Source organism: Lactuca serriola, chromosome 1 (genome assembly GCF_051521515.1).
Source record: "Lactuca serriola cultivar US96UC23 chromosome 1, Lser_US96UC23_V15, whole genome shotgun sequence".
NCBI lineage: Eukaryota > Viridiplantae > Streptophyta > Magnoliopsida > Asterales > Asteraceae > Lactuca > Lactuca serriola.
In genome coordinates, this window is record NC_136408.1 from 87,109,329 (window position 1) to 87,181,417 (window position 72,089).

Sequence of the window (72,089 nt, forward strand, 5' to 3'; positions counted from 1 at the left end):
AACTACTCTAAAAGATGCATAAAATGACATCTATCAAATCTCCCCAAACTTGAATCTTACTTGCCCTCAAGTAAGAATAAGGAATTAAATATTATAAACAAATGGAAAGATGTAGATGACCTAAAAGAATTTAGAATAAAAAGAAAATAAAAACTTAAACTAAAATACTTCACTCAGTGTGTGTGTGTGTGTGTATATATATATATATATATATATATTATACGATCAGAATTTATATCGGGGGAATTCCAGTCAATACTACCAAGACGACCATCCTGCTACCTTTCATGTTTCACAGACTCCCAAAGCGAGGAAGACCACAAAACAGTGTAACCTAATAGTCCAACCATAGTTTTATTTAAACTTTACACTTTAATTAGATTTGTGAGAGAAAATAACACAGTCCAGGATCTCATGTCCTTAAGACTAGATAGTCAAGAACCAGAATTGGCACATCCTTAAGAACCCGTCACGACAAATCAGCTTTCACTAAAGCAGTGAGCCACACCCGTAAGGGCCCAACTCATACGCTTTCACTTTTTCGAGAGCCACCAGTATCATATCACACAGTTCTTCATTCGCCAGATTTGACTTTGAGATGGCTTCTGATTTGATTGAACTTGAATTTGTATCTTTGTTGTTGGCTTGAGTTCTTCAATCAACTTTTGCATTTATTGAGATTTCTTCGATTAAGTACTTGAAATTTTTATTTGGGTACTGGATATGACAGTTGTACCCTTCTTGACTACGTGCATCTGATATAAGGGCTATGTGTTATCGCAAGGGTAACGCGTGTCAACAAACAACTCTGTGTTCTGTGGGTCCAGAGTTGTCGATAAAGGCTATTTTCAAACATTCAAAAGCAAATCATCCCAAAGTTGTTATTACCGCCCACAAAAACATTTCAATATGCCATTTTTTATTATCTAAAGTTGGGGTTTCATATTACGGTGTTTGGATCCCCTAGTTATGACGGTTGATTCTACACTTCCAATAACAACCCAGTCGTTTCAGATTTTTCATTTTCCTTTTTTTACGGAGTCATCGAATGTAAATGTATGTCTCACATGTCCTCAACTCGATGTAAAGTGTATCATCATCTCGTATATTTAATTTAACTTAACTTTTCAGAATTCTTTTTAATATATAGAAAATAAAAAAAATAAAAAATAACTAGAAATAAAATTTTTTTTGGGGTTTTTTTTATGAATGTAGAAAAATAAAAACAGAAAATAAAATATTTTTGGATTTTCGAATTTTTTATATAAAAATGCAATGCAAAAACTAGAATGCAAAAACAAAAAATAAAATTTTGAAAATTTAACTAAAAGAAACTGAAAAATTAAATTTTTTTTAACAAAAAAATGAAAATTTTCACACTAACCCCCCTCCCCAAGCTTAAAATGATGCATTGTCATCAATACTTAGAGAGGAATTAACAACTCAATAAAGAATATAAAAACAAAAGGGTGCAACTAGGAACGAATGTACCTGATAAATATGCAGAAATTCTGATTTTGATGATGAATGTGGATGAAAAATTCCAAATTTTAGCAACTTTGTCAATCCTCTGATTTCCCCAAGCTTTCTTGGAACTGCGACCATTTCTTTATTGAAATCATAAAAAACAAAAAAAATACTCATCGGGTTGCCTCTCGGAAAGTTGTCTATTTTAAAAGTCGTTGGCTTGAATTTGCCCAACCAGATTAATTGACTGGTATGGTTGAGACTTCTCTGAAGCTCAACTCTCTTTCTTTTCAGTCCAGATCCCTTCAAATATGGCAATATATGTGGATCTGGAACTCGTTTAGCAAACTGGAAAGACTCCAGATTGTCTTCAGATAGGTCTTTCAGTTGATTTGATTTCTTCTTCCGCTTTCTGATCTTCTTATTCTTCCCAGAAATTTCCTTCTTCTTTTCTTTAAACTTTCTTTTTTTCAGATTCATATCTGAAATCACCACTTCCTCCTTTTCTTTACCTAAAAACATTTTTCTTTTCAGATTTTTATCTGATTCTTCCTCTGATTCCAGCTCCTCCTCTTATTTTTCCAAAAGTTTGTTTCTTTTCCAATTTGTAACGCCCCGATTCTCAGGTATTGATTTATGTTGAATCTTGTTGGTCTTTGGGTCTACTCGATGATTTGGTCGCCCTACTCGTCGAGTAGTAGCGGATTGGTCCACGCGTTTTAATGACCTACTCGCCGAGTCCAATAATAGATTCGACGAGTAGGAGCTGGCAGATGAAACCCTAAATTTCGGGGCATTGCACCCTATTTAAAGGATCATTGGCCTCCCCCAGCCTCCCCTTCACAACCTCTTGTCTCTCTTTAACCCTAACTCGAGTGTGTGTGTGTGTGTGTGTTCTGTGGAGAGTTTAAGCTTGGAGGAAAGATTTTGGTGAAGGAATCACTTGGGAAAACAAGCTAGTTGAAGCAAGAGTTCGTGGGATTCAAGTTCTGCGTCAGCAAGCACTCTATTGAAGGTACTAGATCGTTTTCCTTGGCTCATTTTATCCTAAACCCTTTTGTGCATGAGTTTTTAAGAAAGGTTTCTCGTTCTTAATCCAAGATTTGAAGTTGTAACTTCAGATCTGGACTCCCCTTGGCTTCTAGATTCATAAAGTCATCAGCTTTGACTAGTATGAGCTTTCCCTCAAGGATGTGACCTCATTACAAGCTTATTTTTGTCATTTTAGGGTCTTAAAGCCTTGCATGCATGTAAAGTTTGCAAGTTTACGTGATAAGCATGCCTAAGGAAATTGGATCTGCAATTTGGGGCCTTGGCATGGATTAAAAAGTGTCTACATGGTTAAAGGGCTGAAGGGACTCAGCGAGTCGCATAGCCGACTCGCCGAGTCATATGAAGATGGGCATGAACCCGATGAGTTGGATGAACAACTCGGCGAGTCCGATGAAGATTGTCGTAGACTCGACGAGTTGTACGAACAACTCGGCGAGTCGGCTAAGGTTTCCCCAATTGATGGATGCGTGGCAACTTGTCGGGTTGCAAGGAGGAAACTCGACGAGTTGCCTTAGAGTTTCGATTGCGAACCTTAGGAACTCGACGAGTCACTCTGGTGACTCGGCGAGTGGACGAGTATCTCAAGGAACTCGACGAGTAGCTGAGGATACTCGACGATTTAGGGTCAACATGGACTGTTGATCTTGACTGTTGACTTTGACTTTGACCAGGGGTTGACTAGTTGACTTATGGGGTACCTTGAAAGGTTGAGAACTTACGAGTATGGTTATATTATGATAATAGGTGGTGGAGTTTGTGGCAGTGATCCGAGAATTGGAGTTTATCTACCGAGTCGACATTTGCAAGGTGAGTTATCCTCACTATACTAAGGGGTCTAAGGCACCAAGTCCGACCCATTGGATATGTTATCCCAGCAGTGTTAGATGTTGAGTATGAGTTAGCGTTGCATGCTAGTGGTTATGCCAGTTAGGTAGGCCTGTAGGACCACCTGTGTTGTTATATGTTCTCCGCATGCTCAGTAGTTATGCCACTATATGTTGATATGTTATGGCGGATGGGTTGAGGTGAGACTGCTTCATTCAGTAAACCAACAAACCTGAGAGCATTCCAGTTACGGGCTAAGGGAGACTCATATGGTGGGCTCAATGGCAACTTAGATGTGAGCTGTGGGTGGGAAGCAATCCAGAATCACACTGTGTGCCCAAGGGGTAATCCAGTCTGTAAAGTTGTGGACCCATTACATGCTAGTCAGTTTGTTATGATATTGTTGACTTGGTTAAATGGATTGTATGTGTATTGGTATTTTGGGGGAACTCACTAAGCTTTCGGGCTTACAGTTTCAGTTTATTGTTTCAGGTACCTCGGGAGATCGTGGCAAGGCAATGGCGTGATCGTAACGCTCCTCTTTTGATGATTTTTTTTCTGCGATACTCTGATATAAAATATTTTGGAAACATGTTTTATAATAACTATTGAATTTGGGAAGTGTGTTAAAAGTTTAAAATTGGCTTGATTTTCCTGGGTGTTACGAAATTTTTATCTGATTTTTCTTCAGCAGGAATTAGATACTCCACCTTCACCTCCCCAAAATCATCTTTTGCCATCCCCTTCAATGTGCATGATAAATTCCAATCTGAAAATTTTCCTTGCACAGAGACATTAGAAAACTCATAGCATCCCTCAGAAAAAGGACTGATGGTACCCATATAATTGACAAAAATAGTTTCAAAAACAAAATTATCATTATTAATTTTAAAGTTCACAACTTCCTCACCAAACTCCATTGAAAGTGTACCAAAAGAAACATCAATTTTTGTTCTAGAAGTTTTCATAAAAGGCCTTCCTAATGTCACACCCCAAAACCGGAATGGCGGAAACGTTCTGGGGTGGATGACGTCATGTCAAGTATCACAACATATGCAATATAGTAATCAAAGTACACCAACCATTGCATTAATAGTAATAGTTTTACATAGTTTACATTGCATAGAAACATCAAAGTAATATAGAAACTAATATAGTTGTAGCTCGGTACTAAACTGTCTTTAACAAAAGCTCCTGGGATGTACCTGTCTATTGCTGACCTAAGAATACAAGTTATTTTGAAAGCGAGTATCAACATTTTTATAAATGCTGGTGAGTTCATAAGTATTTAGTGTCATTTGTGTAAGTAAGCATTTTATTCAAAATAACTTTATGAAAGTAGTAGTTTAGAATCAACGGTGTATTAGAGTCCTTTCCATAAATCCTATATTTTCTAAATAAAAACGGTCTTCTACCAAGACTCGACAGAGTTATGTTGTAAAGAGTAATTTTCCCCGAAATACTATCATTACCAAAATACGGTATTTGATTTTAAAGAAAGTAGGAGAATATCACAAGTAAAAACATTAGGGAAAATAACATATGCCTCAGCAGAGAATACTGCTGACTAAGGCAAAAGAAATCATAGATTCCAGGAGAGTATCAAATGAATGATACGCCTGGCTCAGTCTAACAAAAGGGACCACAGACCCCAGACGGTATCAAATGTACGATACGGCTAGCAAGGTCTTAAAATAAAGAAGCACAGACCCCAGACAGTATCAAATGAAAGATACAGCTAGCAAGGTATAAAACAGTGAAACACAGACCCCAGACAGTATCAAATGAAAGATACAGCTAGCAAGGTCTAAAATAAAGAGTAATCCTAAGAGTGTTGTTTCCAGAATACAGTGTTAGTTCTCGTTACCTTAAGGCCATGAATTATAAGGTAAACATGGAGATACTCATAACCATACTGATTGACACTAGAGTACTTGACGCCCTGCAAGCGTCGGAATAAATATGACATTTGTCACCCCTTGGTTTAGTAGGCCGTGGACTGTAGCTAGCACTCAGGGTGCGGGAGTGTCTGTCCTGTATAGATTTATACACACAATGCCCGCTCTCCTTACAGGAGACTCTGGTTACCAACTCGACGACGGGGAGATCCGTGTCTTGAAGATGCATCTCGAATAGTGAATTCTGATGTAAGTGCCGGACTAACGGTAGAGACTCACAACTGAACTGATCGATGTAAACCTTCATGTCTATACATGTATACATGATATATAATTAATGTTTAAACGAATTTCGGACGGATATCTGATACCCACCATACCACATCCCAACGAGGAAAAGGAAATAGGGCGAACTAGCCTTCCTAAGTCCTTTAAACATCATTTATATAACTATGCAGGTACAGGCATGCATTTAACGACGTAGAAGCATGTAACTAAGTAGAAGCGTTTAACGAAGTAGAAGCGTTAACTAAGTAGAAGCGTTTAACGAAGTAGAAGCGTTTAGCAAAGTAGAAGCGTTTAGCGAAGTAGAAGCGTTAACAAAGTAGAAGCGTTTAACTAAGTAGAAGCGTTTAGCGAAGTAGAAGCGTTAACAAAGTAGAAGCGTTTCACGAAGTAGAAGCGTTAACAAAGTAGTAGCATTTAACTAAGTAGGAGCATTTAACGAAGTAGAGGCATAACGAAGTAGTAGTATTTAACGATGTAGAAGTATAAAAACATGGAAGAAAACTTTGATGAAAACCTTAGAAAACCTTTACACTTAATAAAATCATGACTTGGTATGCTTTTGTAAAATAAATTTGAAAACCTTTAGAAACCCTTGAAAATCTTTCAAAAACAAGTTTTGATTATAACTTTGATAAAACAATATAAGTAAAGAAAACCTTTGTTTAAAATACTGTTGTAACTGAATTTGAAGTAAAACATATAGCGCGAGAGACAATTTGAGAAAAGATTTGAACAAGTAAAGACGTTTTGGAAAACCATTTACAGTATCATACTTGGTAAAATAGTTGACAGTGTAATAAATCCTTGTGCATGCGGGTTATCAATCACATGTGATTGATATGATAACTGGCATGTTTTAACTTGTATTCCCCCCATAAAAGCATGTAAAAACATTTAAAAGGTTAATTCAGGGGTATGAACTCACCTGTTGTAAGCGGATCGAATGAAAGTGCCGGTTGGGTGCTCGGTGTCAAGTAAAGACTTGAACACACTTAGTGACCTATTAACATATGATGACATATGTTTACATACAATTAGTAAATATAATACTAATTAAACACGTATACGCATCCTAAAGTGTGGAAAACACTTTGGTTAAGTGCTAGGAGTGTCCCGGGTAACATTTAAGGGTGTGTATGGCCTAGTTAGGGAGTTTACTCTTTAAGAGTAAACTCTTTATAGAGTTTACGGACCTAAGACCATATCCCCATGAGTTTACGGCCATAAACTCATGGGTGGTGTGTTCTAGGATGCTTCAAGGTCTTATATCTCTCATAGAATTAGGCTAGGTCCAAATATAAGGCATATGAAGGGGTTTAAGGCTCTAAATGGACCATTTGAGGAGTTTACGGATGTAAGCTCCTATATGCACATTCCTTTGGTGTATTGAGGTCTTAAATGGTAGGAAATAAAGTTCCAAGCATTTTTCCAAGTCAAAGGAAGAAGTTAGGGCATCATTTGGGCACTCTTTGGGAGTTTACGGCCCATGGACCAATCCTAGGGGGTTTATGACCGTAAACTCCTAATTCCAATGTTTCCTTAATGTTTAAAGCCCCTACTTCAATTGTGGTTAATTCTAGACATTTTTCCATGCCATAGGGGGTGTGTGAGGGCATTTCTAACACCTTAAAAGGTGTTCACGGCCCTCGAAGAGGGGTTTACGGTCCAAGAGTGTTCTTGGGCCGTAAACTCATGTTTACTCTCCAAAATTCAAGGTTTTAGTGTTCTAAGATTGAAGGTGTAAGTCCACAAGCCATATCTAAGCCCTAGGGGTAGTTTAGAGGGATTTTGGGGCTTGAAAACCCCACTCAAGGGTGTTTACGGTCCAAGAGTGTTCTTGGGCCGTAAACACATAATCTTGCCCCTATTTGATGTCTTAAGCATGAATTTGCATGTTAACTAAGCTATACAACAAGTTAGGATAGATTACTTACTAGTTTGGGGCTCGAAACAGGCGTTTTTGGCTCGAAAACAAGTTGTAGAGAGAGAGTGTAGAGAGAGAGTGAAAAGTCTCAAATGAAATCCACTCACCCTTATATAGGGGTTGAGCTTGTGGCTCAGTGGAAATCTACCCGATACTGACGTTAAACGGGGCTTTTGGTCGCACCCGATTAAATTGTCGTATTTTGACTTGGCAGAAACTAAAACTTTTCCAGGGATTTATGAGGGTGTTTCTAATTTGTTTCAACCCTTACCAAGTCATTATAAAAGTCCCAAATTAATTAACCAGTCCAAAAGGTTAACAGACAGTTTAATAAAGCGAGGCTTATTAACGGAACAAGGGGTTAAAAATGACGGAATAGATTTCGGGTTGTCACACCTAAAATAATCGAGTTTTTTTTTCAGACACATCAACATTCCCCATGTCTAATATATAAAAATCAGCGGGAAAAATAAGCTCATCCATTTGGACAAGAACATCCTCAAATACACCTTTTGGGTGTACAATTGAATGATCCGCCAACTGGATGATGGTCTCGGTCTTTTGCAAAGATCCCAATTTTAATTTTTAAAAAATAAAAAACGGGAGGACATTAACTGATGCACGTAAGTCAAGCATGGATTTTGAAAAATCAAGGTTCCCCAATCTACAAGGAACTTAGAAAATAACTGAATCCTTGCACTTTGGAGGCAAACCTTTTTGCAAAATAGCAGAAATGTTTTCACCAGCTTTAATTGTTTCATTGATTTCGGTTTTTTCTTTGAAACACATAGTTCTTTTAAAAACTTAGCATAATGAGGAATGTGTTATATAACATCTAGAAGTGAGATATTTACCTCCACCTTACGAAAAGTGTCCATTATTTACTCGTCCTCACGCTCGCGTTTCGTGCTTCTCAGTCGCAATGGGAACGACGATAATGGCTTGTACTCCTTCAAAATTGGCTTGGGTAGTCTTGGAATTTCTTTTTCTTTATCTTCTACAACATTTTCTTCAACCAACACTTCTTCATACTCTTCAATTACAGCTCCTTTTTCTTTCTCTTCCACATCTCTTTCTTCTACCAGAACTTCTTCAAATTCTTCTTTAGCTTTGTCTTCTGGTTCAGATAAGCTTAGTACTCCATATGTTTTCCCGCTTTTAAAGGAAATAGCACTCACATTGTGCTTTAGATTGTTTTCAGCGTGTCCTGGTAACTTTCCTTGAGATTCCAGCCGACCCACAGAAGTGGCAAGTTGAGACACTTGTTGTTCCAGATTTTTGATGCTCGCTTTGGTTTCGTTTTGGAACGCATGAGTGTTAGTGGTCAGACTTATAACAATATCCTCCCAGGTCGTACTAGAGCTATCAGAATGTTGATGCGAAGGCTACTGAAAATTCTGCTGGTTTAGAAAATTTTGCTAAAGACCCGGCTGTTGAAAATTTCGCTACTATTGAAATCCGGGTGGAGACTAAAATTGTTGTTCTGCTAATAATTATTCTAAAAATGGTAGCCCCCAATAGCTTTTACTGCAAATGTATCCTCTAGAAATAATGGGCACATATCAGTTGGATGATCAGTTTTCAAGCAAATCCCACATTGTTTCTTTGCAGCTGGTTTTTCTTTAGTCAATGTGACAACCCCAAATTTCTCGGCCAGAAAAGACTGATTTAATTTATGCTTTTTAAAATAAAATCAGAAAAATCTTTTTAAAAGATGTTGTGGAATTGGTCCCCAAAATAATACATGATAAAAGTTTATCAAAATCATTCCTTAAGAAATGTATAGTTTCATTTCATATAAAAACCTCGGGATGTCATGTTCCAATACAGATCAAAAGCATAAACAAGACATTATAAGCCTTTCAACAGTTATTTACAACTACTGGCCTATAATAAAAAATCTCTCATCATCTTCCGACTATGCTCGGGGTCCACTACCTGTAATCATAAAAACTGAGTGAGTCAGGCTTGGGAGCCTGGTGAGCATATAGGGTTTTCAACCCACAATAATAATATACTTATTAAGTTCCCCAATCAACAATAACCCTGATTACCCATTCCCGTTGTCCTCACTTTACGTCCCTAAACACCTATCACAAGGGACCTAGCCTAAGGATTATCATCGGGATGTACACTACTCCTAAGGGATTTCCTCAGCCATACATGTCCTAAAGGCAACCATGAGGGGGATGAAGTACACCAATGAACATTTAAGTCATCAACACCTACAAGTTGCGAACCTGCTAGTGTTTCACTGGACTGTCTAGAAAGGTCTGTGGTCGTCATCTATTCTCCGCTAGATGACTACAAAAACAACAACAACAACAACAACATCGGGGCCTCTCACCATTTTAACACACATCAACTATTTCATCTACCCATGTTCTACCCAACATATTTTGTAGATAAAATACATATACAATTTAAAACTTGTATAAAACATTTATTCAACAATCACCTCAAATAAACACTTAATATAATTACACAGTGCACGTATGTTATAGAAAATACTTCATATATAGGTGTAAGATGAAAGTGACTACACACTCACATGTTTTGATGAAAATCGGGTAGCAATTCGTTTCCTAAAACGATCGTATCTAATAAAACCGGGAGTTTTATTGAGAAACTGGGCTCTGCAAAAGTCGGGCTTCGAAACCGAAAAGATAAATTTTCCGGGCTTCACGGGCTCTTCGTGGCGTATTCCAGGGCTTATAATTGATACCGGGGCTTCGGGGGATGATAATATGAAAGAAATATGGAGAAAGGGGCTAAAAATGACAAGTTTTCAAAATACCCCCGGGAGGTCTCGCACCCCCCTATTTATAGGGGCGAGGCTTCTGATCCAACAGCTAGAAAGAGGACACGCGTCGCAGATCCGAAGGCTCGCAGGGAGGGCTCGCACGTGGGCTGCGCATGGCTCGCACCTGTGAGGGGCTCGTTGTCGCCTCTTGATTGGACCACGGTCTAGTCTGAGGCTTCGGACGTGGCTCCTTCTGCGAGGCTCGGACACGAGGAATGGAACACGCGTCGGACCTCTAGTGGACCACTTCGGATAAGACCACGTGCTCGGATGACTCAGCAGGACACGTGACGCGTTTTGAGCGAGGGTGACGTGGCAGCTCGTGACTATGCGAATTTTCTTGATTTTCGCGCCAAAACTTCTAAAATCCATAACTTTTGCATACGAGCTCCGTTTTTGACGTTCTTTATATGCACGCGTAACTAAATTTATGCTCCACAACTTTCGTTTAGATTTCGTTGGCTAATTTTGATTTAATTTTTTTTATTATTATTTTTAACAGACCGGGACAGGAACTCCGTTAAAAATTCATAACTTCTTCATTCGACGTCCGTTTTCGTCAGACTTTTTACCGTTGTGCTACTAATCACGAGACCTTCAATTCTCGTTTCGGTTGTGTCGGCTAAAAATCACTCGATCTAAAATTCGAGTTTTTAGCTGTCTACTGCTAGGCTGAAACTTCGAAAAATCATAACTTCCTCATACGAAGTCAGATTTGGGCTTTATTTTTATCGAACTTCTCGGTTTAACGAATACTACGACTTTCATTTAGATCACTAAGGCTAAAAAATAGTTTATCAAAAACTCACTCTTTATGCATCTTTTTACCCATTTTGTGCGGCGTCAGCGCCACATCATTTTCTTCTAAATCTTTCACTCTTTCTTTCAAACCATGTTATACCTATCTTTCATTTTTAAAGTGCAATATACAAGTGCATGTATCACAAGGCACAAGGGGGAAGAGTGGAACACATGAGACACGAGAGAGACAACTTTCTCACCAACAAGAGAAAGAAAGAAAGAAAACGTTAGGCATAGTTTTCAAGGGCAACGTTGAGGCCATCGCAGTGTTTCCGGTGGGCACAAAGACCATGTCGGTCCGCTCAGCAGGGAAAGACAAGTATAACACCCAACTTTATGATATGAGGTGAAAACATGGTTAGATGGTTATTTATGAGAGTCCATCATTTTAGTGAATAAGAATACATCTATCTAAAAATTAGTTCTACAAATAGAAAATAACAGAAAATTTAAATTCATCATCCGTGGTGAATCATGCAACAGTTCTAAAAATGAAAATGAAAAAAATTCTTGATGATAGAAAAGACACCACCTTTTTTTTCCAACAATGCAGCCAATGCTATTTCCGAATTACGTACTCCAGATTACCAAAATCCTATTTCCCATTTCATGAATCTCGTTTCTCTTGTTTTTGTCCACTTCTTCTAACCCTTTTATACAAGCAAATGACGATCGACTGCGAGATGATCCATGGTACACATACAGGGAGGCGACAAGAACTATAGGGATTCGAGCTCCAATGGCGCAGAGGAGGAAAATCGAGGTTTCCAATACCAATTTCGATGGAAATAAACCCGAAGTTAATGTCAGTTTTCAAAATGCTGCCAATGAAGTTACTAAACTCTATCATCAAGCTATGAATTCCCAACATGTTGCTTTTGATGCTGGTCGAAGACATTCACTTGTGAGAATCGCTAAACCCTAATTTCAACTTCCGATGTTTTATGCTTAGATTGATGCAATTGCTATTGTCTACTTCAAATTCGTGGGATCTGATATGGTTTATTCGTCTAATTTGGGGATAATTCGGCTGGCATATTTTGATTTTGATATGCTATTTTTCATTAGATGAACTGATTCTAGAACTTTTCCAGAGTTCATCGATTGCAGTATACCCATCAGCTTCTTGGAAATTTAGTTCATGTTTGACTATTTGAATCAAACTTAGTAACTTTCCAAACTCCCATGTCATCAAACTCTTTACAATTTTAGCATAATTTCTTTCAAGTTGATCCATTTCTTTCTTGATCCTTTTGTGTGACTGTCGATCTTTATCTTGAAGACTTGAAATTCTAAATCCCAGTTTTCTTTTGCTCAATAACATCAAGATTTGTTACAGAATCATGAAATTTAAGGTCCATGAAATAAAATCAAAGATTCTGTGTGATGTTGCAGGAGAAAGCATTCGAATGGCTTTCATCTAAAGCACATGATGGAAAATCGGTTACTTCATCAGAATTTATGGCCTATTTGCAGGTTATTGTTTAGTGTTGGATCATTTATTGTATTTATTGTAAGTTGATTTTTTTTTTTTAAACTCTTATGCAGCATATGAGCTCAATGATTCATCGGCAAATAGTCATCAAGAACTTAGTGAAAATATGCCTTGTTCTCAAGATCAGGATATGAAAGAAGAACATCCTCATATGTAGCTTCACAAATCTTTGTTTTTCTTTTTTCGTCTTTTTAGGGAACTTTCAGATGCGCAATATTATGGTTGTATGTTGAATGTCAAAGAAAAGAGTGATGGTATTATTGTAATTTCATATGTAGGAATTTTACATATTAACTATTTTGAGGTATTTCATGTGTATGAATTTTACATATTACTATTTGGAGATATTTTACATTAACATTTTGATAAAATGGTAGCTACCATATTTTTTTCTTGGTCCCTGTAGTTTTCAATTAGCCAGAATTTGTTATGTGAGAAAAATTATAGACAAAACTGCAAAAGTGGTCCATGTGGTATTCCTTTTTTTTTCTGAGGTTCGGTTCGGACCTCGACTTTTTTGGCATCGTGGTCTTTTTTTTCTGAGGTTCGGTTCCACCTCAAATGGTCCCTGTGGTATGTCAAAACTCGCAAGTTTGGACAAAAAAGGTTTGGAGCACTAATGGTAAAAAATTTTCATTTTCTTGCGAGTTTGGTTTGAACTTTTTTGTAAAAGACAATTTTGTCCTTGATGTTTGATTTTTCAATTTTTATTTATTTTGTTTAAATACTCTTATAGTTAAAAGAAAATTAAAAACAAAAATAAATTTATCTCTCTCTCTCTCTCTCTCTCTCTCTCTCCTACAATTAAAAAAATAAAACTAAAATACCCCTTTCCTTCTTCCCCGTCTCTCTTCTTTTCTTACAACAAAACATAAACAATTTTTAGATGCCTCTCACCGGAAGCCGACGCATTGCCGGAGTCGCCACCCTCATCAGAGCCTCTCGCCGGAGTTGCCACCCTCACCATACCCTTTATGTCTCGCAGAAAAAAACTAACTGATGTTTTCATCGGAAAAGGAGAAAGGGTTTCGGAGGGCGGCTCTCTCTCTCTCTCTCTCTCTCTCTCTCTCTTCTATGTCGTCGGAAGTAGGCTCGTAATCAGACCTCCGTCGGAAACCACTAGACCTCAACCCACCATAAGCGGACCTGTAATCTGTCAGAGACGATCTGTATCTCTCTCATCATCGGCGAAACCCTTAGTAAAACTATAGCCTCCAGCGCCGCCAAACGGAGCGGCTCTACAAACCCTAGTAGAGACGACGACTTGTGATCTCTAGAACCCTAATCGACAAACACCACCATTTCAGGTCTGGTTTCAAACATCTCTGACCGCCCTCCTAACGTCGAATATGTAAAAGAGATGGAAAGAGTGGTGACGTTCCACCTCGGATTTATGTGTGTGAGAGAAGAAGAAGAAGAAGAAGAAGAAAGATCACGTTTCAGATCTAACGAGTTTAGAGTTTAAGATGTGACAAGTTAGATTGCGTTCTGCCTTAGATATTTGAATCGAATTTTAGGTTTTATGTGTGTGTGTGTATGTTTAGTCTATGTTTGTGTCTGTCTGTGCTCAATTTTTGAAAAAATCGAGTCAGGTGGCGTTCAACCTCAGATCTTTGAATATGATTTGATTTTGTGTGTGTGTTCATCAGATCTAATTTTGAATATGGTTTTTGTTTATATGATGATTTTTTGGTGGAGATTAAGTGGAAAGTTTAGATAAAGATGGATGTGGCAGACAGTGTTGGTAACAGACTGTGGTGGTGGAGACGGTGGTGGTGAAGATGTTCTTGAGTGTTCTTGAATCTATGAATATGTTCATGGTTATATTTTACATGCATAAATGGACAAATCAAAAAATTCGGTCAAGAGACCATATCCCAATCTGATACCACACTTGAAAACTTGTGTGAATTGAAAACATATGGGCATTTTTATAATTTAACCAATATACTTTAGTTTTGGCCATGAAAACTATGGATCAAACGAGCCAAGCTAATCGTGAGCTACTCCGGATCGGCTCATTGAAAGCTCGACTCGAAACTGATTTTAAACGAGTCCAAACCGAACTCAAGCTTAATATTAAGCTCATTTATTAAACGAGATCGAGCTCGTCTTTGTCACTAAGCTTGATTAGGCTTGCGAGCTTAAACTAGCTTATAATATAATATAATTTATTATTATTTTTATATACTAGAAATTTAGGGTATTAGTAAAACGAGCTCGAATTAAGCTTAAACTTATTTAGGCACGTTAGTAAAAAACGAAACGAGCTTAAGCTCTGGCCAAGCTTGTATAAGTCTATACGAGCTCGAGCCAAGCTGAGTACAATAAAGCTCGAATTGAGCCGAGCTCGAGCTCGAGCCTCATATAACTTAAACAAGCTTGAGTTGAGTCTGGCGAGGATAGGGCTCTGATCGGCTCATTTGCACCCATAATGCTCTGCTCGGCTCATTTACACCCCTAATGATGTTTTGCAAGCTATTTCTATCCTATCAACCCCATCGTCCTTGGATTCCGTGGAGAAGAAAAACAAAGGCAGTGGTTAATCGGAAACCTGGTGTTGCTCTTTTTCTTGATTGAAAAAGATTTAATATGTAGGTCGATGATCGAGGATGAGGTTGAGTTGTGTCGGCAACTCGTTATGATTGAGACACTGTCTTAATCTTTGCCTAGGCTGATACTTTGTAAATCCATTTAAAAGGGGTGGTGAAGGAGGCAAGACCCATTTATATTAATTTTATTTGAAAAAGGCGTAAAAGGTGGGTCGATGATCAGGGAGAAGGTTGAGTTGTGTCGGCGACTCGTTATAGTTGAGACATTGTCGTAATCTTGCCTAGGCTGAGTACTAATTTGTAAATCCATTTAAAAGGGATGTGGAAGGAGGTAGGACCCATTTATATTACTTTTATTTGAAAATTTAAAACAATAAAAGGAAAAGCTAAAAAAGAAATTATAAAACAATCTTTTTCATTAGTTAGAGACTAAAATTTTAATAAAATAATACCGTAGGAACTGACTGAGTGAAAACAATAAGAAGAAACGTGAAAATTAAACCAAACCATATAAATGATTCGTGTAATGTATTGAAAAATTGAAATAAACTTTTATATGTAACGTAACATTAAAACATTGAGAGATAGATCTAAACATCCTTACTTGTTTGTTGCAAAGTTTGAAACCACTTAAGACATTGGGAGATAGAACTAAAGATCCTTATTTGTTTGGAAGGGGACATGTTATGGTTAAGAGAGATTTTGACATGTTTTTTTATTAAAAAATGGAAGACTAGAGATTAGAGTTGAACATAAAGTCGGGTCTTCGATCCTACCCAATTTAACTAGGCTTGTAACATTAAAATTGAAACTAATCGTTGCATGTGTGTTCTATGCGATTTTCTATAGACCTAATACTAGGGCTTTCAATGAGCTACACACAATATTTTTACGATCTTACCCTAGCTGGATCCGCTCGAGCTTACGGGTCATGCTATGATTATAGTTTTAACATGATTATAAAAAGTGAGTATACCATTTTGTTGCATTTAATTTCATCATTTTGTTGCATTTAATTTAATAGTAGGTTAATTAATAATGATGAGTCTTTGGTAAAATAAATATTTATTTTTAGAAGTACACTATATTTTGGGACAAACCAAAAAAGTAACATGGACTATTAATATGGAACCAAAGAGTATGAAACTAGTCGAAAATGTTAAACCGCTCTTAATCGTATTTTTTTTAAATAGCAAGCATATGAGTTAAACTTAAGAAAAAAGAATAGAAAAGTCCGACCCATGCAAAACCATGGGCTTTAATGGGCCAGTTTGCAAAAAAAAAAAAAACATAAAAAAAAAAGAACAAAAAAACAAAAAACAGATCGGGCTTTGAATAGGCGGCATTGGCCTGGGGTAACCACATTTGGGCTTTATGATTCGGGCAGGGTTGCCGGTGTAGTCCACTAGCATTTAAAATAATCAATTTTTCAAAACATTATAACATATAGATAAAGACATAAAATTGTTATTTTCATCGAATAATCCAAAATCATAAACTAACAACGTGAACGATTTCAACTATTATTCAACAATAAATTACCTCTTAACTTCATTATTCTACAAAAATCACAACTAAAAGAAGAAGACCCCAAATATGTGCTCTAACAAGCACATCGGCTCACACAACTAAAGCCGAATTATCCATAACTTTGCACAAAAAAACAACTCGACAATTACTTCCAATCGAACGAACAAACAAACAAACGAGCGGCTTACTCCTGCCTAGTCTTCTTAGTCTTTAGCACAACCACAAGACTTTACAAGTCACCTCAGCCACTAACAGCCGACACAACTTTTAAAAATCATTATTCTTAAACTTATCAAATTTAAATGCAAACTCAGAGAGTCCTCCTCCACGTGGATTCCTCCGACAAAACCTTCATTACGGGTTAGACCTTAAACTACACGAACTCCTCCAAAAACAAACCATCGTCTTTATATCACTAAAAATAAAATCCTGATCACCTGCAAAAAAACTGAACAATATTCAGTGATAAATAATTGTAAACGGGCCCCACACTGAAAAAATAATGTTAAATAATTGTAAATTTGTATTAAAGACTTGTTGGCGTTACCATTGAATATCGATTGCTTATTTTTTGAGACCATTACTTGACAAAACCTTTTTTCCGTATGGGCTTGTGCGTAGCGCAGGAACATGGGGTTTTATTGCCTCGATTAATGCCTCACGTAGAGCTCCCTGGACACAAAACAAGTAAGTATATACAATATACATGTATACGTGTTTTGTTTATTATAGTATCCTTTTTTTATTTATTCTTAATACAACATTATAGTTTGAACGCCATTTATAGCCATATATACCAAATACAAACTATTTTCTTTACTATAATTGGATGGCTATTTCGAAAGACAATGTTCTTATAAGAAAAGAACGGAAGTACAATATTATATCTTGATATATTTTTCAAAATACACTGATTTGATAGAAAACAAATTGGAAATACTAGAAGGAAATGAAAGTAGAATTATATAACAAACAAATAAATAAATAGAAGTACATTGCGACGACATTATACTTACATTTCTTTGTTCATCAATTCTTTTTATTATAGTATTGTACTTTGAAAAGTATATCAACTTGTGATAATCCATAAAACGATTTTTACTTTTATAATTGGATAGTGTTTTCAATATAGAATGTCCAAAATAAATAAATAATTTTACAATGTCAAAATTAGGTAGCTTTTTTAAAGTATTGTCTTGATAATAAATAAATTTGAAAGCACAAAGTTGTTATAAAAGAAAAAATAAATACGAAATGTCATAATAAATAAATGGAACTACGTGTTTATTTTTTTTTATTCGCCCTTTGCAAGAATACGGAAGCTTGAACAAAAAACGTCACTCAAAATGATGTTTTGTCTCATTATTGGAAACAATAATGCATTTTTGAGATATATTTTCCCCCCAAAAATATTGGTTACTTGGTTAGTTTACATGGGAGAAATCAAATAAGCTTGAAAAATCTATATATAGTATATACACATACCTTTGAAGAACGAAGCGCTGCCTGGATAACATAGTTTCCGTACGGATCCTGCATGATTTGATCTAAACGAGGATTACCCATCAACTCATTAACAATACAAATACGCCGCTCTTCTCTTGCATATTTTAAGCATTTTTCCACCACATTACTACTGTATTTCTGCATCGCTAAATCACCATAGTTACCCTCAAGTTGATCAAGAATGGCCGATGTCGCCCATGGAACTTGAAGCTCAAAAACATATTGTACAACATAATTCCTGCAACGTACAACTCAATTCAGCACAGAATCAGTAACAACAGAGAGTGATCGATCATTAGGGTTAGGGTTCATGATACATACCCGTATGGATCTTGTGAAAGGATTAGAGCATTCGAAGTAATCTCACGAACAAGACGCCGTCTTGGTTCACCATCTGAATGACTTAAGCACTTCTGAAGCACACAACACCCATGTCGATCTGTCGCTAGCTCTATGCATTTCATAGTCGCAGCTTCAAAAAGAAACTGTAAAAAAGATATACACGAGTGTTGTTAATTCTATATATATGTTCGGGATTAATTTTATATAACTTATAATATATCAAGATTCAAAATTTATGTTATAACCTCGTTGAATTCGGGTTTTAAATACTGCAAGAATCGTTGAGCAACATGATTGCCATTCATGTTCTTCATCAACCCAATAATCCCGGGCTTCAAAGCGGAAACCACCATGGAACACTGCTCACGAGTTTTAAGAGTTTCAACCACCTTCTGAACAGCTCGAGTCCTATAAACAACAAAATCGATCATCATTCACTACAATAATCATAATTACGAAAGTTCTAAACAAATCCAAAAGAAAAGAAGACAAACCCATGCATATCACATGAAATCCTAACAAGATCTCCAGGCTTTCGAGTAATAACCCTAAGAATCTGCATATGTTGATGCTTGTCACAAACTTCTAGAAGCTTCTGAACAAGATAGTTTCCAAAAGGGTCAGTCATAAGCTCGACAACATGCACTATAACTTCTCGAAAAATGTTCTCAAGATCTTCCCTTGTCCCCTCGGAGAATTTCTTCTGTAAGGAACGACACCCTTGTTGATCTTTCGCCATGCAATATATTCTCTCACCAAAATCGTCAGATTTCACGATATTTGAAACCGGATCTTCACGTTCAAAGCTTCCAAACTTTAGCGACCCGAGTGGGTTCAACCCACGTGACCTCGTGAGTATCTTTTCGGGTCCCTTTTGGTTAGCATGGGTCATGAACCGGTTCAACGAAGGTGTAGGTTGGTGCATTGACCGAGGTTGACTCTCTAGATTCTTACAGAATTGGTGCATGTTCATCGGATGATAATTATATTCGTTTTCGAGGTTTCTCCATGTTAGATTGGACTGGGGATTGAAAAACAATTGTTGTTGATTTGGGATCATGGGAATTGCTACGAGTTGTTGACCATTAAAGTCAACGCCATTGAAGGGTGTTGAAGAAGGAGGTGGTGGTGAGAGCATGATTGGCCTATCTTTGATGCTTAGATCTTGAAAAACAGATGCGAATGATTGATCGTTTAAGCATTCTCCTTCGATGAATTGAACCCTTCTCACGTTTAACTTTTTGTCATTCAAAGTATCAAGAAATGTACCATTTTCAGGATTTGTGTAGAGATTTTTGGAGCTTTTGGAAGAATTAAAGACTCCAAATTCTTCGGTGTTTGGGGTGACAGTAGCTCGAGGTATCTCACCAAGAAGCTTATCGAATTCGTCAAACTCCAATTCGTGAACTCTTTCCGGCATTTTACAAGATAAATAAATAGTCCTTCGAGATCTAGTAAACAATAAAGATGGTAATCAGATAACATTTTATAGATTTCAAGAACGATATATATGGTTTGTATGATAAGATTTAGTATAATACGTTTTTTAAGACTTTATAAGAAGAGGAGGTAGTTAATGATGGATGATAACAACAATAATAATTCAAAATGTTAACATTTAAAAGGCAAAAGCAATCAATGTGATATGACATAAAGTTCCCTTTGGGTTAAGAGAAGGGGTTTGTTGGTATGGGGGACCTACAGCTAGTACCTTAAAAGGGTCGTGCTATGACCTTAAAGAAAATGGGACTTGAAAAACTTAATTTCTTTGTCATCCAACCAAATAAACCTTAAACAATAAACATTTTAGTGTATGCAAAACCATAGTATAATCTTCCAAATCTTTTATAAACAATCTTAAGCTCATGATTCTAACATAGATGTATCATTTTCATTCTCCATTTTATGACTTACATCAAGTAAAATGACACATCATGATTTCATATATGTCAATCATCAAAAGAACGAAATGATTGTATAAATAATCAATCATTTCATTTGGTGATTGATATTCATGAATGTTAAGAGTGTAAGCATGTATTAACAGTGTACTTGTACTATTGTTCCTTTGGAGTCTCTACTTGCTAGATTTTAATAAAAATATTTAGAGGTACAAAAAAATAAACATGAAATAATAGTAAAATGGGACCTACAAAACGAAATAAAGCATTAAATGACACTCACAAAACGAAAATACCAAACAAGATTTGACCTAATTCTTCACATAATAACATGCTTACGATGATACACTTCAGTGAAAAAATCCAAAATAAGGAAGGAATGAATAAATAAAGCACATTGTCAAATTCACACAATAGAAAACAATTCAGATTGTATACAGGATCAACATCACAGATGGATCATTTCATCAGATGCATGAAAACCCAGAAAACCATAATCATAAAACACCGTCATAACCAACAAAAGATCAATCTTTATAAAGAAATTTCAATCATTTACAAGAAAGTTCATCAGAACATCCAAAACCCAGAACAGAAAACACAAATCTTTGATGAAATTGAGATTTGATTTCACGAAAAGAACACGTACCAGTGATGATCGACTGAGATCAAAAGGGGGAAAACAAAATGGGTCGTGAAATCTTGAAATTGTGGTGGTGAAATCGTGAAATGGGGATGGGAGTGTGGTGGTGAGATCAGGAGTAGAGGCGGCGTAATGATGGAGTAATATTCATAGGTGGTAGGAGTGTAGGAGTGAAGAGCAATGGGGGCCATGAAAAATAGCATTGCATATGATATGATGGGGTGATGGGTGAGGGGTTGTACGTAACATTTCACAAAAACAGAGCAAATGCAATTATACATGTCTACCCATCCCATGCACCCCTCTCACTTTTCCCTTTTTTTTTAACCTTGTTTAATTTGATTATAATTTTAAGAAATTAGTAAAATTATCAATACATTGTCATATGTTTTGTTCTATATGTATCTCAATTAGAGGTCCCACATGGTTGGATCTAGTTAAATAACAAGTCAAGAAAATAATATTTTTACCTTTTTAGGCTAATCGTTGTTAATTGTTTATAGATAAAATTATGCCGATTGGTTTGTTAACATTTCATAACATAAAGTCATGTTTTGTAATAAATATGGTCCAACAAAAATCTTTTTTAAGGTTTTACATCACGAGTGTTATCAAATTTATATCAACTAATCAATCATAGCAAATAAATAAAAATTTAGACAAAGATCATTACAAGAGTCTATAAAAATTACATTCCAACTATCTTCCATGATGTTTCTGGCATGTTAACAATCATCTTCTAATTCTTTAAGTACAACCTCAGACATAATATAAAATACGATTACTTCATCGTCTTGTAAGCTATATAAGTTTAGACATAAAAATATTTTCAATAGCTTTGCAAAACTATTTTCTTTACTTTTCAAAATCTTACACATAATTCTTTACCGATAATTCCAAAGGTTTTTTTATTCTTTGCTATCTTTTTAAATGCTTTTTCAAGCATTTTACTATACTTCTAAAAGCTTTTATGAGCTATCACTACAAGAAAATTTCGATTTAACTACGGAAAAATTCCGTAGCCAAATGATGTAATTCCGTAGCTAAACCTAAATAACTACGGAAATTGCTACAGAATTTGCCAATTAGATTCCATAATAAGATTTCTTGTAGCAAAATGTTTAACTACGAAATTATAGTTCCGTAGCAATTTTGCTATGGCTGTTGCTACGACGTCTATCCGTAGCATTTCAACTACAACACACTTCCAACACAATTTCTTAACAATGAATTTTGTAGCAAATTCCGTATCTATTTTGTTATGTAGCAAATTCCGTAGTCATTTGGTCCATAGCAAATTTTGTAGCTAATTGTTCCGTAGCAAATTCTGTAGTCATTTGGTCCGTAGCAAATTCCGTAGCCATTTGGTCCGTAGCAAATTCCGTAGCCATTTGGTCCATAGCAAGTTCCGTAGCCATTTGGTCCATAACAAATTCCGTAACTAATTGTTCCGTAGCAAATTCCGTAGTCATTCGTTCCGTAACAAATTCTGTAGTCATTCATTCCGTAGCAAATTTCGTAACAACGTTTTTTGTAGTCAATTCCATAACAATCGTTCCATACCATTTTTTCTATAAAATTCGGTTATTTAATTTGACTTATTATATCAATTTACAAAAATACATTTAATATAAAACCAAAAATAACAAAATATTTCTATAGAAACTAAAAGAAATATCCAATACATCAAAAGATACATATTGCAACATTAAAAGTCGCTACAAATTTAACGTAAAACACTATTCGATACATCATATTCTATCATTGATTAATAAAAGTTTTGACCTGTTCACTCAACGTGTTAATGACATTTATTGCTTGTGCAAGTTGTTGTTCAAACTTTGCTTGAACATCCACATTTTTCTGCTGAAACTCTACATTATTTTTCTGAGCATCTTCATATTTTTGCTGAACATCCTCATATTTTCGTTGAATATCTCATATTGTCCACTTTGCGTCTCAACTAACTTCTTCAAATTCTCAAACTCGACTTTTTCTCGACATTATTATCCTCGTATTGTTCTCAATGCATTTCAGAAGATCCTTTACTATCGAACAATCCAAGATAGATATATCTGCAAACCAAAAACGTGTGACAATCAATAACGTCACCCCTCAACAATATTTTTAGTTAATATAAGATAAGAGTTTTTTTTATATACTTTTTCGAAAAAATAACAAATCTTAACTTTTTTCAAAATTTAAACAACAAAAAATTAATTCTATCAAATAATCATTAATTTCACAGATCCAACTCACTAAATGACAAAACTCATTTTTTCCCAAGAAATTGGCCCATTCGAGCTTCCCAACGACCATATTTGTGTAGGGTAACACCTCTATACTTTGAGCTTCCTCTTGAGAATCCAGTGCTTTGACGACGAAGTATATGCACAAACTCTTCCTTGGTCAAGTTTTTTTTTATCTGTGTAACATAAGATATACATAAATTAACAGAATATTCATTGGGATTTTCAACTAATTATAAGAAACAATTTTTATATTATACATCAAATTTAGTTAAATTAACCTGATTCAAGTCATCCTCGTAATCACTTATATTGAAATTAATATCAGCATTAACACCACGAAATTTTATAGCAGCCCGATCATATGCCCTGTAGAAAAATATCAGGTTTATAAAATTTAACATGATTAAATGATGAAACTAATGTCAGAAAACTGAAAAAGTGCAGAAGATATTTACCTAGCAGCAGCATATGCAGTATCAAATCCACCTACAAAAATAATAAAGAATATATATATATATATATATATATATATATATATATATATATATTCTTTATTATTTTTGTAGGTGGATTTGATACTGCATATGCTGCTGCTAGGTAAATATCTTCTGCACTTTTTCAATTTAAATAAATATAATTAAACATATTCATATACATATTGAAATAGAATGGGATTTCAATGCTACGTATAATTTCTTAAATACCGAGGTAAACTTGTTTTCCACAGTCCTTGCAGAAATCATAGAAATAGAATGAGGTTTTGCCTATTTTCCCACGTCTTGTTCAACTTCCATTGGACAAGTTTCAGACAGCACTGGCCAAGTTTCAATTTTTTGTGGTTCAACATTTAGTACAACTGAAGATGAAGGAGTATAATAATAGAATATAAAATAGTTTTACCTAAAAAATTTGTTGTTGGTATGAGCAGGGTTCAGCTCATATGGGGCCCGCACTGACACCAGTAGAAGTATTGGTGGCAATCCATGACATTAGCCCTGAGAAGGATGGTGTTCCACTAAAAAAGGCATGCTCTGCTCATTCATCATATTTCATATTTTCGTTATATATCAGTTGTCAAAATCCATGAGCCATTTTTCAAACTTTTTGCAGATAATGGATGCTTGTTCAGCTTGTTTTGAGCAACAAACTATTTTTACACAGCAAGCGCTAGCAAAAGCATTGAACCAAATGGTGTCCTAATAATTATCCCAAAATAAGAAGTAAAAAATCACAGGTTTCCTCACAAATTACAGAAATGGACTCTAGTCAGGAACGGTGAATGCAATACAAAAATAGCTACAAGTCCAAGAGACATTGATTTGACGATTAAACATGGTAAAAGATCTCAGAAGACTATAATCAAACAAACTAATCACAAATCCCGAATAGACATACGATATTCCAAGCAGAGGAACTATAATCAAGAGCAATGTCATCGCTAATTAGAAATTGGTTCATGTAAATGCCGATCAAAAATCATATTTTTTTTTCTCAGCAATAAGGCGTGAAACCACTAAATTGGCAAACAATTTGACTCAATCGATTGATTTTCTCAACTACCACATAAAAGTTAAGAACTGTTCAATCAATCTGCATTGCAAGTAGATAATCGATTGCAAAACAAATAAATTTACAACTGGAGAACGCTACTAACAGTTGATTTCTAGGGTTTTTGAATTAGTGATAAGTTAAAAGATACCGACGTTAAGCTCTGTAACTGTCAAATTAAAAACAAAAATTGGATGACAAGTATGAGGTGCGGGTCTGTATGATCGTTGGTTAAATAATGTAAAGCAGTGAATGAAACAGATTGTCATTCGTTCACAATGCATGATTCTTCTTACCATTTGAGCATATAAGAAACTTATGACTTATTTATGTTGAATAATCTAATGGAGATATCAATATCCTTTGAGTCATTGGATGATAGAAAGAGAAAATTGAGCAAAAAGAAGAGAGAAGAATGTTACCTGGTAGGGATGAAGACGATCGAGAAAAATATACAGGTTGACGGAGCAGGAGGCGAACGACAAAGCAAATGAGAGTGCGAGGAGATCCGATCGATAAACCGTTTGGGGAATGAGGAATGCGATCGACGATTGAAAAGTTTGATCCGGATACCTCTGATTTGGGGAAGAAGACTTATTTGGGTCATGTGATCGGACCCATTTGCCCTTAATAAGACTGGTCAAAAAATTTTGGGTACTCCTATATGCACGAAGGATTCGTATATAAAGGTCAAATGACAAGATAAAATTAATTCTACAAACAACAGTCATCGGTTTTAATGTCCAATCGATTAATTTGTCCCTCAACTTGCAAAGATTTTTCAAAATCCACCCTTAATGTTCTATTTAAACTTTACTATTTTTTGTTATATGGTTAAGAAAGTTTTAACATTTTTTATTTGGTGTCGAGCACTTTAAAATTCTCAATCATTGAAAAGAGACAATGTTGAAAATAATAATAATTACCATGTGTTTTATTTTATATATACAAAAAATAAGTTTAGTTAATAAAACAAATTAATAAACAAAACAGTAAAATAAAAACTATAAAGTGGAAAGTGGAAGGTAGATTTTGTTACTTTAATAGAAAATAAAGGGCATTAAATGAAAAGTGATAAAGTATATTAAAAACCAAATATTTTTAAATCATGATACCTTTAATTTGTTGGGGTTGGAGGAAGTAGATTTGTATGGATTTAGTAATTTATTCTTAATAAAACATTGAAACAAATGGTTCAAGTTCATCAAAGGATTCTCATTCTATTTTTTTTACTAAAAAACCAAAATAAAATAAATTAAATTTTTTTTTAGAAAAAGCTGGTACAAGGCAGAGGGTAAATAAATTTTGATTTAAGGGTAATAATTTTCAAAGCCTAAAAATATGGGAATAATATTATTATATGAAAATTAACAAATGTATGTCATCGAAATCTAAAAATTACAGAATATTTATAATGTATAAATTATATTATAATTAAAATTTCAAAACAATTAAAAATAAGATTTTATTTTCGTTGTTGAGTTTTCAAAAATAATTGTGTATTTTAATATATTTTTTTCAATAATCTTATATATTTTGCTACAGAAACCTATTTCGTAACTACTTGACTACGGAATTTTCCGTAACCAAATACTTATGGATTTTGATTTCGTAGCTATTTTGCAAATTCACCTTTTTGTAACAAGTTTCATAATAGATTAGCTACAAAGTTTTATTTTGTAGCAAATTTTCCTAGCAAAATAACTACGGATCTCAATTCCATAGCTAACTAGCTACGTATTTTTATTTCGTAGCCAATTGTGTAGCCAACTAGCTACATACATGGATTTTGTAACAAGTTTCATAGAGAACTAGCTACAACCAAAAAAATTGTAGCATTATTTGTAGTAAACTAGCTACAGATTTTAATTTTGTAGCAACTATTCATGATTTAGCTACGAAATGCAATTCCGTAGTCATTTTCGTAGCAAATTAGTTACAACCAACCATTTTGTAACATATTCCGTAGTAAAATAACTATAAATTTAGATTATGTAACAATTTTACGTAGCTACTTAAGATTTAGCTACATAATGCAATTTCGTAACCATTTATGTAGCAAAATAGCTACGACGAGTCGTTTCGTAGCATATTCCGTAGTAAAATAACAACGGATTTTGATTCCATAGTAACTTTCCGTAGCTATTTATGATTTTTCTTGTAGTGTATATTATGTATTTTCCAAAAGTTTTTACCAAAAATCTTTTCTGTGTTTTTTCAAAAGCTTTTACCAAAATTGTTTTCTGTATTTTCTAAAATGTTTTACAAAAAACCTTTTTGTTACTTTTTAAAAGATTTTACTAAAACTCTTTTCTTTACATTCCAAAAAACTTTTACCAAAACTCTTTAATTTACTTTAAAATCCATGCAAATAATATGTATGCAACATATATGCAATGCATGATCTAGTTCTAGTGCTTTCCTGGGTTGCATATCACCAGAACAATTTGATAGGATAAACTTTTGAGAAGAGGTTATTTATGATTTGTTAATATATTATAAGTTCTAATATATTAACATAAAATCATATTATTTAATTAGTATTGATCAAAAATTAATTTAGTGATCAAAAGAGACTAATTAAATGTAAGGGGGTCGATTTGGTAAATCAATCATTCTTATGGTGTGGGCTTATGGTTATTTAGGATGGGCTAAACCAATATGGTAGTCCATGGATAGTCTATGGGGTTTTAACCCATGAATCCTAAGTAAAATGAAAAGTCATTCACATTAGGGTTTACATGGATGTAACCCTAATCCTAGCCACACTATATAAGAAGCCCCTTAGCATCCAAAATGACACACTATTGATCCTTGGAGTTCCATGAGCCGATTTTGGTTGCAAGAATATTCTCTCAAAAGTCATCATTTGTCCAAAGGTATGTTGTGATTCCATTTGAGGTGCAACACTTGGGTCATGAAGTTCTTAAAGGCCAAATACAACAAGTTCTACAAGCTATATAAAGAGGTAAACTTCTAACTAGTATTTTATGTTGTTTGTGTCAATTGCATGCTAGTTGCAGGCTTAACGCTTTGGAAACAATATTGCATGTATAATTAAAGAAAACATATATCCAAAGCATTTAGGGTTATATGTACGCCATAGGATGTAGTATACTAAAACCCAACAAAAGGACTATACAAACGCTCGAGGACATGCTACGAGCCCTGTATGATAGATTTCAGAGATGCTTGGGATGCTCACATACCCTTGGTTGAGTTTTCCTATAATAACAGCTACCACACTAGCGTAAAGGTTGCACCATTCGAAGCCCTTTATGGTAGAAAATTTTGTACACTGATATGTTGGGCAGAAGTCGGTGATACGCAATTAGCAAAAAAAATAACGGGAGACACTTTGCTAACAGGAACGGAGATCATACAGGAGACTACAAAAAAGAATATGCAGATCAGAGAGCGATTAAAAACCGCTTACAATTGCTAAAAGAAATACGATGACTTCCGAAGAAAACCCTTTGAATTCCAAGTTTGAGACAAGGTCATGATGAAAGTCTCTCCTTGGAAAGGAGTAATAAGATTCAAGAAAATGGGAAAACTCAATCCAAGGTACATAGGACCTTTCGAGATCCTTGCTAGAGTAGGTCCGGTAGCCTACCGACTCGCGTTGCCCAAGAACTCAGCAACATACATAACGTCTTTCATTTATCGAACCTTAAGAAATGCCTCTCCAATGATACGTTAATCGTTCCTCTCAATAATATCTAAATCGATATGAAACTCAATTTTGTCGAAGAACCATTTGAAGTCATGGACCGAGAAGTAAAAAGACTTAAACAGAGTCGCATTCCCATAGTCAAAGTGCGATGGAACTCTAATAGAGGACCAAAGTACATGTGGGAGCACAGAGACCAAATAAATAGCAAGTACCCTCACTTGTTCGAAAGCATCCCTACTACAAGCTAAATTTCGGGACAAAATTTCCTTTAATGGGGGGAGGATGTGATAACCAAAACAAAAGCGTCACCGACCGCCATTAGAAATCAACATAGACAATAAAGTGTAATAGGATAATAATGTAATATTCCGATATATTAATAAATATATTCGATTATGTCCTTACCATACATGATTATTACGACTAATAGGCTCATAAATAATTGTGTGAAAAGTTATATCATCTTATAAGCAGGCTAACACATTCGGAATGTACGCTTCAGCATGATTCCAAAAATATAAACTTCGTAAAAATCCAACCTATCATGGAGGAGATATAGGGGTTGTCTGATAGTTTCTAACTGAATCAGATCTGATTGGGTCACGACCTGACTAGGCCTGAGGTTCTGCCTCTGACTAAAACCATGTTGTTTGATGACGCATCTGACTGGCTGTGCTGATTGCTAAAAATGAAAAATTTACCATTCTTTCTGTTTTGAGCCAAATTATATGTATATGTTTGATAAAATATTTGAATAAAACTGATGAACAGTTAAAATCAATAAAAATGTCATTTTCTTTTATGAAATCAATCCTCCAAAATACACTTTTAACCAAACATATATTTGAGTGTTATGACCATTAACAATTGTTTGTAGCATCCCCAAAATATAATATTTCAAACAAATCATTTGAATTCAAATCAATGGAAATTACAAACAGACCATGTGTTGGCTAGATTTATGGCATTAAAAATCCATTAACGATGTGTTATTATAATCTTTGTCCCTACATTTCATTAGACTAGAGATTGTCACTTCTGCAACTCCATCTTTCTGCAATGCTTCTAGATTTTCCTCATAAATATGCCAAAATGATCAAGGGAAACTTTTGTATTAGACAATACAAGATCTGTCAATTATAGCAAAACAAAAAGAGACAGTTAGGTCATACATAAATAACATCAAATTTCTAAAAATAAATACACAAAAGGCATCTAATTTAAAAAAAATACATACACAAATAACATCAAATTTCAGAATATATATATATATATATATATATATTCTGAAATTTGATGTTATTTGTGTATGTATTTTTTTTTAAATTAGATGCCTTTTGATTTGTGCCTACATTTCATTAGACTAGAGATTGTCACTTCTGCAACTCCATCTTTCTGCAATGCTTCTAGATTTTCCTCATAAATATGCCAAAATGATCAGGGGAAACTTTTGTATTAGACAATACCAGATCTGTCAATTATATCAAAACAAAAAGAGACAGTTGGGTCATACATAAATAACATCAAATTTCTAAAAATAAATACACAAAAGGCATCTAATTTAAAAAAAAAATACATACACAAATAACATCAAATTTCAGAATATATATATATATATATATATATATATATATATATATATATATATATATGCATTTAATTTAAAAAAAAAGAACAAAGAAAAGAATGCACACCATATATATATATATATATATATATATATGCATTTAATTTAAAAAAAAAAAGAACAAAGAAAAGAATGCACACCATATATATATATATATATATATATATATATATATATATATATATATATATATATATATATATATATATATATATATATGGTTGAAATCATCTTGAAAGCTTCCTCATCATTTGAGCTTCAGGATCACTCCCTCGATTCTCTTCATTAGTATCATAATCATGAAACATAACAACAAAGAACATGATCCATACTTAGGGACTCAGGCTGTCCCATGTCGTCCATCCGGTAACTGCCAAGCTAAAGGTGATGGATTCAAAACCACTTCGTCCGTTCTCATAGGGAAATCAACCTTAACATGGCATGATCGACTGTAAAAGAAACATGCCCGACTCCCTCTAACTACAGACCCGACTGTAGTGACCCTTCTGACTGCATTTGAAACACCCATAAACTGGTGCATGAAAGATTGATGGGTTATGAGCAAAACATCAATCCTATAATGTACGTGCAAACCCTAATAGCTTTGGATCTAGTTTGTCTAATGAACATGCAATTGATAATCCAAAGCCATAAGCCCTAGATCTAATAAAATATAACTGAAATTAGGGTTTAGATCTTATCTTTGATTGTTATATAGCAATAACAATCAATCCTTGGCTTCAGAAAGCTTAGTGCCTCAAGTGTTGCACCTCTAATGGAGTCACAAACACCACTAAGCAACTTGCATGAAGAGGAAGGAGATAGGAGGCACCAAAAACGGCTGGAAACCCTAATACAAGTGTTAGACACGTTTTTGGTGCCCAGGGGTTCCTTATATACTTAGGCTATTAGGGTTATCAAACAAGGAAACCCTAATTTGATTGCTTAAGCCCTAAGCAGCCCATGGACCCCTTCTGGAACATGCCTTGGACGATTTCTAATGGGCTTCCCCATAGAATTCATCCAACCTATTAATCCAAGGTGATCCATAGCCCAATTGCAATTATCTTATAATTACAATTCCAGTCCCCTAAGTTTAATTAATCTCTTTTGGCCACAAAATTAATTCTTTATTAATTCTTGACTAATATTAATTAAACAATATGATTTCTCCTTTAATATATTATTCTCATAATATATTAATAAATCATAATTAAACCTTTCTCTCCTTAATTCATCCTACATATTGCTATGGTGAAGGCAACCCAAAAGGACCATGCTCATAATCGGGTCAAGTACATACCAAAATAGTTATGGACTTTTGATCTAGAATGTTCTTGAAAAAGTTTGAATAGTTTCAAATTACTACCTTCAAGTTTTATAGTTTAAATTTGAACTTAAAAGTTTTGCTTTTGAAATTTAAATAGTTAAACCCAAATGTTTTGAAATGTTTCAAAAACTTGCCCTCAAGTTTTGGAATTTAAAATTTTGATTAATAGTTTAATTGTGTAATATTTAAATTCTAAAACATCTAGTATTTTAAAAGTGTAAAATACACCCTATATATATATATATATATATATATATATATATATATATATATATATGATTAAAGAGTCAGTCTTACCGTTAGTAGGCCTCATTCACAAAGCTGGTCTATAAGGGGTGTTTAAGGAAATTGTCTATAAAATGGCGATTGAATGGGTATCCACTCTTACCCACCACACTCTTGACTAGTGGATGATCGTTAGCCGAACAGGTAGGATAGGACAGAAACCTTCCATTATAAGTATAATGAAGTATAAAGTAACTAAATGCTTTTACAAATTCCCAAATCATAGTTACTTTAGGTAAAATGTGAAATTGTATGCTAATCCATGGAATGACACTTTGTACCCTTGCCAAGACGTTAGTGGAGGGTGTGTGGTTAACCGGCACACTAATTTGGGTTTGGCATTGGTAGCGAAGGGTGACTCGATGTTTATCATAGATCAATGGAGCATGTGTGGCTAACCAGCACATTAATTGGGTGACAGTAGCATTGAGTGCACCACGTGATTCACATGGTTATTCACACCCTGTTTTGTGATCCTCGGCATCCCAGTCACAAATCGAGGGGCATATCGAGATTAAACATGCCATTGAAAGGTTCAATGAATCTCAAAAGATCTAGGAGTTTCAATTCATTTAAAACTTAAATTTCTTTTTCGTTTTTCATGGTGGAAATTGGTAAATCGTCATTTACCTACCTTCAAATATTCTGCAACGAGATTACGATATCCCTCTTCTAGGTTGTAGAGTATTGTGTTGGATCCTAGCGTTGATGTTTCATTTGGGTGTTACATTAAGGATTCTTATCAACTAACTTGAATTCCTCCCGTTTTGTAGATATCTGAATCTAACAATGGTCTTCCCAAATCCCATGGAACAAATTTTCCATATGAAGATGATATTCCACGATATGATCGAGGAACCAGAGATCATGCTTCACTTCGTCCACCTCCTCCAATTATTATCCCTGACTCACAAGTTCAAAGGCTTGAAAAGTTCAAGCTAACTCAAGCCCTTTTGGCAAGTAAATACAAAGATGGGAAACCTGTGTGTGCACACGTCTTAGAGATGAAGTCACACATTGATAGGTTAAGGATGATGGGTGTCGATATGTCAGAGATGTTGGCTGTTGACTGGGTTCTTCAGTCGCTTCCTGAATCATATAGAGAGTTCGTAAGAGAGTACTATATGATGGACCACGACGTGACCCTCATTGATCTCACCTATTTCCTTATAGCTGCTGAATCAGCAATGATTTGGGGTGTTGGTCAAGCAAATTTGTCTGGTGAATCAAACTCCCAAACTTCAATGGACATTGAAAATGGTGACATTGGAGATCCAGAAAAGGTAAATTTTGAGATAGTTCCTTGTGCCATTCCAAAGGAGTCCATTTGCTTTTATTGCCAAGAGAAGGGGCATTGGAGACGAAGCTGCCCAAACTACCTGAGAGATCTAAGAGATGGGAGAGTCAAGGCATATGGCTCTACTTCAGGTAAAATTCATTATCTAACTCTTTTGAGTTCCTATTCTAGATTCTTAATTCATGATGTGATAGGATTACATTTTGATGTATTGTAGGATCGAAGAAAAAAGAGGAAGCTTAAGGGAAGAAGTGAGCTGAATCTAATCGTGAAGAAATTGGATATCGATCGCATTGTTTGAAGATTGGATTTTGAGCTACTACTTGGAGTTAGAATAGATTGCTTAGGAATATATAATAGCATAGTTTTTCAGTTGATTTGCATTGTAAGGACAAAGTTTTTCCGCAATAAAATAATTTTGTTTTTGTCTTATTTATTTATCCTTGCAATGGCATGTATGAAAAAAATTGATGTTTGAATGTTTCTACAATTGGCAATAATGGATTTGATTCTTAATTATATTATTTGTGGAAATGTCGAGGATTTACCAAATAGGGAGAGTTTCTCATCGCCTAATTTTCAATTGGACAGAAACTTGGAATCATGCAACCTGCATTGTGTGATGAATGAAAAACTTTCATATTTGGAAATTAGACTAATTCTTTGACAAAGTGTCAAGTGAAAGGACTAGGAGATCAAGTACACTAGGTTGTGCGTTGATCAAGTCCACCACAAGAGTGATAAAGATATTCGTCATGATTTACTACAGTTTAGTAAATATGATTATACTTATAAGATTAAGTGTAATTCTGAGTTGATTGAAAAGGTTTCAATTAATGGAAGAACGAATAAGAAGAATCAAGAAGGCAGAAAGATAAAAGTTTCTCCATTCTAAGAAGAAAGGAGAGTACCTTTTACTGTGTTTTATGATAAGTCTTAAGGATTAAGAACCATATCTCAATTGATCCTCTAAGTGAGTCTTAGTACATTTGTATGTCTAAGAAGAGGAATCAGGAATTGTGGAAATGGTTAAATCAAGAAGTCAATCATACTTCGTTCCAATATCGAGTCTTAGAGTCATACTCCAAGATTGTAAATTGAGTGACACGTCTTTAGTAGGTTTATAACACTTAACAAATGTAGAATTTGGAAAAGTTTTCTTATTCTTGCCTGTAAAACTCGCCGAGTTGGCCAAGTACTCTTCCAAGTACTCCCTACTCGGCCCCTTACCGAGGCGAGTTACAAAATCCGAGTACTCCCCGATCGGCCCCTTGTTGAAGCGAACACTGTTGTAAAACTCGGCCAACTCGATGATTAATATGTGTAGTATACTTAATGATTTGTTATTTAACACACACATATGTGATTAGTACTACATATATGTCTTAATTTTTCAATAATTACTCACAAAGTGGGACCACTGTGCGTTTTTTTTTTGTTTTTGTGTATTCACATGTATCTAATTTTGTTATATATTTCATTCAGCTTATGGTTTTAACTGTAACATCCCCCCTCTGGCACGTATCACAATATTGTCTGCTTTGGGCCACTCGGCACGAGGACTTCCCAGGGGGTCACCCATCCTGGTACTACTCCCGCCCGAGCACGCTCAACTGCAGAGTTCTTATGGGATCTGCTGCCCTCACGGCTTTAAAACGCATTGTGATAGCGAAGGTATCCACACCCCTTATAAGGAATGCTTAGTTCTCCTTCCCAGCCGATGTGGGATCAGATCTAACCCACTTTCACCCCCCATTATAGGGTTCGACGTCCCCGTCGAACACATCGACCCGTGCCCTGGCTCTGATACCATTTGTAACACCCCCTCTGGCACGTATCACAATATTGTTCGCTTTGGGCCACTCGGCACAAGGTCTTCCCAGGGGGTCACCCATTCTGGTACTACTCCCGCCCGAGCACGCTTAACTGCAGAGTTCTTATGGGATCTGCTGCCTTCACGGCTTTAAAACGCGTTGTGATAGCGAAGGTATCCACACCCCTTATAAGGAATGCTTAGTTCTCCTTCCCAGCTGATGTGGGATCAGATCTAACCCACTTTAAATTGTAACGCCCGTAGATCCGGGCTAGTGAATTTAGAGGTAATAGGGGTCGAAAACGACTTTCCGACAAAAGATTATTCAGAATATATAATTTGAACGAAGTTGAAGTATATGTCACAAGGTTTTTGTACATATAAAGAACGCTGAAATCCGAGTTATAACGAAGAAGTTATAACCCGTCGAAGTTTCGCGACGGAACCGGCACGGCACCGGGAAGCGTAAATAGTGAATTTATGATAGAGCGAGTTTTAGCCTTAGCGATATAAACGAAAGCCGTAGAGTATGTTAAACTAAGAACATCGATAAAAAGAACGCCCAAATCTGACTTCGTATGAAGAAGTTATGATTTTTCGAAGTTTCGGATTAGCAGTGTACAGCCCGAAATTCGAATATTAGATCGAGTGATTTTTAGCCGACACGACCTAAACGAGAATCCAAGATCTCGTTAAGAGTAGCGTAACGAGAAAAATATGGGCGAAAACGGACGTCGGATGAAGAAGTTATGAGGATTTAACGGACCAATCCTGTCCCGGCCTATTAATAATATAAAATTTAATATCGAGTCAAAATTAGCCGACAAAGTCTAAACGAAAGTTGTAGAGTACGTTCCCACCTTCGCGTGGATATAAAGAACGTCGAAAACAGAACTCGTATGAAAAAGTTGCGAATTTTTAAAGTTAGAAAGTGAAATTGTGAAGTTGATGCATGGACTAATGACGTGGCTTAATCCTGACCGTCGCTTGCTGATCACGGCTCGCTTCGGATGGCCGACACGTGGTCCTCGCATACGCCCCGCGTCCGGATTCAGTACGCCCCGCGTACCCTCGCCTTACCTGTTCCGATGTTGCAAGCCAGCTGGTGCGAAGCTGTCACCCTTATCCGAACTTACGCCCAACGTAAGTTCGAAGTCTGGGCTATAAATAGAAGGCCGAGGCTGCCATTCTTCTTCACTCCAAAACCTCTTCTTTCTCTCACTAATTTCTCTCTCTACAACCCCAACCCCCCCCCCCCAAACCCTAGATAAACCCCTTAGCACCTGAGGGAAGCCCCGAGACCCCCAAAGTCCCGAGAAAAAGGAGTCTTTCGGTTTCGAAACGCTGCTCCAAATAAGTTCCGGTTTTCGATAAAATTCGTTGTAAGTGTGCTACGCTTACGCAATTTTTAATATAGCTTCCAAATAATTATAGTAATGTTATTAGGTCCTGAAAATAATTACTTGGGCTATTATTATGAATTATATTGAGTGTTATTTAACACTTATATGATAATAATAATAGTCAGACTATTAATTTGTCGTGGTTATCGTTAAACTAAACCCTAGTGGTGTTGATACTAGGTTTTATCGAAGGAAATTGTTTTGAGAGTATCGAAGCGTTGTTCGAGTACTAAGTCACCACCTTTCAGGTGAGTGCATAGTCCCTTTCATCTTAAACATAGATATGAAGTATTTTATATAAACTACGTGCTATGTGTGCATATTATCTGAATACTTGCTGTCTATGCTGTATGAACGTTTTATACATGTTTTAAATGATTTAAACTGTATACGTATTTTATATATACGAATATGTTGGGTATGAAATGGGTAGATGAATGATGAGAGATAAAAGATGATGGAATAAACATTGACAGTTATAGACTTAGTGCCTAATAAACATCGGCAACTATGGACTTAGTGCCTATTGGACAAACACTGATAGCTATGGACTTAGTACCTGTTAGGAACTGGTAGCTATGGACTTAGTACCTATTAGGAATTGGTAGCTATGGACTTAGTACCTATTAGATAAACACTGGTAGCTATGGATTTAGTACCCGATGAATAGACTATAGCAGCTATGGAATTAGTGCTTTACGAATGAACATTGGCAGCTATGGATTTAGTGCCAGTCCTATAGCCCTGGAAGTAAGGGACTTCGGAATAAACGAATGCAGGATTGATGACTCTTAGGATAAATCCTTAAGAGTAAAGAAGATAATGGGTTGATTGTTTGATGTTTAAACATAATAATTATATTATTGTGGGTTGAAAACCCTATGTACTCACCAGGTTTCCCAACCTGACCCTCTCAGTTTATTTATATCACAGGTGTTGATATGAAGTCACATTACACTGAGAGATTTAAAGGGATATAGATCACTAGTGTAAATAAATGTAAGTTCTGTTTATGCTTATGTTTCTGTATTAACGATGACATCCCAAACATTTTAAAATGAATAAAATACATTTCTTCGAAAATGTTTTAATAACGTATTTATCATGTTTTTCTGGGAACAAATTCCGCAACATTTTTATTAAAAGAAGTACTCTGATTTTTATAAAGCATAAAAAAATCGGTCTTTTCTGGCCGTGAAAATGGGGATGTCACATTAACTTATGATTTTGACATATATAATTTCCCTAAAAGTATTTCTATATGAATTACCGAATCCGAGTACTCCCCGAGTACTCCCGACTACTCGCTACTCGGTAGTCGGCCGAGTAGGTACTGAGTAGTGAGTTCTACAACCATGATTCTTGCACATTTGAAATTGGTAAGTTGTGATGTCTTGGATAAGACAAAGACTAGCTAGGACCAATTATGTGAAGTGTTAGTCTTGATAAGATTTCGCACTAACTCTTGAATATTTGTTTTGTCAAGGAAAGTTCCTTGATAAGAGAATCATATATGTCAAGAGGTCAGTGGGAGTCTCAATTGTCTTGAAAAGTTCAAGAGCTAATCAAGAATAAACCAATAGTTAATCACTAGCACACGACTTGAGGTTGGTGACCTATCGTGTTGACATAATTTTGTTTCTGTGCCATTCCAGATTAATTCAACTGTGCAATATGAGTTCTATGAGTTCTGAATTAGATTGCATAAAGGAAAGGCACCATGATCAATGGAAAGTAAATTGATAAGGTAAGGGTGAGCTTGTTAACAACCTGGAAGCAATGGTGGGCATTCATGCTGCCATAAGGCGAGAAATCAAGATTGAACAAGTTCAATCCATATGAGTTGGATTTGTTGCAAACATTGTCCTATGATTGTTGTTATGACAAATTCACATGGATAGGAACGCATACACTTTAAAATCTAAGTGTCATAAGGTTTCCCTACTTCATGAAAATGATTGTAAGGAAATTCTTTCACTAAGAGAGATTTTAAGAAGATTTCAATTGTGAAAATTGTATTCTCAAATTCGATTATGATTACGACATCCCTCTTCATAGTTCGAATGGTGAAATTTGGCAATTAGTCTGAACATTTGAGACTTAGTAACATAAGCTCTGAAGTTGTTTAGACACACATGTGAGCTTTCTAAGACAAAGTGTATGAGTTTAAGAAGCTTAGATAAAGGCTTATCAAAGCATCAAGTATTTAGAAATATGAACTTAAGGAATTCAATAAGTATTGTTTTCTAAAAGTTCAGATGTTTTCTAGATATATGTCAAAGCTAGTGGGAGCATAAGTGTTATGCTTGTATGGTAATAATCATCATGTTAGTGGGAGCATGATTATTATTTCAAGTATTGCAAGTTAGCAATATTAATTATAGAAAACAAAGATTCACTTTGCAGAGTTGTAGGGGTTGAAAAGTTGTTTTGCTATAATTAAGGGAGAGAATATTATACTTCATTTCAAATCTAAAGGCTTAGATTGTGGAATTTTAATCAAATTTAGTCAAATATATATGAATGTTGTGTTGGAATGGTTCAACATGAGGAAATTCTATATATGGAAAGGATAATTGCATTCTCAAAATTTGGTTATGATTACGACATCCCTTTTCATAATCAAGATTGTGAGAACATGGAAATTAGAAATATTATAGCAAAATATTGGTAAAGTATCACGTCTTTATGTAAGACATTATGAATCGTGTCCCATGCGCTTCGGGTATAGGATCGATTGCATATGTTGTAATGTTTGATCGTTCTAAAATTTTTCAAATGCTTAGCGCATTAAGAGGGAAAAAGGACTAGAACGGTTTTAACTAAAATAATTTAACAACTATCAAAGGACGATCTAAGGTTCGCCAAAGATTTCTTGTTGTGAGTAGTTGGAAGTATAGTGTTGGATGGGCCATATCGACATTATTATGAATAGATAAGATTCTATTAAGAATGAGTTGTCGTATGGAAAATATGGAAATGTTTCCATATTGAGAGTTGGAAATTAAGAATTTATGTCTAGATTAGAAAATTTTATGCAAAAAGGATGTTCAAAGAAATGTACTTTGAGTGAGAGACATCACATCTATAGAATTGTTTTGTAACAAATTCTGATAGAGAACCTTGTATTTTTCATTGGCCAAGTCTTGGTGACTTTTGTGCTATGACTTTACGAAAGGATCGTTGCATAAAATGTTAGAATCTAACATATTATAGTAGTGGCAAGAACCTTGTATTCTTACACTAACAATGAGGATTAGGAATTGTGAAATGAGCATCATTGGAAAAGTTTTCAATTGATCTATTTCACAAAGCATGGACCATAGGAAACAAAGTGTGCATGCTTGGAGCATGGGACAATTGTTGTTGTAATTCAAGTAATGAGTTGATTATTCGAAACATTAAATGATAAATAATGAGTAATCAATATGGTGGTTAAATAGAAGTGTTTTATTTACTCTCACAAGTTTGGGGCCATATAGGATTAAGTATTATTGTTGTGTTTCAGTTTGCATGTTTTGAATTCCAGAATAACTGGGTTATTCCAACCTCCACAATCGGTCATACGTTGGAAGTAGGTATGAAGGAAGACTGTCATGAATCTATCTGTAGATTGTCTAAATTTTTTAGACATAACACAAGTTTGTTGTAGAGTTCACGAGTGATTGTGAGACGATAATATTTTATATTCTTGAAACAGATACACATGAGTTGTTATTTGCTGGGCGGTTGCACATTGATGATAAGTAAACGCACCAGTAACTTGGTGTTATAAAACTTATTGTTGTGTGTGATTTGATCAGTATGTGCAAGTGAGCATTTGAGTCAAAGTTTATCCATTCCTTTTACCCAAAGTGGGATAAAAGCGATATCAGTGGGCCCCTCTATGATTTAGTGATGACACCCTAAGAGCTTGGCCAAGCCGGGACTAATTTGATGTGTTCAATTGTAGTCTGTCGTCAGTCGTCATAAATCGGAAGTTGGGAAACAGTGTAGAGAGAATGATAAAAAATTCATGTCTTGTGTCTATACGATATCTTGAGAATGGAGGAATATATGATCCCTTATCTAAAGGACACGCTATCTGATAAGATCAGAGTTGACAACGGCTTTTAAAAGCTACGATTGCTAATCAGGTTCTGAAGTTATACAAAATAGTTATTAGACTTATCCAAGTGGGAGACGGTTGGATTAGTGTGTAAGTCCATAACTATTTTGGTATGTACTTGACTGGATTATGAGCATGGTCCTTTTGGGTTGCCTTCACCATAGCAATATGTAGGATGAATTAAGGAGAGAAAGGTTTAATTATGATTTATTAATATATTATGAGAATAATATATTAAAGTAGAAATCATACTGTTTAATTAATATTAATCAAGAATTAATAAAGAATTAATTTTGTGGCTAAAAGAGATTAATTAAACTTAGGGGACTGGAATTGTAATTATAAGATAATTGCAATTGGGCTATGGATCACCTTGGAATAATAGGTTGGACAAATTCTATGGGGAAGCCCATTAGAAATCGTCCAAGGCATGTTCCAAAAGGGGTCCATGGGCTGCTTAGGGCTTAAGCAGTCAAATTAGGGTTTCCTTGTTTGATAACCCTAATAGCCTAAGTATATAAGGAACCCTTGGGCACCAAAAATGTGGCTAACACTTGGATTAGGGTTTCCAACCGTTTTTGGTGCCTCCTCTCTCCTTCCTCTTCATCCAAGTTTCTTAGTGGTGTTTGTGACTCCATTAGAGGTGCAACACTTGAGGCACTAAGCTTTCTGAAGCCAAGGATCCATTGTTATTGGTATATAACAATCAAAGGTAAGATCTAAACCCTAATTTCAGTTATAGCTTATTAGATCTAGGGTTTATGACTTTGGATTATCAATTGCATGTTCATCAGACAAACTAGATCCAAAACTATTAGGGTTTGCATGTACACCATAGGATTGATGTTTTGCTCATAACCCATCAAAAGTATCCCAATGAGTTAGGCCACACTTGACGTAAAAATCATGAGTCTCTCGATATCCTTGCTGAATGCCCGTCACTCAAGCCTTCTTGGGTGTTGCTACTGATGCATGAACCTGGTCCTACCTCCTCTTCTGTTGTATGGTCTCAAACTCCAGCTCACTTTCCTTGGCTGCCTCCATCAAACCAGAAAGAGTCTCGTTAAGAAGAGTCTCACTTTCCTTCCCTGACCCAAGTATGGATCATGTTCTTTTAGTAGTACGGGCCCAATACTACCTTCCACACCTATCCGTACTTGTTCCAAGGATTATTCCAAGGCTCCCAATTTACTTTGCATCACTCCACTAAAGTCCTCACACACATGTGGATGTCTAGCCATATGCATAATACTACACTTCCTAGACTTTCCCTCTAGGATTCTTCCCTTCCCACTTGCTCCTGCGTTGCTAGAAATCCCAACCAAAAACGATGGTTTCCACATGCATTCAAGTTATACACAATACATGATCAAATAGACTATTGAATCAGTGACTCGACCCTAAGCCCAAAACTAGACAAGGAATAGTAAATAAGGCTAAATTAATAATTCTAAGGATATGTAATCCTAATCATGTACAACTCTAAAACATACACCTAACAATTAACATTATCAATCTTGACTTGAATCAGCACATAACAAACAATTCTCTAGACTAAGGCATCACAGATGTCAGACAACTCTATCATGCAATTCCTAAGCAGATCTATAACCTACATTCTAGCATGCATAACAACTTGTAGCACAAATACAAGATCATATGGGTATATTAGGAATTACTTACCCCACGAGCTCCGTCCGAATGTACACGTCGCATCCCCCAATTGTTATAAAATCTTTTTAGAAAATTGTTTTCTTTAATAAAAGCATATTTCTTTCAAAAATTTATTTAGAAAATCTCTCAGTCATTAGTTTGAGTTTAGACACACCCCAAGGCGCGCCCAAATCCCTCAAACCAAGCCTCTAATACCAAGTTGTAACGTCCCACAAAATACAAAGAGATTTTTATTTTAAAATAGATTAACCAATTAAACGTTTCCTTCAAAAATCATTGAATAACATTTGATTGATTGAAAACCATAAATTAGCAAAATTAAGTTTACAAAAATGTGGAAACGAATATCTTTGATTTGAGTGTACAGTCCTACCAAGATCTTCTCATGAATGACCTGCAAAATATTTAATCCACAAATTAGAAGCGTAAAGCTTAGTGAGTTCCCCAGTATACCACATATTCCACTATACATACAATGTATCCACATACAATCCTTGACTCTAGCCTCTTCCAACCAAAACTCTTATCCACATACATATATCATATGCAACGGGCCCAACCCAAACATACATAACGGGCCCCATCCACCATATATAATGGGCCCCCGCCCAATCATACGTAACGGGCCCCATCCTACAATATGTAATGGACCCCACCCAATCATACATAACAGGCCCGACCCATAGAGTAAACAGGCCATCCCAAACTCCCTTACCAAGAGCTACATTCTGATCTTCTGTACTTCTGCCATGGGCCAAATCACGATCTTCCGTAAAATGCCAAAGCCAGACATAGGGCTGTCAAATCGGGTAGCCGTGTCGTGTTTTTGTCTAACACGACACGACACGACAAGGTTTTGGATGACACAAACACGACACAACACGATGTCGTGTTTGTTTTCATTAACACAAAAACGAACCAATTAAAACACGACAACGCGACACGACACGACAAAGATAATATTACATAACTATTAGTGTATTTCATTCATACTTAAAAGATATATAACACGACAAAAACGACAAACACGAACAACACGACAACCATATGCTTAATCGTGTCAATTTCGTGTCGATTTATGAGCACTAACACGAAACGACACGACATCATGTTTTTTAATCTTTACACGAACACGAATTCGAATTTTGATTTCGTCATGATTTCGTTTTGTTTCAAGTATTTTTGTCATGTTGTGTCATAAATTGACACCCCTAGCCAAACATAGTTGGAGTTATATAGACATTCGAACAAATGATCCTCCCAAAAGCAATAAATCAAACAAGAACCAGGAAGTCTGGCATTAGACCAAGAATTCTTAGGCTATCCAACTTGATTACATACAATCTCTTTGAGTAAATATTCAACAACCAACCAATACTATCAATACCTATTAGATGCATTTTATATGCATCTTTTAGCACAATTTCCTACGCATTTCATTATAAAAAGCTAACTAATTCCCGATTATTCCTATGTATTTTGTGTTTCATGATTATTTTGTAGAATGCCCGTACTGCTCACGTTTGTTATGATTTTTCAGGGCCATTTGGAGCACATGGATGATTGCGCAAGTTCGGGATGCGTTTGTGGATGCTTTGGAGCCTAATTCAAGTTTATAATAAGGAGGGATGTCTGGAAATGATCAGGAACTGTTTGGAAGGAGGAACGACGACCAAAAGAGCCAGAAGAAGCAGCTTGCGATCGTAGGATTTGTCCTTCCGGTCACAGGTTCCCTTTGCGATTGCAAGTTATGATCGCAGGTTGCTTACGAGGATTTGTCGAGCCAAAAAAATTCATCAGTTGAGAAAAGGAGATACCTGCAATCGCAGGTTGTGCCATTGCGATCGCAGGTTGGTCAAATTGAATCGAAATAGCAACGTACTTCATTAAAAAAATTCCGTGACGTACTTTTGGGTGATACATGCTGTTGAGTCCATTTGTGTTGCGTCTTGGGCCATATATTTTGTATCCGGATTGGGCCTGTCCATCCGTGTCTATCTAGATTAGTTTCGTTGTTATCTAGATTAGCTGTTAGGGTTATAGTATATATATGCATGCTTGTATGCGTATATTGATAACGGTGATTAATTACGTAGATTCTTGTAACCCTAAACACCTCTACAGATTGAAGTTCTTTATCGAGCTCTTCTGAGGTGTTATCACATTAATCATACGACATATTCAGTGCCATACTTGTGTTCTTTATTACGTTCTTATTTAATATCCTGCTTAGAATCTTACGATCCTAAAAGAACTTTGTTCTAACAATTGGTATCAGAGCAGGAGATTGTGTGATTAATACACATTACTTATGTATTTATAATACTTTAGGGTTTCCGCTTTTATCGTATAAATAGAAGTCGTCGTCTTGATATCGACGACAACTCTGTTTTTGATAAAACCCTAATCTCAAGTTTACAGGTTTGATTCTAGCAGCTCACCATGTCTCACGATGATTCGCATACAAACCCCATAAACATCTCAAACAACATCGGATCAACAACTAGAGTACCCATAATCTATACTCAAGACTACGAAGTATGGGCTCATCACTTTGAAGATTACGTGGTTGGATCTGAAGACAATGGCTATCTCATCTAGGAAGCTTTCACTCGTGGACTGTTTGTACATTCGGGAACAAACACGACTGTTAAGTCGCAAACGGATTACAACAAGCTAGTGACGGATGTTGAGAAAATTCCACAGGATGAGAAGGACAAGCTCTTGTGTAACGTTAAAGCCATGCGAATGATATGATTCGCCCTGCAATCTGACACCTTTCGGCTAGTAGGTTCATGCACAACTGCTAAAGAGATCTGGGATAGGTTGAAGGAACTTTACTCAACTGATGAAGACCTGGAACACTCCATTCAAACTCTGTTGCTGTCAGAATTTGGAGTTTTCGAACAGAAACCAGAAGAGAAGCTTGTACAGACCTTTGATCGGTTCAATCATCTCCTCAGCAAGATGATCAAGCATGGGATAGAGAGAAAGCTGATCGAGCAAAAAGTAACGTTCATGAACGGGCTGAGACCAGAATGGATGGATGTGGTTTCCACTGTGAAGGCGCATGAACAGTTCAAATCGTACTCGCTGGCGAAACTAGTAGGTATACTAAAGTCTCATGAAAGTGTTGTAACCAAGGAAGCGAAAGTGATCTCTGGTGTGGGATCGTTGGCTCTTGTTTCTAAAGGAAAAAGTACTGCAGAAGAAGAAGAAGAAGAGTTAGACATGTCAGAATGCGACCTTACAAGTGAGGAGTATGCCATGATGGTCACAAATCCAAAGAAATTTTCAAGGAGAAAATTTCCAGTCAGCAAGAACCGAAACTGGCAGGGAAGTTATAGTTCTGAAAAGATGAAGGATGAACCGAAAGTCTCCTCTCAAAAGGATGAAGAGAAAAAGGAGAGCAAGCTTGCTGGAGACTCTGGATATGACTGCAACTATTCTCACGACAAGAACCATTTTGCCAAAGATTGCATGTTGAGAAAGATGGCTAAGAAAAGAGAGGGTGAAGAGGATGAGGCGTATTATATGCGAAAATTAGAAGAAGTAAAGAAGAAAAAGCATCCAACAGCTCGATGAATTCCTTAACCGTACAGGAGAATGCAAGGGAAGATGAGTTTAGTGGCGTAGAAGTCTGGTCAACCGACTCTGAAGACGAGGAGGTAAGAAGGCCCACTCATGGAAAGGCATATGTGGAAAAGAATGAAGGTTCGGGTGGAAAGTGCTTTATCGTCACTGCTGGTCCATCAACCGAAAGTGCAGATACGGAACCAAACCTGATAGAAAACAAGTGCTTTGCGGCCAAGCCGGAGAGTGAGAAGATCAACAACTGTGATCAATTGATCAAAAAGGTACATTCTATTCTTGAGTCTCTTAAAATATCAAAAACTGATTATCAAGAAGAATTAAATGAATTAAACTTTAAATTTTCTAACCTAAGTAGTAGCCTCATGCAAACCCGCTTAGCAAATTCTAACCTAACTGACCAACTCGGCAGGGTGTCTTCAAAAAGTGAGGAAAGGAGAATGTGGATTGAACTGAAGGAAGCGGAGTTAGTTAGAGCTAGGGATGAATGTATTTATTTGCAAAGGGACAATTTAATGTTATTAAAACAAAGAAATGTTTTCTGTTTAATTGCGAAGCGTCTTTATACTAACATTGCTCAATTACATTTAAGTTGTGAAATTGGCAAGAAAATTCATAAAATGATTTTGCCCTTTCTTGAATTTAAGGAAGATGAAGTAATAGCAGAATGTGAATCAGAGGTGTCCTCTGAAGAGACATCAAGTTCGTATAGGCTAGGTTTTGATAAGATAGAAACCTTCATCGATTCTAAGGAACATAAGAGTATGTTAAAAAATATCTTAGATGAAAATGATAGGCAAAAGATTAAAACTGAAACTATACAAACATTCGATCTGTCAAATGCCAAAATTGTTCAAGATAATAAAATAAACTTAGATAATTCGTCTGAATTTGATGCGGAAAGCGAGATGAGTGAAATCTCAGTAGACGATGAAGTTGATTGCTCGAAGTTTATGAAACATGAAACCGAGAATGAAAAACCTCTTATATCAGAAAACCTCGTTGAGTTTGCTCGTCTGTCAAATGAACAGAAACCAAAACTCAAGGAAAAGGCCTTGGTCTATCAAAAGGTTCAGACCGTGCCAAATCAGGTTTATGCTGTGACTGGGGTCACTCAAAGGCAAACAACATAATTAAGAATCATAGTTGACGAAGATAACACTGAAGGATGTGAAGACTATTTCTGGTCTGCTCCTATTGACAACGCAGATGAGACTGTGGGACTATCTGAGAAAACCACATGGAGAGTCAAAGGTAGATACATACCAGAGCCCATCAACAAACCTTCTAGTTTCGATATTCCAAGCTCAATTGGAACCAAAGATGTTCCTAAGGAACCAATGGTTGAATCCGATGTTCCAATCAAGAGGGAAGAACCGAAAGCTCAAACTAAGAAGAGCACAAAATCTAAAATGAAAGGTAAGACAACTGCAACTCAGAAGGAGAAACCAAAGGCCAGCTTCAATATTCACAAATCTCAGAAGGAGCTAGCTGAACATAAATGCTTGAGAAATCAGAGATATGCCATGAATCTGAATGAAAGGAAAAAGCATTGGAATTCTCAAAAACCCAACAATGAGCCTCTCAGGAAAGGATCCATGGACAAGGGAAAGGAAAAGTTGAAGGAAAATTTCAATCCAAATTCCTACTATTCCAAATCCCAGAACCGAAAGTCATGTCTCGGTCCTGAACCCACTTTTGGTCCTCGACCTAAACTCGGTCCTCAACCCAGATTCGGTCCCAATCCCAGTAATGGATCCTCCAAGTCCCAAGTTGAAACAAATTCTTTAAAGGACATCAAAGGAAAAGAAAAGATAGTATCAGACTCTGAGAAGGAAAATAAGAAATCCTCTTCTAAACCTAGGAATCAAACGAAAAATCCTAAACCATCAAAAACAACCCCAACTAATACACTAAAATTTAAAGATGATAAAACAAAAATCAAGGTGTATACCATTAAAAGAAAAGATCAAACCACTCTCATTAAACAAACCTTTTTAGTTGATGTTTCTGCAGTTTTTCCTTTCTCTGTGAAAAACTCACCAGGACCCAAGAAACTTTGGGTTCCTAAATCTACTTGAATTTGCAGGTAATCAGTGACGAGCAGTTTGACGACGAATGGTATATAGACAGTGCCTGCTCGCGTCACATGACAGGGAGGAAGGAGGAGCTAAGAGAGTTTCGGTCCCTGAAAGATGGTGGGTTTGTGAAGTTTGGAAACAATTCCTATGGAACAATCAAAGGATACGACATGATAACAAATGGAGACTTCTCGATCAGAAAGGTGGCTTATGTAGAAGGATTGCAACACAATCTCATCAGCGTGTCACAATTAGTTGTAGGCACAGGTTTGAAGGTATCATTCGATGATGAGGGGTTTGAGATAGTGAAAAAACAATCGAAAAAGGTACTGCTGAAATCTGCACGAAAGGGAGAGATGTACCCTCTGAATCTTAACCCAATTCGAGGGACACCAGCTATCTGTCTGCTGTCAAAGGCAAACACCGATGAAAGCTGGTTATGGTATCGACGTCTATCACACCTGAATTTCAAAGACATCAACAAATTAGTGATTGGTGATCACGTTCGAGGCCTTCCTCTTCTCAAGTTTGAAAACGAGCATTTATGTGCAACATGTGAGATGGGTAAATAGAGCAGAAGAAGCCACCCTACATGCATAAATACTAAGATAGTGGAAGCACTTGAACTGTTACACATTGATTTAAGTGGACCTTCTGCTATAGAGAGTATCGGTAGAAGTAAGTACATTCTTGTTATTGTAGATGATTTTTCACGCTTCACTTGGGTTTTCTTTCTTAAGCAGAAATCAGATGCTACTCCCAAGCTGAAGGCATTCATCAAGCAAATAGAAGTACAACTAAAGAAAACGGTCAGAAACATCAGAAGTGACAATGGTCTGGAATTCAAGAACAAGGATTTTAAGGACTTTTTGGCTGATAAGGGGATAACTCACAATTATTCGGCCCCTTATACACCGCAGCAGAATGAGATTGTTGAAAGACGAAACCGCTCGTTATGTGAAGCAGCCAGAACCGTGTTGAGTTTCGCTTCCCTACCTTTATACTTCTGGGCTGATGCAATTGCCGCTGCATGCTATACTCAGAATTGGTCCTTGCTCAACAAGAGATTCTCCATAACTCCTTATGAGATCATCAACAATAGGAAGCCAAATGTCAAATTTTTCCATATCTTCGGTTCAAGGTGCTTCATTTTTAATTCTAAAGAGAACCGAAATAAGTTTGATGTTAAAGCCGATGAGGGCATCTTTCTGGGTTACTCTTTGTCATCAAAAGCATACAGGGTGTTGAACAAGCGTTCCAAAACAATTGAAGAGACTTATTATGTCACCTTTGATGACAATTATATGCAGAAGGTTCAAAGGACTGAAAGTGCCTTAGGAGACATATTCCCAGAATCTGGACAGGTCTCGTTTCCAATATCCAACCTGTTTGAGGAATACATTCGACTATTCGATGAACCCGAAAAAGCAATTCATTCAGAGGCAACGACAACAGATAACAAACTCGATAATCTCAAGAAGATCATAGACGAAGCTACTAAAAAGATGGAAAGCGAACCACCAAGTACTAACTCATCAATAGGCTCTCCAAACAACGATTCAATGTTCCAGGGGGAGAGCTCTACAACTTCACAGACAAGCGGAGCTTCTTTTGAGGGGGAGAATCCAAGTTCAGATCCTACATCTAAAGGTTCAGATGATAGGCCAAACACTGATCCAAAACAACCAAGTGATAGTCAAATCGAGGGGGAGAAACCAACTTCCACAAGAAATGCAGACTCTAATGCTGACAGAGATTTCATTTCGCCAGTCAAGGGGGAGAAGGAGAAAGAAAGTGATAGTTCTACTGACGAAGGTGAGGGTGATCTGTCAGATGTCAAAATAGAAGTAGAAGCTGAATTGAATCCAGAATATGATCGATGCTATCCTCCATTAGTGAAATGGACAAAAGACCATCCCAAAGAACAAATTATTGGTGAAACCTCATAAAGTGTTCTTACTCGATCTCAACTGAAGGCGAAACAAACTGCATTATTCTCTAAAGTGGAATTTTGTATGTTCAATTCGTTTATTTCCAAAATTGAACCGAAAACTGTAAATGTTGCACTTGATCATTCAGATTGGGTTCAAGCGATGCAGGATGAGCTCCATGAGTTCGAACGCAATAGAGTTTGGAGGTTGATTCCTACACCGAAAGATGCTTATGTTGTCGGCCTGAAATGGGTGTTTAGAAATAAGCTGGACAAAGAAGGGAATGTCATTCGTAACAAGGCCCGGTTGGTTGTAAAAGGTTATTGTCAAGAAGAAGGGATAGATTATGAAGAAACCTTTGCTCCAGTAGCAAGGTTAGAATCTGTCAGAATCTTTCTTGCATATGATGCTCACAAAAACTTCGAAGTTTTCCAAATGGATGTCAAATGCGCTTTCTTGAATGGAGAATTAGAAGAAACTGTTTATGTTGAGCAACCGCCTGGTTTTGTGAATGAAAAATACGTTGATCATTGCTATGTGCTGGATAAAGCTGTCTATGGGCTAAAACAAGCACCGAGAGCCTGGTATGAAATGCTAACTCGCTTCTTGAAAATGTCAAAATTTAAACAAGGTTCGGTTGACCCAACCTTCTTTCGTAAGAAGGAAGGCGAACATTTGATGATTGTTCATATTTAAGTTGATGATATCATCTTCGGCTCCACGAATCCTAGCTTAACAGCTGAATTCAGGAAGTTGATGGAGACTAAATTTGAAATGAGCACATTGGGTCCAATTAACTTTTTCCTTGGTTTGAATATTAGACAGGGACCAGAAGGTATCTTTATAAACCAGGAAGCATACACCAAGAACTTACTGACAAAATTTGGAATGAAGTGTGACTCAAAAGTGAAGGTTCCTATGGCATTTGGCACTAAGCTAACCCCTTCTTTGGAGAAACCAGCTGTGGATATAACACTCTATCGTCAAATGATCGGGTCCCTTATGTATCTAACAACTAGTAGACCAGACATTATGTTTGCTGTTTGTTACTGTGCCAGGTTTCAAGCCAATCCAAGAGAACCTCACATGCTTGCTGTGAAGAACATTTTTCGATATCTGAAGAAAACTTCATCTCTCGGTCTCTGGTATCCTGCAAGATCTAGATTCTTCATCCAAGCCTTCTCTGATGCTGATCTAGGAGGATGTGGACTGGAAAGAAAGAGTACTACAGGTGGATGCCAATTTCTTGACGGGAAACTTGTTAGTTGGCAATCCAAGAAACAAACCTGTATTTCATTATCCACAGCCGAAGCTAAATATATTGTTGCAGCATCCTGCACCTCTCAAGTGGTTTGGATTCAAAGTCAACTAAGAGATTATGGGCTAAGTATGAAGAAGATTCCTCTCTATTGCGACTCCGAAAGTGCAATTAGGATTTGTCATAATCCAGTGCAACACTCAAAAACCAAGCATATTGCACTTCGGTATCATTTCATCAAGGATCATGTAGAAGATGGGAACGTGGAAGTACACTTTGTACGATCTGCTGATCAACTGGCTGACATCTTTACTAAAGCCTTACCAGAAGCAACCTTTAACAAAATCTTACAAAGCTTGGGCATGATGGAAGGAGAGTCGGAACCGAATCCTCAAAACTCTCATTAAAATTAGACAACCAAAATGGACAGACCGCTCGGTCTATTTCGGCTCTAGACTTTTAGGGAACCGAAATGGACAGACCGCTCGGTCTATCTCGGCTCCGTAATTTTTTGGAACCGAAATGAACCGAACGCTCGGTCTATTTCGCTTCACTCATTTGAAATAAGGTTTCGGTTGTATATTCTGTGCATATCTCTCTTTTGATTTGAACTTAAATATTTTATCTTTCTGTTTTTATTCTTTTTCAGAAAATTTCAAAAATTCCAAAAATATTTTATCTTTCTGTTTTTATTCTTTTTCAGAAAATTTCAAAATTCCAAAAATATTTTATCTTTCTATTTTTATTCTTTTTCAGAAAATTTCAAAAATTCCAAAAATATTTTATCTTTCTGTTTTTATTCTTTTTCAGAAAATTTCAAAAATTTCAAAAATATTTTATCTTACTGTTTTATTTTTTTTATTTTTATTTTTTTGTTTGTCTGTTTGGCTTGTTTGGTGTGTTTCTTTACTTTTCATAGGTGATATGAATACCCATATAATCGACTGTGGATCTAAGGAAGGTAAGATTCAATTTCAAAATGAACTAGTTAAGGGTCCCTAGAAGCATGTTGCTGCATGTTGTCTTAAGCCTTTATGATCTTGAGCAGGCCTTAATGATTCGATTAACACCCATCGTTTCTTCCAAATCAGGCTAATTTATATTACTCGGTCTAGAGCTACCTTACTCTTCTCATATGAGTAAAGAGTTTCTCTGCTTTGTCAGGACTATCTAGCAGAAGGTACATTCGGTTCTTTAGCCACCTCCTTATATTGTCCATCTACTTTCGGTTCACCAATGTAACCCTTGAGACTCTCGGTCTTTACCACTGAGGTTTATGGTTACACAACATCTGTGTTTGTGATCTTAGATACGTATACCACGTGCTGAGTGAAACCTAATATCCAACACTAAAAATGCATTGACGGTGAATTATATATTCAAGAACTTACTGGTTACCTGAGGAAATCTCTCTTTTTATTTTTGTGTGATCTTTTATGAAATTGTCTACTACCAAGGCATTTCTTCCCAAAGAGATCCAATTTTTTTTTTTGAGATTTCTGATTTCTCTATAGTCACTAAAACAATAAAACCCACCTACCTGTTCTACAGACCACATCGGTCTCACAGGTACTTCTTCCAACGTTCGGTTTTATGTTGAAACTCGAAGTTCGGTTGAAGATAAGCTACCCTAAGCCTATGATTAAAAGAAGCCTTTCAATGTTTATTAACAAACAGTTGATCGTATTTTTTGAGAAACCACACAAGCACTTCAAGTCTCTCTTGACTTTGAAGGAAGTGATTCTTGCCCGGAATCCTCTGCTTTCTGTCTAATTATAAGACATCACTCACATCCCATACACATTTTATTTGTTTCTTTATCTTTGTCACACTGATGCACGAAAATTTTTATTTTCCAAAATTTTGGTTACTGTTTGGTTTGAGTTTTGGATTATTTATTGTAACCAAACGAGGGGCTAATGTGGAATTTTAAACGCCGATTGAAGATAAGATTTAGGCGCGTGAATTTGAACGGTTTCTAAAGCCATGCGTGCTGACGTATACCTGGGAGTAACCAAACTGCACATCGTGTTTTTTCAGGCGACGTTTAGTGATCTCATCATAATCATCACGGTTTTCTCTCTCCAGGCAATGGTATATAAAGGGTTGAACATCTTATTTTTCTTTTACCAACATTCAGTTCTCTCAAACTTACCAGCATTCAAGTCTCTCAAACGATGATTAAACAGTGTTCATCATCTTCTTCATCCATCAATGGCAACTTCCTCTTCAGTACATGAACACACGGCATCATCATCCTTGCTTACCATTAAACCTAACCAAAATATGATCATTGAACTTAATCCATTCTTATATGACTCATATATGCTGCAGGTTGTGGAATGTTTAAAATATTCCCCCTGGTTTTAGCCCTAACCTAGGTTGAAGCAGTCCCAATGTCGCTGTTATCACAGGTTTATTCCATGACGACTTATGACAAAAACAAAGATCGTATCTATTTTACCATCCACGACAAGAAGGCTTCCGTTTCAAAGGTGAAGTTCTGTTCGATTTTGAATCTTGCAGTAGATTCTTCTATCATCTCGCCAGACTTCATCACCACATCTCAGCTATTTTCAATGCTGTACGAGATGGGGTATACCGATGTGCTCACAACCATTACCAAAGTGAAGAAATCTTGTTTACCTTCTCAGTGGAATGGCTTGCTCACTCTACTGATTAAGGGTTTAGCAGAACGATGTGGTGGTTCCGATACTACTAGCAAGGGTTTTCTCGCTATTCTTTACGGCCTCTACAACGGGATCAATCTTGATTATGGCTCTATAATCTGGTCTCAGGTGGTGCAGAGTCTCAATACATCGACACGGCATTCAAAAGTTTCATGTGGACATTTTTGGACCCTGATTACAAGGAAGGCAATTTATTCTTTGGAGATTCTAATCATGCAGGATGCTCTACTTGCTTCTATTGCCATATTCCATATAAAGAAGATAATTCTCTCTGATCCGCTCAAGTTTCCTCATTATGGAATGATTCCTGAAACCATGTATCGTGGTGTTACAGAAAAGAGCAATGTCTTGGCTGACTATAGGAAACTTCCTCCTATCGGACCGAGAGTTCTGTCTCCAGAGCAGCAAGCAGCTTTGGATACACTAGAAAAGCCTACCAACAGAGGAAAGAGGGTTTCAAAGAAAGAGGATCCTGAGGAACGTAAGTCCAAGTCCTCTAAACGCAAGTCTGGTGAAGGCGATACTTCTCAACTGAAACCGAAGAAGATAAAGAAGATGGCTCGCAGACCTAGAGGGAACACTCCTCCAAGCACAGATCATGCAGATGAGCAAAGTGAGGAAGAAGAGGTTCGTCATGTCTCACCCCGAGAGCCCACTCCTCCACGATCTCCTACTCCACCAGAATCTCCAAATCACAACAGAGTTCCAACTCTAACCCAATCACCGAAACAGACTGTTCCACTTTCTGTTCCCCCTGTTACTACACCCCTTAACACTCAAGCAACAACTTTTCCAACCCCACCACCAATTACTTCAGTTCCTATTTCTACTATACCCTTATCTTCTCCACTTATAACCGAATCCACAACCACTACCATTCCCAAATCCACCGTGGAAGTCAATGTATCTGATAAAGGGGCTACGACTGTGACTACAACTCCAATCGATACCAAACTACCTTCACCTACCCCATCATCTGATTCTGGTACTACTCTTGGGGGAGACGATGAGGAATTTGACTCGATCTACTACAGTCCTTACCGAATTCAAACTGATGATGAGACTGATGCTCCTGTCACAATTCAACAAATACATGGCATTCATGAGAAGTTGGATCGTTTGCTTGCCGACAGCAAAGCCTATGGTGGTGTTGTTCTTAAAGCATTTCTGGAGACAGCTATTGAGCAGTATACTTTGGCAATTGATAATTCTACGAAGGCGGTTAATGAGTCTACCTCCACCTGTAAGCAGGCCACCAAAGACGTTTATGAGATTGTTCATACAACTCAGATTTTTATTGAGTCGTTAAAGTCTCATGCTGACATCCATGTAGCACACTATCAATCCTCTGTGGACTCCTTTTCTAAGTCCCTTCACGATGAAACTACTAAGTTTGAGGTTGTACACTCTGAGCTTAAAACAGAAACCACTTCTTTCTTAAACTCAGTGGATTCTCGTTTTGATGCTATGGCTGCTAATCTTGCAACAGAGAGTGCCTTGAAGGAGGATTTGGCTAAAAATCAAGCAACAACTGATGTTCAGAAAGTGCAGCTGGCCCAGGCAGAGAAAGAAATTTCTTTGTTGAAAGTTCAGAGGGCTATTTATAAAAGTTGTGCAGGTGATGTAAAAGATATGCTGACAAATTTACTTGAAGCGCATGATCCGATCTTAACTCTGACTATTCGGAATCATCTTCAATCCAAACTTCTTCCTGCTATTGCCATTTTAAGTGAAATGAAAGGTGTTTCGGAGGGGGTTGTACCTCCAAAACAAGGGGGAGAGAGTAGCGCTCGTTATTTTGTTGAACTGAGACCGATTGTAAAGACAGAAGATGAACAACCGAAAGTCACAACAGAACCGAAGGTTAATTTAGCTTCGGGTTCTGCTTCTCAATCAAAGCAGAAATGGGTTAATGATGACAGTGAAAGTGATGTTGAAGAAACTATAGCTGATGCTCTAAAACGAAAGAAAAGAAACATAGAGCTTGATGAAACAATGAAAGTGGTTAATGAATCAGAGGAGCAGGAAAAGAGAAACAAGGAAGAAGAGGATGTCTTGCAATGCAAGAAGGCTTTGTTTCCTGAGTGGAACAGAGACACACTTATCAATCAAGCGATTGAATTTCCTTCTGTTTATTGGTTGGAACCAGTTGCTTCGTTTGATTGTGATAACTCTAAAGACTCGCAGTTTGATATGTCTATTACCAGAAAAGCTTTTACATTTCACTGCTTTGAGGCGACTGTTGAGTTTCCACATACACACCCGAAGGTTGACAAGGAATTGATCGATTTTTACTTGAAGTATGGTCAACCGCAGTACTTAACTTGGAGTGCACAAAAGATTATAAAAGTTAAGGTACTGAAACCTTCACCTGCTGGGAGATTTGTAAATGTCAATTTCAAAATCACCCGTGGTTCAGCAAACATGGTGTCTATAATCTCTCTAGCAGATCTTCCTAACCTCAATCCTCATGACTGGATTCTGCTATACAACATTCTGCTTTCTGATCCTAAAGAGTATGAGCCGATTTTAGATCATCTTAAGAGAATGTTGTCCTCCTATATTCATGAGCTTGCAACTATGGATCAGGAGATAGCAAAGGTAATGAATAAAAAGCCGACTGTGAAGCCAACGCCTAAAACTGGTGATGTAAACATGATGAAATTGGGACAGATAGATTCAGCAAATCTAACTATTATGTTCACGAAAGGAGAAGGACTCAAGTTTCTGTTTGCTCTGGCTGATAAGCATCTGTTTTCAACAGACTGTTTGGAGCATATCATCAATATCATACACCGATGCAAGCAGAACTCAGCGGCTGATAAGAAGAACTTTACTGACATGCTTCGTTGGTATATTACTTTTCTCCATCATATGATAGCCATTATACCGAAGGTGTTCAAAACTGTGAAGAAGCCTCCAGCTGTTAAAAAGGAATGAGGTTTCAGCTCCAAAGACGCAAAGGGGGAGATTGTTGAGTCCATTTGTGTTGCATCTTGGGCCATATATTTTGTATCCGGATTGGGCCTGTCCATCCGTGTCTATCTAGATTAGTTTCGTTGTTATCTAGATTAGCTGTTAGGGTTATAGTATATATATGCATGCATGTATGCGTATATTGATAACGGTGATTAATTATGTAGATCCTTGTAACCCTAAACACCTCTACAGATTGAAGTTCTTTATCGAGCTCTTCTGAGGTGTTATCACATTAATCATACGACATATTCAGTGCCATACTTGTGTTCTTTATTACGTTCTTATTTAATATCCTGCTTAGAATCTTACGATCCTAAAAGAACTTTGTTCTAACACATGCGATCGTAGGTTTGCCCCTTGTGATCGCAGGTACGGTTATTTGACAGCTAGACGTATAAATACAACCCGATACCCTTCCAGTAACCCTAATTGGCGATTCCTGGCGATTTAGAGGCGATTTTCAGAGGTTTTCAAGTGAAGAACGCAGATCTAAAGGATACGATTCGATTCCAAGTCATAGTTTAGTAAGATTTATTGTTTAGGGTTTATTTTCATCGTTTGTAACCCGTTTTTAGCCATGTCAGGCTAAAAACTCAGATTTCAGTTTTGCAAGACGTAACCTTTTCGTATGATTAATCATTAAGCACTATGTTTGACTATGATTACTGTTTAGTTTGATCAGTCCTGTGTTAAATTGAGTGTTTGATTCTGATTTTGATTTTGGTTGGCCACTTGAGTTGTTTGTGAATCATTCCAGTCATCTAATTGTTTAGATCCGTAATTGTCTAGATTGATTAGTAAAAGTGACATATATTGGATTAATTTTGAGATTAGGGTTAAGTCTAATATGGATTGATCAAACAAGTTTTAACGCCTCCGAGCTTATGAGAGGTATTGAACTTTACTAGGAAATTACATATATATATATATATATATATATATATATATATATACATATATATATATATATATATATATAGGATATAGATCCGGTAAGAAATTTTTTTGGTAGGAAGGTAAGAAATTTTTTCTACATATTTTTTTGACGAACAAAAGAAATGAATCACTAGATGATTCATTTGTAAGATGATTCACAAGAAAAAATTCCCAAAAAACATATTTATGATTCATTTTTAAGTAAATTAAGAAAAAATTCACTTTTGTGACAATTTTAGTGAATAATAACAAAATCATTGTATAAATGAATCATCGAGATGTTTTTTTGAGAATTTTTTCTTGTGAATCATCTTACAAATGAATCATCTAATGATTCATTTTGTTTGTTCGCGAAAAAAATATGTAGAAAAAAAACTTCTTACCTTCCTACAAAAAATTTCCTTCTTATTTGATCTTGACTATATATATATATATATATATATATATATATATATATATATATATATATATATATATATATATATATATATATATATATATATATATAGCATGCACAATACTCATGCTTCTTATTACTTTTGATTAAATAAGTCAAAAACCCATGCTTCTTAAGACAAGCCATACTCTTATTTAAATAATCAAAAATCCATACTATTATTTAAATAATCAAAGAGCCATTCTCTCATTTAAATAATCAAAAAGACCATACTCTTATTTAATTAATAAAAGAGCCATTCTCTCATTTAAATAATCAAAAACCCATACTCTTCCTTTTTTTATTCTTATTTTATAAATAATAAAATGAAGAAGGTAACCTGTATATTTTATAAACCAAGTTTATAAAATATAAATTTTAACTTTTTGGTAAAAGACAAAAGAATTTGTCTAGTCTAAAATGTTGTGCATGAGTTATTAAGTTATAACATATGACTTATATATAATGTTACTTGCTAATGAAAATTATTATTTCCTAGAAATAAATAATTTCCTATTTAGTTATTATAGTTTATTGAATATTTATTAAAATCAATTTGTAATAAATAATCAATTATATCAAGTTGTTGTTAGTGTGACCAATTAGTATCAAATGTTAATTAGCAATATCACTTTAATATGATTCTTGAGCATATGGAAATGATTGTAGGTTGCAAATGATAAGATTCACATGGATGGGAACACATAAACTATAAAATCTGGGTGGCAAAAGTTTTCGCTCTAATTCATGAAAATGATTATGACAAAACACTTTCGCTAGTAGATTTTAAAGATCTGATAAATATCATTTTGGTTAGTGGTAGTGTTAATTGCGTTCTCAAATTCGCAATATGATTACAACCTCCCTTTTCATAGTTCGAATTGTGAGAAATGACAAGAAATAGTTTGAACGTTTGGGACTTATAGTTATAAATTCTGAAAGGGTTTAACCATACACATATTATATCTAATGAAAGATGTATGAGCTTGAGAAGTTCGGCTGAAGACTTATCGAAGCATTACGTATCACAAATCTGCACTTTAGTAAGAAAGTCAAAAAGTATTGATTTCTAGAAGTCCAGTTGATTTCTGGATACATGTCAAAGCTAGTGGGAACATAATTGTTATGCTAGTGGGAGCATAACTGTTATGTTAAGTGTTGCAAGTCGGAAATACTAATTGTAGAAAACAAAGATTTCAAATTTGCAAATTTTGGGAATTGTTTCACTACAGAAATATTTAAGGGAGAGGGCACTCATACCTCATTTCAAATCTAAAAGTTTAGATTGAAGTTTTAATGGAATTTAGTCTTGGACATATATGAATGTCGTGTTGAAATGATTCAACATAGGACATTCGATAAGACATTATGTGTCGAGTCCCATATGCTTCGAATATAGGATCGTTTACATATGTTATAATACTCACTTGTTCTGATTTTTCCAAATGCCTTGCGTATTGAGAAGGAAAAAAGGACTAGAACATGGTGTGACTAAAGTTGTTAAACAACTGTAAAGGACACTCTGAGGTTTACTGAAGATTGGTTGCTATTGGACAATTACAAGTATTGTATTAATTTGGACGGACCATATTGACCAAATTCTGAATGGATGTAACTCTTGTTCAGAATTGATAGTCATATGGGAATATGGAAATATCTCAATAATGGGAGTTGATTATTAGAATCTACGTGTGAGTTAGGAACTTTAATGAAAGGAAGATGTTCAAGGAGTGTATCTTGAATTTGAGACTTCATTACCATGAAATTGTTTTAGGTAGTAAAGTTTCAATGGAACATTTTGTAATATCATTGGCTAAATATTTGTGACTTTGAAGCCTCGACATCACAAAAGGATATTGCATGTAAGGTTAAACTCTATCACATTTAGTAGTAACAAATTGTGAAATGAGCATCATTAGAATAATATCCGATCGATCTGTTCACAAAGGAAAGACCATAGAGAGACATAATATACATGTTTATAACATGACATGACTAATGTTTAATTGATTACTCAAAACATTATACAATGATTGAAGTCTAATTAATATGGTGATTAAATAATAAGTTTATTTATATTTAATAGTTTAGAGACCATAGTTAAATTAGGTTATCATTGTGTTTCACTTCACATGTTTTGCTTCCCGAATAATTAGATTATTAAAAAAACCAAAATCGATCATACTTTTGGAAGTACGTAGCAAATTAAGACTGTCATGAATTGAATTGGATATTGTCTATGGAGATTAGACATAGCAATAGTTTTGCTGCAATGTTCATGAGTACTTGGAAATGGGGATTTTGAGTATTGGATAAACCCACGCTCAGAGAATTACTTCATGGATTGTATCATGAGTAGATGATAATATCTTATATTCTTGAGACGGAGATATATGAGTTGTTGTTTACAAGTCAGGTGTGCATTAATAATGTGTAAGCGCATCAGTAACTTGATGTTATAAAACATATTGCTGTGCGTGATTTGATGAGTTAATAGTACAAGCATATAAGTCGAAGTTTATCCATTCCTTTTGCCCAAGCAGGAAAAGCGATATATGTGGGCCCCTTCGATGATTTGATGATGACATCTAAAGCGCTTGGCCAAGCCTACACTAAATTAATGTGTTCAATTAGTAGTATGATCTCAGTCGTCATAAATCAGAAATCGGGAAACAAAACTTGGACAATGAGATTGATTATAATCCATGTCTCATGTATGTACAATATCTTGTAGAACGGAGGAATATTTGATCACTTATCTTAGGCCACGTAATTGACTGGGTCAGAGTTCGACAACGGCTTTGAGAGCTGCAATTTGCTTATTAGTTTTGGAAGTTATATTGTCAGTGCTAGTTATTAGACTTATCCAAGTGGGAGACTATTGGATTAGGTGTCTAAGCTCATAACTATAATTGGTATATAATTAAGTTAATAGTAGCACAATCATTTTGGGTTGCCCTCAAACTATCTACCGGACGGGATGATTTTGGAGAATGAGGTTGATTTATTATTTGATAATAAATTGAAATAAATAATTTGTTAATATATTAAAAAAAAATTACTATTTATAAATAGTAATATTTAATTAATATTTAATCAAAAATTAATTGGAATTAATTTCGGGATTAAAAGAATTAATTACAAGTGCATGGACTGAATTGTAATTGTTCAATAGTTGAGCAAGAGGCAGTCTAGGATCCTCCATACTCTATGGATGGTTTTTCCATTAGGTTTGGATTATTTCTTCATGCCTAAGGGGTTCTTGTATTATCCTTGGAGGATAAACAAGAAAGTTGATAACTGCCCGGTTTTAGATAACCTTGGATTAGGGCTTATTAAGGTTTCCTAACTTCACTATAAATAGGGATATACACTTTGGATTTCGGCCGATTCTCTTGTCTGGAGGACCTATCCGAAATTTTGTAATCTGTTGCTCATTCTCAATCTTCTTCCTTTGCTAGTGTTGGGTGTGAAACCATTAGATGTGCGACATTTGTGGTGCTTGCTCTCAAGGCTTCAACAACTCAAGGTTTTCAATGTTATTACTACATAACAATTGAGGTATGATTTTCTTAACCCAAATTGTATATTTTGATTATATAATAGTGTACTAAGGCTTCTACCTTGTTGTTCAATTTGTATGTTCAATTAGAGAAAGCGTAGATCAAATTATTTAGGGTTGCATGCACACATAGGATTGTTTGTTGTGCTCAAAACCCTTCAAAAACTTGGTATCATGATATGCTAGATTGGCAGTGTCTTTCCTGTTGATTATATGATATTTGTGGTTTAAGAAATGTAGGACATTTGGTGTCATGGTATGGTAGATTGGTAGGGTCTTGCTTGTGGACTATATGATGTTGTTAGGTGTCATGATTGGTTAGGGTGATGTTAGTAATGGTTGTAGGTGGTTAAGTTGGATAACTTAAGAACTCTTAGTCTAAAGCCTAATTGCATGGTTCTTTCTTGATTTATTGCTTTCGGGTGGACCACTTACAGTCTATCTGATCCCTAACTACATATGACTTTATATATTGTATGAAAAACTAGGATTTGGCCCTTGGTACTTGTATGAAAGACCATGGTAGAAAGACCATGGAAGGACCATGTCAACCTTACGTAAGACTATGGCAGGACCATAGTAATTAAGACTACATGAGAACTACAACAATGAGTGATTGAAAGACCATAAGAAGACCATGGAAATTATATGAAAGACCATGTGAGGACTATGGAAACTGTACATAAGACTATGGTACGACCATAGCAATTAAGACTATAGGAGGAATACAACAGTGAGTGATTGTAAGACTGTATGAGGACCATAGTATTCACACATTCTATACTGATATGTATGTTGATAGGTTGGTGCTAGAGCCGAGGACTTTATGTGGATGCATTGTATGTATGGTAGAATATGTGGTATTGATGTGCATTTAATGTGCTTATATGTTTATCCAAGTTTTAATGTTTAAAGTTATTCCCTTCACTAGACTATTAAACACACTAGGCAGTGTACCTAATCATGCAGTAGTATAACAATGGTAAGAACGAGTGTCAAACACAAGGAACGGTGTTTAAATTACTTTAATTTACTATTTAACTAACTATTAATCAAATAAGAAAAGGTATATATTTTCCCAGCTTTGCAAGACTAGATACTTAATTACCAACTAACTCAAAATTCACTTAATTAAACTAACACTAAACTAAGCAAGTAGACAAGTATGAATGTACCAAGGTGAGAAAGAGACTTTCGTTTAGCTTCAGATTCGTTGTTATTGTAGTTGATTTATGGAAGTGCAATGGACTTAGTTTCTTTAGTTACCAATTCCTAAGATGACCAAAGTAGTATTCACTAATTTAATCCTTTAGCAAACTAGCTTATTTATTCGGTGATCAGGCGGACAAACTTACCAGCTTACTAGTATTCAGTTCGAATTGATTAGACTTATAATTAATTGACCAATTTAGTTTTTTGATTCAATTTCATATATGATTTTTCGTCATATATTAGCTCCTATACTCTTTTACCCACTTTCCTACTTAACCCTAGGTTTTATTCAAAACTCTAGTCCTACAATTTTGTAACACCCATAAAATTCGAGCCAAATTAAAACATTTTATCTCATTCAAAAACCATTAAGTTCATACATCTTTTTTTTCAAAATAGTTTAAACATCAGAGTATCTCCCAGAACCATATCACATAAATCACAAAACATGAGGAGCAGTACGATCACGCCTTCGCCTTGCCACGATCTCCTGAAGTACCTAAAACAATACATTGAATTGTAAGCCCGAAAGCTTAGTGAGTTACCCCGAAAATATCAACCACACATAAACATACTCATAACATATCACAAATAGAATAGCCATGCACATCGGGTCTACTATGTGACTGGTCCGCCCGCACCGGGCCTTCAGTCCACCTGGTCCACCCTCCGAGTCTAGCCATGTACATCGAGTCTACAGTATGATTGGTCCACCTGCATCGGGCCTTCAATCCAGCTGGTCCACTCTCTGAGTCTACAGTATGACTGGTCCGCCCACACCGGGCCTTCAGTCGGCCTGGTCCACTCTCCGAGCCTCGGCACGTCTGGTCCGCCCTCTTGGGGCCTTTAGCCTATCCGGACCGCTCGCTGGGCCTTCGGAATATCCGTTCCGCCCTGGGTATGTTGGCCTACAGCACAAAGTAGGACCCGCCTCAACCCAACCCCCGTCAAACAACCATGTGCACATAAACAATTAATCACATAACAAATCCTTATCCAGACAAATAGTCTAACAGGTCGCATAGCACATCAACATCCTAACAAGGATTCCGACCTAACCGGTTACTAGCATAACTTACCCTATATATCGGGTACCGACCTTAACCAGGTCACTAACATAACACCATCCTAAATACCAGGATGCAGATCTAGCAAAGCAAGAACATAACAAACAATACTTGGATTTCCATCCGATAAAGGGTCGGACTTGGTGCCGTAGACCCTATCGATATAGTGAGGATAACTCACCTGTAATTGCCGACTGAAGAGATAAGACCAAGATGATCTGACCACCGACACGAACTTCACCACAGAACACTACCAAATAACCAATTCCATATATAAATACCAAAGTTACCAAAATACCCTTGGAAGTCAAACTGTTCAACTCTTGGTCAGAGTCAAAGTCCTCATTCAAAGTTAACTTTCCCAGAAAACTCTCATAAGACAACTTAACTCGCCGAGTCGCCCAAAGACTCACCGAGTCCAATGATCTCTGAGTCCCATCCTGTCCGACTCACTGAGTCGCCGACTGTCACACCCCGACCGTCGGCGGAAACACCGGGTAGTGTAATGTCATTTTTCGTATCACAGTTATATAGCATACATTGAACAATACTTAAAGAAAATACATACCTTTATTGATGATTAAAAGTTACATTATTGTTTTCCTAGTATTTATTACATAATATCCGACTATGACATACTTCTTAATGAACACAAAGATACTAGTAAAACTTCTCCTGTTCGAATACATACCAGCTTTTCAAGTTCCTGAAAACACATGCATTTTAAAATACGTCAACATAAAGTTGGTGAGTCCACAGGTTTTGATTCCATAAAGTAATACATTTTTACACATTCAAAAGTATAGTTTTGAAAGTATCATTTTGACTCTCCAACATTAGGTATAATAGTATACTTATCATTTAAGTGTTATACCTAAACATTTCTTAATCTTAAGGTATAAGTAGGGGAAAACTTATACTTAACATTAATACTTGTATACGACAAGATATAATGTTTCTACAATTTGCTACCATGAGCCTGTAACCGCTGCTATGACATAATACCTCTAATAGAACAATACACTCATGATTTAACATGAGAAACAACACCGTACGCTTCATCGACGCCAGAATAATAACAAATAAAAGGATAGTTCATCACTTGCTTTTGGTTGACTGTAGCTAACAGTCATAAGTGGGGTGGTCAGCCCGTATACTAATTATACACGACTTCCTCGCTCATACAGGATTAACGGTTACAATTCAGAGGATTTCCGCTAAGATCCCCAATCTTAGTTGATGAATACAATTACTCATGTAGACTTTGACGGCTTCCTATAGCTCTAACAACAAAAGCATCTTTATGTCTAAAACCTTAAGTTACCAGACTATGCTTTTAAATATTACTCCTAACTTCATAATATTTAGGCAGTATAACAGCTATATCTTGAAGTAAAAACCAGGTTTTATCTTAACCTAAAACCAATAATAACAACATATAACGTTTCTAGTTTTATCTTGACATAAAACTATCAATAACAATACCAAGTTTTATCTTGACAACATATAACATATCTAGTTTTATCTTGACATAAAACTATTAATTGCAACATACTATATAACTTAACATTTAGAACTTTCGAATATTACTTCGGTATTATATCGCACACAACATATATGTAGAATCCTAAGTATAACTCAAGATCTACATTAGTAAATTAACATACTGATAAGTTAATAATAGCTGTATGTATTCAAAATGTTATATTTAGAACAATCATATCTCGATTATCATAACTATATACTATCATATAGACATAATAATAAAATATATATAATAACTAGCATGCGTTTCCCCCCGAAATATTTAGAAAGTGGGGCCGTGAAACTCACCCTAATAGCGTGATTTTATGTTATCTAAGCAAAACGGTCAGCGTGCGAGATTGTCGGGGCTCGAGATGCAAGATGGCCTCAGAAAATGAGAGAAAGAGAAGAAGTTTTGGTGTAAGAATGGCTGAAGTCGAACCTGCTATTTATAGTAGGGATTTTGGACCCCCACGTCGTGACTTAGGATCTTATCCTCGTAGACTTGCCATTTGCGTTCCTAGCTTCGGAAGGTGTCACAATTCCAGTTTCACGTCGTGAATTTGATGTCCACGTCGTGGGGATTGAACTTATCCCCTTCGTAGCCTCCTCATGCACCTTCTAGATCCAAAAATGTTTCTTGGACTACTTTCACGTCGTGACTTTAAGGTTCACATCATGAATCCAGACAGCTAGGGTTTCCTGCCACGTGTCATGCTCTCAGACAGCTGCATCTTCGAAAGGTCATAACTTTTGCATACATACTCCATTTTTGACGTTCTTTATATGCACACGTAGGTATTCATGAGTACTAACACTCTATTTTAGACTCCAATAGCTAATTCTAAGTCTATTTTAAATTCCTCTTATTATAGAGATTTATAGTGTTCGGTTTATCATAACTTCTTCATGCGAATTCAGATTCAAACGTTCTCTATATTTTTGGAATCGTATGGACGTATACTTTGAGTTGTATCATAAAGAAAGTTCATATTTGTATTAGAATTTATCATGAACTACATAACACTCTTACCACATTACTAGGTTAACATAATCACATTACATGAATGGCATAATCACATGTGATTGTCTATTGACCTATTTTGACTAGTGTTACACCGACCGACCCACTTAATCCAAGGATTTAACCAAAAGAGGTTGGGGTTCTGCGACCTGACTCGCCGAGTCCAAGAATAGACTCACCAAGTCCAAGGCAATCTTCAACAGACTCGCCGAGTTGTTCTTCCAACTCGCCGAGTCCCTGCACATGTTCATACAACTCGTTGAGTACACCCATGTGACTCGCCAAGTCTCTCCATTTCTCAATCCATTCAGAGGCTTTTCGAGCCATGCAGGGGCTCCAGTCCATAGATCCACCCTTCTACAATCTAACCCTCACATAAAGTTGCAAACTTTACGTGAAACCAAGGAGATATAGGCCCAAAACACACTAGGTCTTGGGTTTTAGACAAAGGAGCTTCACCAACTACTTAATGACTGAAACTTTATGACATTCTAGGCCATCATAAGTCTAGATCTAGAGTAGCAACCTCATATCAAAACTCCAACTCGAAATAGATCACAAACAAGCTAAGGAACTCCACATCAACCACCAAGGATGAACCAAGAAGGAAATTAGCTTGAGATTATGGCTTCTTACCTCTAAAATGTGCCCAAACAGATGTTGATCCTAGATCCACACAAGCCCCTTGATGCTAGCTTCTAATTTCTCAATTTCCTCTTCCAAGCTCCAATCTCCTCAACAATGAAGTCTCACACGAAATTAGGGTTTTTTGGAACTCTCTGGGGGAATAGGAGGCTGGGAGAAGGACATAAAGTCCTTTAAACAGGGTGCAAACCCTAAGATTAGGGTTTTCTCATTCCAGCACCAACCCGTCGAGTCCAACTTCCGAATCGGCGAGTTGGTCACTTAATTCGCGACCCAAACCCGCTCCGACTCGCTGAGTAAGCGTACCTACCCATCGAGTTCCTTCTTCGAAATTACACTTTAAACCCTTAAACCATACTTCTGAAATTCGGGATGTTACAATTTTGCAAATCACAGGATCATAAGATTCAAATCTAATTAAGAGAGATAGTCATACTAACTTAATCAAATTCAGCAATAAGTAGAGGAAAGCAGTTATCAAAAATACTTGAGGTTCTTTAATAAGCTAAATCAATAAATAACTAAATCACTAAATCCAAACCAATAAATCAACTAACAATATTCAACTCATCCTAAGCTAAATGAAAGTCATGAGTGTGTAGCTCATGATTTCAGCAAACAAAGTCACAAAAACGAAATTCATAGTAAAAGACATAACCAAACCTAATGAAAAATCGAAGTGTAAGTTCAATTTGCCTTAATGCTCCTTCTTCTAAGGTTGTGAATGAAATCCTTGCTTCCGAAGCCTTAATTCTAGTGTTTTGCCTTCAAAAGTATCGAATTCTCCACAGCCAAAAGTTCCCATTCGGAGGTTTATGTGAGATATTTATATTTTTCCCGAAAGCAGGGCACTACGTCATGGTGATTCTGTTTATCCTGTAATCTCCAAGTCATCGAATCTGATCAGGAATCTTCAAGACGCCACGTTGTGGTAGGATCACCACGACGTGTTGGGTGTATTTTTCTTCATTTTATTGCTTTGGTTCAATCTTCCATCTTATAGCTTCCTTAATCCAGCTTCCAACTTCCTTTTTGCTCTAAACAAGTCTTTTAGTCCCTAAAACACAATTCATAGCAAATTAAGTATCTTTTGTTCTATTATGGGCATAAAAGTAATTAAAACTGAATTTTAGCATACCAACATTACATCAAACGATCCTAGTCGAACCCAGCCATTATGCCAAGACTGCAACGCATGCATTTGTGTCTAAAATTTTTCCTAAGGACCCCCCCAATCCTAAATACTCACAATCCTTATAAACACTAGCCCACTTCTTTTGAACAATGCTCATTTTATGCAACCCTCCGAATCCATCCTCAGAAAACTTTCTTACCCTCAAGGTATTTTTGGTCAAGCAACCCAAGCATACATAATCTAGAAAATTACAAATTTTGATACCACATTGGAGCTCTTTAGGAATTCTTCAACTCTTTGAATATTTGATATTTGATTTCTTTGAATTCACCATCTTCTTTGATTTGATTTTTGGTATCTTCAACTTTTGAATTTCTTTAGAATTTTGATCATTGATCTTCATAATTTGACTTGAACGCTCCAATTCTTACAACTTTTCTTGTAATTCTCTCTATTTTTTTCATTTTTTTACATGCACCTCACTTTTTTTTTCTCTCTCAAGACCTACATGCTTAAGCAAGGGCGCTCCACTTCAACCTTTATTGGTTAAGATATTAGTCTAATATGCAATGACTACTTAACCTTTCCTGGATACATTTCTGGTTTAGGCTGCTAAACATATTGCATCCCTCAAACTAAGCGAGGTTGTGTTTTTGTCCCATGATTTAACTAGAATAGGGAGGCCACAAATGCACTAGAACGTGCATAGGCTTAACTAAACATTTGGGTCCTTATAGAATCATCAAATGCAATACTAGCATGAATCCTAATTACTTTTTACCATAATTTTCTAAATTAAATCCTTGCAATTTTATGCAAAAAAATTTAATTTTTTTTATAATATGCCTAAAATTAAGATACTAATTCAACTAATATAATCAACCCCTACCCCACACTTATTTCATGTAATGCCCTCATTGCATGGTATGCAAAACATAAAATTAAAAAAAGGGAGAGAAAAGTAAAAACTCCCCTGGGATAGAAAATGCACTCGACTCATGGAAAGAAACTTCAAACTTGTTGGATCATATGGACTCGGAATCGGACAAGAAAAAGGCAGCCTCCTAAATTGTTGAAAAACTCCCCCACGTCAAAGGAAAGTGTAAACAATGTCGTGGCAGCCGGGATAATTCTTCAATGAAGCGTGATAAGGAAATTCTAGGCATGGGAACAACTAATCCATACCATGATAATAAATATAACGCCACTTGAATCACGGAGACTACTGGAAGTACGAGATCAGGCTCGAAAAATGACTCGAAAAGCACCACGTCGTGGTAAACCAAACAGAACACTTTTTGGTTTTTAAAACTACGACACCACGTCGTGGTGGCCTTGAAAAGTGAGATTCGGAAGGCGAATAGAGTTGCAACTTGAGCTAAAATGACACCATCTCTTCCATACAGCTTTAGGACATGACCCTTCATTCTATGACTCAATTAGACCCCCGAAAATGCTCTCAAATCACGCTTCTCTCGACGTTCTCTTATACCTTCACTCTAACGAACTTTTTTGTGCTAAATATACCCTTACTTGACTCGATAATATAACTTGGAACTAAGACAAAGAAAAAGTTAATAAAATTAGGAAACACGTTGTAAACAACCAAACATCCACCAAATTGTTCAAAACCCACAAAACAAACCAAACTAAACACACAAAATAAAAAGAAAAAGAAAAAAAGAAAAGCAAACTCTAATGACGGGTTGCCTCCCGCAAGCGCTACTTTTTGTGTGAGTCTTGAGCTGGACTCCCAACTTAATAAACTTCCAATAAACTCAATGCCAATCCATCCATTGCATTAAATATTTTCTTTGAACCAATTTGTAAAATTTGGCTCTTTGCTTCAAAAATTGGCCAAACGAGCTTTAATTCATGTAACCCAAGAATCTTGATAAGGGTTGGAACCGGTTGGATACCAATCAGAAATGGATCGCGCTTCAGAACTTTCTCCAAAGTTGGAATCGTCACCCCATGCTTCGAAACACAAACTGGAAATACAGGGGGCCATGTCGTGGTAACGATCAAACCACAGGTTGGTTCTTTCAATTTAGCTTGTCCTTGTTCTTCATCTGACCCTTCTACCAACAATCTTTCTAGCTCCTCCAAATCTCTTTCTATATTAAATTCTTCATCTATTAAATCTAGATCTTGTAACTCATATTGCTTTTGTTTATTAGGCAAGATGTTATCTAACCATCTTCCAAATTTCTTCAAATCTTCATCTGAGTCATTCTCCACATCTTCTAGCTCTTTTGACTCAGATGTCCCTTGTGTGTTGGGCAAGATGTTATCTAACCATCTTCCAAATTTCTTCAAATCTTCATCTGAGTCATACTTCTCGTCTTCTTGCTCAATTTCCTGTACTACTTCCTCAAGAAAAGCATCAAGAGCATCGAGATTTGGAAAATACATACTAAATATTAAAACAAAAAAAACTCGTAACTTTATAAGAGATAAATCCCACACAAAGAAAAAAAACAAAAAATAAAATTCCTACAATAGCTATACAACAACGTCATGAACCTAAAATACGAAAATACTAAAATAAAAATTAAAAAATAAACTCTAACGGAAATTAGTCCTAAAAATAGCAATATAAAGTAATTAAAACTAAACCGTTCCCCGGCAACGGCGCCAAAAACTTGATGTGTATTTAATGTGCTTATATGTTTATCCAAGTTTTAATTTATAAAGTTATTCTCTTCACTAGACTATTAAACACACTAGGCAGTGTACCTAATCGTGCAGTAGTATAACAATGGTAAGAACGAGTGTCAAACACAAGGAACGGTGTTTAAATTACTTTAATTTACTATTTAACTAACTATTAATCAAATAAGAAAAGGTATATATTTTCCCAGCTTTGCAAGACTAGATACTTAATTACCAACTAACTCAAAATTCACTTAATTAAACTAACACTAAACTAAGCAAGTAGACAAGTATGAATGTACCAAGGTGAGAAAGAGACTTTCGTTTAGCTTCAGATTCTTTGTTCTTGTAGTTGATTTATGGAAGTGCAATGGACTTAGTTTCTTTAGTTACCGATTCCTAAGATGACCAAAGTAGTATTCACTAATTTAATCCTTTAGCAAACTAGCTTATTTATTCGGTGATCAGGCGGACAAACTTACCAGCTTACTAGTGTTCAGTTCGAATTGATTAGACTTATAATTAATTGACCAATTTAGTTTGTTGATTCAATTTCATATTTGATTTTTCGTCATATATTAGCTCCTATACTCTTTTACCCAATTTTCTACTTAACCCTAGGTTTTATTCAAAACTCTAGTCCTACAATTTTGTAAATCACAAGATCATAAGATTCAAATCTAATTAAGAGAGATAGTCATACTAACTTAATCAAATTCAGCAATAAGTAGAGGAAAGCAGTTATCAAAAGTACTTGAGGTTCTTTAATAAGCTAAATCAATAAATAACTAAATCACTTAATCCAAACCAATAAATCAACTAACAATATTCAACTCATCCTAAGCTAAACAAAAGTCATGAGTGTTTAGCTCATGATTTCAGCAAACAAAGTCACAAAAACGAAATTCATAGTAAAAGACATAGCTAAACCTAATGAAAAATCGAAGTGTAAGCTCAATTTGCCTTCATGTTCCTTCTTCCAAGGTTGTGAATGAAATCCTTGCTTCCCAAGCCTTAATTCTAGTGTTTTGCCTTCAAAAGTATCGAATTCTCCACAGCCAAAAGTTCCCATTCGGAGGTTTATGTGAGATATTTATATTTTTCCCGAAAGCAGGGCACTACGTCATGGTGATTCTGTTTATCCTGTAATCTCCAAGTCATCGAATCTGATCAGGAATCTTCAAGACGCCACGTCGTGGTAGGATCACCACGACGTGTTGGGTGTATTTTTCTTCATTTTATTGCTTTGGTTCAATCTTCCATCTTATAGCTTCCTTAATCCAGCTTCCAACTTCCTTTTTGCTCTAAACAAGTCTTTTAGT

At 36.0% G+C, this 72,089-nt stretch overlaps 3 protein-coding genes across 4 annotated transcripts; 1 reads left to right on the forward strand and 2 right to left on the reverse strand.

Moving 5' to 3' along the window:
• Positions 1–11,652: 11,652 nt before the first annotated feature.
• On the forward strand, positions 11,653–12,912 carry LOC145069854 (uncharacterized). The gene is made up of 3 exons (XM_079016800.1): positions 11,653–11,963; positions 12,455–12,535; positions 12,608–12,912. Exons 1-3 carry the CDS (start codon positions 11,799–11,801, stop codon positions 12,686–12,688), a joined length of 327 nt encoding a protein of 108 aa, XP_078872926.1. The 5' UTR covers positions 11,653–11,798; the 3' UTR covers positions 12,689–12,912.
• A 3,705-nt stretch (positions 12,913–16,617) lies between these two features.
• Positions 16,618–21,222, reverse strand: PUM12 (pumilio 12). 2 transcript variants are annotated; one of them, XM_079016818.1, is made up of 7 exons: positions 21,035–21,222; positions 18,979–19,935; positions 18,730–18,892; positions 18,464–18,627; positions 18,122–18,380; positions 17,184–17,308; positions 16,618–17,073 (listed from the first exon to the last, which is right to left on the reverse strand). In XM_079016818.1, exons 2-6 carry the CDS (start codon positions 19,902–19,904, stop codon positions 17,201–17,203), a joined length of 1,620 nt encoding a protein of 539 aa, XP_078872944.1. In that variant the 5' UTR covers positions 19,905–19,935; positions 21,035–21,222; the 3' UTR covers positions 16,618–17,073; positions 17,184–17,200. The 2 variants fall into 2 exon arrangements, with proteins under 2 accessions (XP_078872944.1, XP_078872937.1); XM_079016811.1 differs by having other exon boundaries at positions 16,618–17,084.
• A 2,078-nt stretch (positions 21,223–23,300) lies between these two features.
• LOC145058391 (floral homeotic protein APETALA 2-like) lies at positions 23,301–24,738 on the reverse strand. Its single transcript, XM_079006308.1, has 5 exons — positions 24,676–24,738; positions 24,382–24,476; positions 23,736–23,888; positions 23,559–23,646; positions 23,301–23,453 (listed from the first exon to the last, which is right to left on the reverse strand). Exons 1-5 carry the CDS (start codon positions 24,736–24,738, stop codon positions 23,301–23,303), a joined length of 552 nt encoding a protein of 183 aa, XP_078862434.1.
• Positions 24,739–72,089: the final 47,351 nt, after the last annotated feature.

Coding starts and splice junctions, on each gene's coding strand:
- LOC145069854 (XM_079016800.1), top strand. CDS start 11,799: ATGGCGCAGAGGAGGAAAATCGAGGTTTCCAATACCAATTTCGATGGA. Junction 11,964..12,454: donor CTGGTCGAAGACATTCACTT/GTGAGAATCGCT, acceptor GTGATGTTGCAG/GAGAAAGCATTCGAATGGCT. Junction 12,536..12,607: donor AATTTATGGCCTATTTGCAG/GTTATTGTTTAG, acceptor ACTCTTATGCAG/CATATGAGCTCAATGATTCA.
- PUM12 (XM_079016818.1), bottom strand. CDS start 19,904: ATGCCGGAAAGAGTTCACGAATTGGAGTTTGACGAATTCGATAAGCTT. Junction 18,628..18,729: donor TAAAACCCGAATTCAACGAG/GTTATAACATAA, acceptor TCTTTTTTACAG/TTTCTTTTTGAAGCTGCGAC. Junction 18,381..18,463: donor CTTTCACAAGATCCATACGG/GTATGTATCATG, acceptor TGTACGTTGCAG/GAATTATGTTGTACAATATG.
- LOC145058391 (XM_079006308.1), bottom strand. CDS start 24,738: ATGAACCAATTTCTAATTAGCGATGACATTGCTCTTGATTATAGTTCC. Junction 24,477..24,675: donor GTTCCTCTGCTTGGAATATC/GTATGTCTATTC, acceptor GATAATTATTAG/GACACCATTTGGTTCAATGC. Junction 23,889..24,381: donor GCATCCATTATCTGCAAAAA/GTTTGAAAAATG, acceptor GAAAAAGTGCAG/AAGATATTTACCTAGCAGCA.